This window comes from Pimephales promelas, chromosome 24 (assembly GCF_988280905.1).
Source record: "Pimephales promelas chromosome 24, fPimPro1.hap1.1, whole genome shotgun sequence".
NCBI lineage: Eukaryota > Metazoa > Chordata > Actinopteri > Cypriniformes > Leuciscidae > Pimephales > Pimephales promelas.
This window is the reverse complement of record NC_142792.1, coordinates 22381467-22447555: the sequence shown is the minus strand read 5'-3', so window position 1 is coordinate 22447555 and position 66089 is coordinate 22381467. Positions and strand designations below refer to the sequence as shown.

Below are 66089 nucleotides of genomic sequence, written 5' to 3'. Positions count from 1 at the left end.
GAACTTTTGACATTTCAGACTAAAGCGTCTTCAGCGGTGTTGTTGTCCTCATCATCACAAGAGGAAGAATCACAGTTAAGGATAGCACCAATGTTATCAAGACCAGTAAAGATTCCTCCCTCTGTTCAATCAGTGTTTGTAAGTATTATACATCATATGGTAACACTTTAGAATACGGTTCCTTCGTTAATGAATAACTACACAAGAACTAATGAGTAACACAATATTAACAATCTAGTAACTATTATTAACTAACAAGAAACTCTGATTAACGAACTAGTAAGTAATAGCGCACAGACGAAAGTGGTAGTTCACTATTAAAGGGTTAGTTCACCCAAAAATGAAAATTAAGTCATTAATTACTCACCCCCATGCTGTACCAACCCCGTAAGACCTTTGTTCGTCTTCGGAACACAAATGAAGATATTTTTGATTAAATTTGAGAGCTGTATAACTACCACATTGGCTCCTAAGGGACTGCCTCTTGACGGCCCAGAAAGTCAATGAAGAAAATGTTTAAATATCCCAAGTGACTACCGTGGCTCAACTATATGTTTATCAAGCGACGCGAATACTTTTTGTGCGAAAAAACAAACAAAAATAACGAGTTTATTCGACTATTCCTTTTCTTCCTTGTAGGCCAGAAACGAGATTTCCTTAGATTTCCACGACGCATGCGCGAGAATTGCTATCTGCTTACACTACTTCAGATCGCAATTCTCGCGCATGCGTCGTGGAAATCTAAGGAAATATCTTCATTTGTGTTCCGAAGACGAACTAAGGTCTTACTGGGTTGGTACAGCATGGGGGTGAGTAATTAATGACTTAATTTTCATTTTTGGGTGAACTAACCCTTTAACTAATCAATAACTACTATTTTTTTAATACTTCCCAGAGAACTACTGAAAAAGTTTATTAATAATCTAGTAACTACTATTAACTAAAAGAAACTCTTATTAACAAATTAGTAAGTAATAGCTCATAGATGAAAGTGTTACTAGATACTTCTGTGGGAATTACTAATTATTTGGATACATATTATAAAGTGAAGATCATTGGAACTAACTAGTAATTACTCAAGTGTTACTACATGATCTAGTCATGATTTGTGCAAATGTTTGAGATTTTTTGGTGAACTTTAGTAACTTTTAGAAAATGTCTTTAGTAACACTTGAGTAATTACTAGTTAGTTCCAATGATCTTCACTTTATAATACGAATCCAAATAATTAGTAATTTCCACAGAAGTATCTAGTACCACTTTCGTCTGTGCGCTATTACTTACTAGTTCGTTAATCAGAGTTTCTTGTTAGTTAATAATAGTTACTAGATTGTTAATATTGTGTTACTCATTAGTTCTTGTGTAGTTATTCATTAACGAAGGAACCGTATTCTAAAGTGTTACCCATCATATTATCTGTAACGTTAATCATGACTGCAGTGAGGCTAAACGCAGTTTACCCACTTTTGAAATTTTATAAAAACTTTATCCACCTCTTGATAGAGTTTATCCACCCCTCAATACATTCAATGCATTTTCTAAAATAGCGTATGCTCTCTTGAAACTATCTAGTACACATATCACTGATAAACAGTAATCTTCACCATTCTCAAATATGTTCTCAATTTTTCTTTCATGTATTTAAAAAAAAATTGAAACAGAAATTAGAAATGACCTTCCGCTTATTTCACCACTTGATCTATCTCCAGCAATCTGTTGGATATCTAAGTTTGATTTAAATTAGTGAATTTTTGTTTGTTTTACAGTTACCATGCCCAAGTACACCTGGCCTTGAAGTTGGTAAAACTAAATGATACCTATCAGCCTGAGACAACCCTCACCACATCGTCATCAACGTCAAAAGATGAATATGAAGACTGGAGTTGCAAGAAAATAATATTGTTAATGAATCAAGTCTAATGTCACTATTCAAGTTTTGCCAGATGTGTGGAAGACCCTCTTGTTCTGTGTCCATTGGTGCACAGTGAGAACACATGCACCACCAATTTGCCCCAGCTCAAGCCATTGCGGGCTCCTCGTCTGCGGCAGGAAGATCGTCTGCATCGGATGTGGTGGCAGCAGCTTCAGCCGCCTCCTGTTCCTCCATAGCCCTCAGCTGCTCGTCGCTATACTGTGGATCATAAAGGCAGCCACGGACATCCGTTTCTAACATAACTTCCTCAAAATCCTCCACAATGCATCCGTCTGAAAATTCAGTATCTTTCTCCATATTTTCAAAAAGTTTCTCCTGGTGAAATCAAAGTCATTGGCACTGATCTGTGATAGGTCTGTTAGCGCATTAGGTCCAACCCCCTATGGGCGGGTTTGAAATGGTGGGAACTTGTTCTTGTAGTCTTTACATTGTCTTTTAAAACGATTCAAAGTGTAAACATCTGGGAGAAAAGAAGATCAGACATATGGATAGATCCGAATAACCATGAAAAGTCAAGTCAAGTGTATTTATATAGCGCTTTTCACAATATAGAGTACATCAAACCAGCTTCACAGTATCAATCGAAACAATAACAATGTTCGTTTCTTAGTGGAAAAACATCCACGTTTGGTAGAGCTTATCAATGGTATTATTGGTTGGCTAATTAATTTAAAGGATTAGTTCACTTTTGAAAAAACTTTTGCTGCTAATTTACTCACCCCCATGTCATCCAAGATGTCCATGTCTTTCTTTCCTCAGTCGAAAAGAAATTAAGGTTTTTGATGAAAACATTACAGGATTTTTCTCCTTACAATGGACTTCCATGGGAACCAGGTCCAACCGAGGTCCAAACGACGGTTAATAACAGTTACAGATGCAGCTTCAAATGTCTTTAAACGACACCAGACGATGAATAAGGGTCTTATCATGCGAAACGATCGGTTATTTCAAAACTTATTCCAAAAATGTAACTTTTCTAAGGACAAATGCTAGCCTTGCTCTATTCTGTGAGGCGCGTTTGTAACGTCACGTAATACGTAACTACGTTCAAAAGGTCACGGGCAACGTAGCCAGAAGTACAGAGTCAGAGTGTTTACAAGTTGAACGCATAGGTTGAACGTGAAAACTAACTCAAACGCCGTTTACAAAAAAGGAATTAAAAGGTAAAACAACGATGTCGGACGATTTTGATTCTGTATTTCCGGCTACGTCGCCCGTGACCTTTTGAACGTAATTACGTATTACGTGACCTTGCAAACGCGCCTCAGAGAATAGAGCAAGGCTAGCATTTGTCCTTAGAAAAGTTACATTTTTGGAATAAGCTTTGAAATAACCGATCGTTTCGCATGATAAGACCCTTATTCATCATCTGAAACTGTTATTAACACTATCTTTCGGACCTTGAACCATCCGGTTCCCATTGAAGTCCATTATATGGAGAAAAATCCTGGAATGTTTTCATCAAAAACCTAAATTTCTTTTCGACTGAGGAAAGAAAGACATGGACATCTTGGATGACATGGGGGTGAGTAAATTATCAGCAAAAGTTTTTTCAAAAGTGAACTAATCCTTTAAATATCCCCAAATGAGCAAGCCAAAGGCAACAGTGGCAAAGGAACTCTATTCGGTATGGTTTTCTGTGCACATGCACCTGTCATCTCTTACAGTGTGCAAGAACTGAATTGAGCTCTCTTTTGCGTCTGAATGGACAAATACACACAATATTGTCAAAATGTCAGTTTTCTTCCGTATGTAGTACAGCCCCAATGATCAGTCCATTTGTGTATTTTCCACGTTACCTCCCTATGGGCTAGATGTGGCCTCCCTAGCGTCCCTTTCCATCTAGACAAGACAGGCTTCCCCAGTGTTATCCAACCAGTCGTGGCTGAATAGGGTAAAGCAGAAAGGAACGGCAGCTATCGATCTTCCGCTTGGAAAGTTCTGTCTTTCCGTCCCACCAGGATCGACTTATAATGGTCGCTGGGAATGGTCAGTGGTTGTGGCACTTTCCATAGGGACCCCATAATGTCAGAGTCGATGTCCCCAAAAGGGAACATCTCGGTTACTCTTGTGAGCCTATGTCCCTCCTGTTACAACCCTGTACCACCTGCTAAATGCCAGAATCCCATCTCGGCTCCTTAGTACAAACCTGAATGAATGAGTTTCCGGCCATCTTACACTCACCGGCCACTTTATTAGGTACACCTGTCCAACTGCTCGTTAACACTTAATTTCTAAGCAGCCAATCACATGGCGGCAACTCAGTGCATTTAGGCATGTAGACATGGTCAAGACAATCTCCTGCAGTTCAAACCGAGCATCAGTATGGGGAAGAAAGGTGATTTGAGTGACTTTGAACGTGGCATGATTGTTGGTGCCAGAAGGGCTGGTCTGAGTATTTCAGAAACTGCTAATCTACTGGGATTTTCACGCACAACCATCTCTAGGGTTTACAGAGAATGGTCCAAAAAAGAAAAAACATCCAGTGAGCGGCAGTTCTGTGGGCGGAAATACCTTGTTGATGCCAGAGGTCAGAGGAGAATGGCCAGACTGGTTCGAGCTGATAGAAGGGCAACAGTGACTCAAATAACCACCCGTTACAACCAAGGTGGGCAGAAGAGCATCTCTGAACGCACAGTGCGTCGAACTTTGAGGCAGATGGGCTACAGCAGCAGAAGACCACACCGGGTGCCACTCCTTTCAGTTAAGAACAGGAAACTGAGGCTACAATTTGCACAAGCTCATCGAAATTGGACAATAGAAGATTGGAAAAACGTTGCCTGGTCTGATGAGTCTCTATTTCTGCTGCGACATTCGGATGGTAGGGTCAGAATTTGGCGTCTACAACATGAAAGCATGGATCCATCCTGCCTTGTATCAACGGTTCAGGCTGGTGGTGGTGGTGTCATGGTGTGGGGAATATTTTCTTGGCACTCTTTGGGGCCCTTGGTACCAATTGAGCATCGTTGCAACGCCACAGCCTACCTGAGTATTGTTGCTGACCATGTCCATCCCTTTATGACCACAATGTACCCAACTTCTGATGGCTACTTTCAGCAGGATAATGCGCCATGTCATAAAGCTGGAATCATCTCAGACTGGTTTCTTGAACATGACAATGAGTTCGCTGTACTCAAATGGCCTCCACAGTCACCAGATCTCAATCCAATAGAGCATCTTTGGGATGTGGTGGAACGGGAGATTCGCATCATGGATGTGCAGCCGACAAATCTGCGGCAACTGTGTGATGCCATCATGTCAATATGGACCAAACTCCCTGAGGAATGCTTCCAGCACCTTGTTGAATCTATGCCACGAAGAATTGAGGCAGTTCTGAAGGCAAAAGGGGGTCCAACCCGTTACTAGCATGGGGTACCTAATAAAGTGGCCGGTGAGTGTATATAGCTGTATGTCCAGGAGAGTGGCTTGGGACACAATTTTAACTCACCAATCCCGGCATAAGCAATATAGGCAGATGTCTAGGGCAGCATGGGGGCACTGCCTTGGCATGGCGCACACAGCTTTCAGACACTTATTTCTTTATAGTTCATTTGAGGCAGTTTCCTAGGCGTTATTTTAATGACAAATGTTGAGAGTGCATCCATGTAGTGCACAAGCGTGAATCTCTCCACTCACTGGCTCTGCTCTCTCCCAGATATTAGTGTGTGCAAGCTCAAACTTTCCTGTACAATCGTGAATCTCTATCTATTTTTACCATAAGAAATAGTGTAACCTGAATCTGTGAAGCTTCTGTCATTCACTTCCAGTTAATTTAGCTGACATAATAACATAATGATATTTTATAGACTTTTAAAGTCTATAAAATATCATTATGTTATTATGTCATTATCAGAATTATAAACACACTGATTTGTAGCGCAAATACTTTTAATGTTTATACTTCCCTTTTTTATTCTTCCTATTAATTACCTATAGTGGCTAATGAATCGGTACATTCAAAGAAAATAGATTACTTTTGCATTACAAATCAATCAGAATAGACTTCCATGATTGGCATGTCTGATTTCGCATAGGGCACTATATAAGCCAGAATCATTTAAATCAATGATAAACTACATAACCATGAGGATTCTGTCTTGAATATGATTCATATACAATTGCTAAGAATATTTGTTTCTCTCATCACAATATTAATGCTGTTGAAGCAATTTTTTTGCTCCATTATTTGCTCCTGTCAAATTCACAGTGTCCAGGATATCATTGATCTATTTGCTCAGAAACACACCCATCAATCCCTTCAGCTCCCGCAGCATGTCTGTGTGTGATTACCTCATAAAGCAAAGCTTCCTTTATGACCTCCTACAGGCGTTTGCTCGAATGTGGGTGGATTTTGTCTCTAGGGTCAGTGAACAAAGTACACGCGAGACTGCGCAACAGCTGCCATTTTCAATGAATAAGAACTTCTTTTTCTCTTTCTTTATACATTATTATTTATTTAAATGTTGAAATATGGGTCTTCACTAGAGACCATCTATCTGTGGTGCATCTGGAGTTACTGATGGATTACACTCGAGCTGCTAACTTAAATGGGTCGAAACCAAAAGAACCGACATCTACATTCTGGAGGAAAAGGTAGAATCTTTTTTTTTTGTATAAACTGGAAGAATAAAAATTTAAACATATTTTTGTTGTCGTCATGTATATTATATTAGATGTTTTTTGATTTACACCTAAATTACATTAATAATTATGTGTAGTTTGCGCACAGTCAGATCCCCAAAACTGGCCGCCGCCATTCCAGGCCATGATCACTGTGAACCTGTGTTAACTGGACGTACATTTTCAGTTTTGTTCTAATTTGACTTTAAAATGGACAACATTAGTTGACGCTATCAATGATTACTTGAAGTGGATCATTCTACACAGAACTTACTTTATGTGAGATCATACAGTTGTGTTTCACGAAAAGGAAACTAATGCTGTCATGTGCTTGACACGAACAAGCTGTCGATCTTTCTCAGTTTCTCTGAATTGGGGAAAGGTAAAGCGATAAGTATTTGAGTAAGTTAATGCTATCTCTCCATGTCTAAGATACAACCTGTCATTCACATAGGGCATTTACAGCAGTTGGTTTAAAATAAGCAGCACTAACAGAAATTCAGGAGACCCGGACCTGATCCAATGGATGTTCTTGGGGAAAATGAGGCACTGCAGCAGTTTTTTAATGGTAAGACACCTAAACAACATTCACCTGTTTTACCTCGGACCATATTTTCATACAGTATGTTCTTTATATTTTAGTTAAACCATAAATAACATAATAATAATAATGATATAAATGCATTATTCATATTCTTAGTGTAAATAATACAAATACAATAATACAGTACATGTTCCTAAATTACTTCAGTGTAAAAATATTCTTTTCAAAAATATAAGGTAAACATCCATCTATGAGGTCAGTAAGTAAAATATTACTGTAACTGTTTGCTTCTTAAAATGTATGTCTGCGTATAAAAAAGTGTATTAAAGTGTATATCAGCTGTTATCTTTGAAATCTGGTTACAAACCAGGAATTTGTTATTATGTATGTATTTATTTATTTATTTATATCCGCAAACAACCCACTATAGATTAAGAACTATAAATGTTTCATGGAGGTTGTGTTTTACGTAGTCTTCATGGCATATATAAGCATAACAATCATATAATGTAGGTGGCTGTAATCTGTACAGTATGAAGGTACAATTTACTATATAGTTCAAGGTCACAGATCTATAAAGAAGAGCAAACAAATCAAGGCCCATTATGTAAATACACACATACGTTTACAGTCTCCTTGCTATTTCTATACAGTATATTTTATCTAGAATTTTAGAATTTAAATGTATTTTATTATTGTACAGGCAAAGTGAATAACATTGTTTATAACATTACAAAAGGGGCTATATATATTATATATCCTATATATGGACGATGCTGTTTTAGTCGCAACACTACAAACTCTTAGAGCGCAATACCCATGGTTGACGTGACGAATGACCGAAGGAGGCCTACTACTATTAGGCAGCAATGACCAGTCAGTTCTTGACTTCTTGAGTTATTTGGCAGGTGGTTTTAATGTTTCCGCTTGATGTGAAGCTCTCTCAATCTGGTACCGATGGTTTTTGTGTGTACCATCATCATCAGTGCTTTCCTTCAGTCAGTTCAAGCCAATCTATGATGATTGTGCATTCAGCCTGTTTTGTCTTGCCATTTTTGTTATCCTCTAGAGTGGTTTTTGTCTAAATGTGTTTCTCAGTCCATAATCAGGGACATTTGTCTGAAGTTTCATTCTGTACTTTAGTTATCTGGAATGGTGGCCTTTGGAAGTGGTCTCTGGATCAGAGCGTCTGTGTATTGTGAGAGGTTCTTCATGTCTCTTTCCTTTTTTGGCATTATTGTGATGTCCAGATGTTTGATAATTGGTGAGACACGTCTGTGGAGCTTTTGAAATTTGTGACCCTGACCTGTTAAATAACCATTAACCCTTGTGCTGCATTCGATTTTTAACACCGTTGAGTGCATTAAGGACCAAAAATGGCCACATATTAAACATTGCCTAAAATATTATATATTATTATTATTTTCCACTTTTACCAAGTTAAATCTTTTAACCAACATCAGTCCTCATCATAACTACCAAAAATGTATTCAATTTCAGGATTTTAACCCTTTAATTACCAGTTTTGTTTGCGAAACCATCGATTTGTATAAGAGGAAAAAACACAAAAATTCAATTATTTTCAATAAACTAAATGCAAAGAGAAAACTTTAGATTTGGATTATCACAGTCCCACTTTGCAAAAAATTCCACTTAGCGCGTTAGAGACCAAAAATGGCCACCTATTAAACATTGCCTATTGCCTAAAATAAGGTGCATTTCCACCCATAGGGAGTAAATATGTAGTGACGTCATCTGGTGGAATACACTATATAATGCAAATATAATGCTTTTGCTTCAAAATGAAAGGATGTTTGTGCAAAAATGTCATGTATTCATGTATTACTGACAGCCTCAGATTTAAACAACGTTTTAATGGGTTTTAATGGGCCATTTTTGGTCTTTATGGTGCTGAGTGTTACTATTTGATCTACACAGTGTGTGTTATACATATTTTGCAAAATGGGATCACATTTTTTACATTTATCCAAAAAGTCACAATTTTGCCAAATTTCATACCATTTGCATTAAAACAGCCAAAATGGTCAAAGAAATTAAACTGCAAAAGACCAAAAATGTCCCTAATGCAGCATAAGGGTTAAAAGCACTCAAATGGTTATTTATTTAAAATTGGGAATTTTCTCTGCCTATTAAACGTGTGAGCAAACTACATATTGGCTTCAGCAAATGTTAAAAGCTGTTTGAACTGATTAATTACATCTGGATTTAAGATGTAAATCCACTCCGCTCCCGTCTTTTTGAATTTCTGTCAGCTTTACATCTTCGCCAAGATATTGTGTATCAACCATGCCGAAAATACGACCACCGTGGGTCTCGGCGGAGTTATGCGATCAATGACTCATGCTCAGTATGGTAATTCAGGTCGTCTAATAATCCACGTCCAGCAAGGAGGTTTGATCCCGGAAAGACACATGACGTCAGGATGAAACGTGTAACGTACGTGTCGAGAACATTTACAAGCGGATACCGTTCCACAAATCTGATGAACGATCTCAGCTTCAGCGCGGATAGTGAGGACCTCCTGGTCTCTGCTTCGCTCCAGTTTACAAACATTTGTTCGTTTCTTTGTTGATGACGAACACAAACTTTCTTCTAAGAGCAACAGAGTCGCGCGATGGCACGAGCGTCATCACTATGACACACCCCTTACGGCATTGGTCCTGGCGTTTGTTCACTCAGCGCGCGTTCTGGGACTGATTCCGGCAATGTTACTAGGTCTCCAACCCGGCATCGACGCCGGTATCAATCCCGGATCGTCTTTGCATTCACACAGAAGCCGTTCTGGCAATTTCCCAAGATCAACACGCTGTGTGAAACGGGTTCTATTGTAATAATGGACTAACTATGATATTGGATGTTTCCCAAAAGCATCGTAAACCTAAGTTGATCATAGAGACTATTGGTGGTAATTGTTCTACAATCAACTTAAGTTTACGATGCTTTTGGGAAACCCACCCCAAGACTGTTTCTTTTAGTCATTCTGCTCCCTGGTTTACCCAAGCGTGCCACACAAGCCCTCAAAAGTGAAGCCAAAACGTCTCGATCGCCCCCCTGTGACCGGACCTAGTAAAGCTCATAACCCCCGCCTCCCCATGTTCTTCAATGGGACGTGAGACCAACTAAACAATTAAATTACACTTCACATATCCTTTATCCAAAGATAGTTTCTGTCATTTACTGTAGTTTCTATCACGTTGATGTAATTTCAAGTGTTCGTGTTTAAAATAAGTTTGTTTTTAGGTAGTTATGTGATGATAAAAACGGTGGCGTGTGCTTGCGTTTGATTCAGCGAGAATGAGGGCGCGGCCTTGATTTCGCGGCTTTACTTCCTGTTCACGACTGCGCACGACTGGTCCCGAAACACGCAAGTGCGCAGACGTGCGCAGTCAAATCGAGACACTGGCGGCTTCAGTTCTCTCTGATGGAAAAGAGCGAAGGGGCGTCGTCCATCTTTTTTTACAGTCTATGGGTTTACCCCTTAACTTTGTCAACTAAAGGCCATAGGTTAGAGCATCTTCATGCCAAATCTGGTCTTACTGAACACAAAAAAAATGTTTTCTGAATCTAACTAAATCTGACTATTATTGTAATATATAATAAATGAAGGGAACACTAGATCTCTCTTTTCTGTTGTAAAAAATATTTTTCGACTACCTGACTCTTTCCCATCAGATATGTATTCTACCCCACTGTGTGACAGTTTTATGACTTTTTGTTTTGATTAGTTTTTATGACCCAGATAGCAAACTGACATTGAATCAACGTGGAAATATGACATTGAAACAACGTTGATCCGACATTGTTTTGCTCATCGAATTAACGTTGAACCAACGTCAGACGCGTCATTCTTTCAAAACTAACGGAAAATCAACTTGAAATCAACGCGTTGTTTCAACGTTATGAAAGCAAACCAATTTTCGATTTTCATTTAGCTTTGAAGAATGCCGCGTCTGACGTTGGTTCAACGTTAATTCGATGAGCAAAATCAACGTTGTTTCAATGTCATGAGAGACGTCGTTTCCACGTTGATTCAATGTCAGTTTGCTGTCTGGGGAGTCTAAGGTTAAAAATATTTACCAACAATTACTTGCACATAAATCGGGTTATGACTTCCAATAGTCTTCCATGTGCCCCCACACTCTGCTTTCTCTACTTTTTCTTTACCAACTGCTGTGGGGATACTGTGTCTGATCTGGAAATCTAAATCTGCTACCTGTTGGTTTGACCCTTTACCAACTCGCTTAGTTAAAGCCTGTTTACCATCTTTATCTCCATTAATTACTAAAATTACAACTCTTCACTTGTGTCTTGTTCGGTGCCCTCCTCTCTTAAATCTGCTATTATTACTCCCATTCTTAAAGTGCCCTATTATGGTTTTTCAAAAATTCCCTTTCATGCAGTCTGTAATATAGCTGTTTGTGAATGTAAACATTCTGAAAAGTTGTAAAGTCGAAAAATGCACGATAAATAAAGTTATTGTCTCCCAAAAGAAATAATTGACTCTGCACAAAGAATCACCTTTACGAGTTGTTTTTCATCAGAATCCTATTGCTTTATGGTTCTACGTCACTAGAAGATACATTTACATAATGCCCACCATGTTGTACGTTGTTCGCCCACGAACAAATTGACCAGCCCACAAACTGACGTCATTTTACTGAGGACTGTTTCTCAAATCTTCGAGTTCAACACGGGATTCGCAAAATGCATGCTCTTGAAAGATTGGTCAGTACCCAATTTATTTGGACCAGCTTGCTCCTTTGAATCACATCCTATAACTATGAATAATTATTGATTTATATATTTTATTCTACTTTTGGTGTTCAAAATACTTAGTTTTGTGTTTTATATTGTGTAAGTCTCCTGCTAACTGGCTTTCTCACATGTTTACTGTCTTACTGAAATACCTCTGCTGATCAGCTGTGGGCTACTATTATCTAAAACTTTGTCTAATAATGCAGATTGTCTGTTGTTCTTACTACTTTGAGTAAAAATAAAGGAAGGAGCGAGATTTGTTTTCCAAACGTTTATTACATCAGTCATTCAGGTTAGTGAATCACGTTGGCGAACATATGCACCGTTATTGATATAGTTTCCGCATCTGCACCGCAATAAATTAGAAATATACTCATCGGTTTGTTAATGGACCAGCCCAAGACGTCATATAACTGACGCTTTTGACCATACGTCAACATCCGACGTTTTAGGGCACCCTTTAACGTCAGTTAGATGATGCTATCTAATCCTAACCCTACCCCAGACCTAAACCTACCCGCGTCATCTAACTGACGCTAAAAGTAAAGCGCCAGTTGGATGACGGCCTAGGATCGTCATCTAACTGACGTTAAAGGGTGCCCTAAAACGTTGGATGTTGACGTATGGTCGAAAGTGTCAGTTAGATGACGTCTTGGGATGAGAAGTGTTGGATGGACATACTCTTTTACACAATTAATGCTGATGGTGAGGAATGACAGTTGCAACATCTCATAATGTACCTCAAACTGAATAGCGTATCATCATCGGACTTGCACTCAGATTGATATGGTAAAATCAATGTCATCGTAACTGTCTTTACAGTTTCATCGCTGAGCTGTAGAAAGCCTCCGGACAGAACTGAAGTTCAATTATGGTAATGAGCGTGTAGCTTTAGCTAGGCGCTGTACGCGGTAGACCAGTCCCAACAGACTGGGCCATCTGGCCAATCGGAGAAGAGCAGGCTCTTCGAAAGAATAGTTTTAGTTTGAGTTGTTTGAGAATCATTGAACAATGTGGTGATGTGCAGTGTATCTTATGAGAAAATACAATTTTGATGCATGTAAACCTGTTGTAGGAGACTTCCAAAGCAAAATTAGGAGCAAAATTCTTCCAAACAACTCCCCGCCCACCTGAAAGAATGACAAAAATATCTTCCCCAAAAAAACGTTAAAAATGGATGAGTGAGCACCACACAATAATAATCTTTCACATTTTAATCCTTTAATTTTTCATATTTATAAATGTTTGTGTGCTGCTGCTAGCAAACTGTGCGTGCGTTGTGGACCCGCCTATAGGCGAAAATTACTAACGCACTCTTTAAATAACCAAAAAATAAATATTACATTGACTTTAGACCAGGATTTTGTTGGTCAATGGCGCAGTCTATTTCAATTGCCTTAAAATGGCAACACTCCACCAATGCACCTGAACACACCTCGTTTTCAGACCAGCCCATAGGCGAACAGATAAGGGTGAGTGCATCTACTATTTAAACAACATGGTGCACAACGTGAAAATGATAACTGCATCAGGCTGAAACTAGCAAAAAACACTTGTGTCCCATTGCCTGGATAGGGCCCCTAAGTCTCAGACGTAGAACTGCCTATAATGGTGCAACAGGTACACAGGACTTAAGGAGCATTTTAAGGTGCAACCAGCCCATGGTGCCAGCCACTAGTTATTTTAGATATACAAGTTTCAGGGTTTGGACAATGAAACTGAAACACTGGCCAATGTTGGAGGTTTCACATCTATATGCCTGGCGGCCAATCTTCAGAGTGAAGCACGGGTGGATCAGTGATGGTTTGAGCTCCAATATCATGACAATCCTGATTGTATTTGATGGACACGACACTGCCGAGGACAACCAAACCCTTCTGGAGGATCATGAGCACCTGATGCTCAAACCGTGTATCAGCATGATCATGCACCAACACACACAGCAAGACTTGTGACAGAAGGGTTTGATGAAGATGAAAGTGACGTTGAACATCTCCCATGGTCTGACAGTCACCAGATCTGAATATTATTGAGGTGTTTTGGAGGAGCGAGTCCACCAGCATCATATAGTGACCTGGACACTGTTCTGGAAGAGGAACGGCTCATAATCCCTCTGGTCACTGTGAAGGACTTCTATCTGTCAATTGGTGCTGTATTTGGATGCAAAATGAGGCCCTCACCATTCTAACAAATTATTGTGTAGTAAAACCAGGTGTTTCAGTTTTTTTGTCCAACCCCTGTACAACAGTCTGTAAGGTTTCTTGGTGTTGAAATATTAATTCTGGTTAACTGAAGCTCATACAGTATGTGCTTACTTGTCTCCAATGAATACAATTAATTCTGTACATCGTTTAAAGCAATCTTGTCTCTTCTGAAGACTTGTATTAAACCACTGGATTAATATGATTTATGTTTGCTATCTCTTTATATTTTGATGATGAACAAAAGTCCATCAGTGTTAAGAAAGAATGTAAATCCAACAGCAGAATGGTAGCATAACCACAGAGCTCACTGAAGCATGAAATCTGGTCCTGAGCTGCTATAGCCCTTCATTCATCATCTTTATCACATTAAAAAGGGGGGGGGGGGGGAGAAGTATTTTTTACATCTTCTTTTTTTTCATCAGGACAAGATGTGAGTGGGGTGTTGGAGAGTGCCGTAGACACCAGTATTCTGGAGCAGTATTTGAGCAATGAGACAGATCCCACTTTGTGAGTTCTTTCAGACATTCTAATTAAACTATTTTCAAGTAAAGTCCACTTAACCTCCTCTAAATGACAATTTGACACCAAAACATGGTTATTTGTTCTTCTTAGTACACATTTTTTCTTATTTCTTAGCATGTTACCCGAGTCACCACCAGATTCAGGATCAGAACGTAGTTCTCCACCACAAATACAAGGTGACGTCTTCTCCAATTTAAAATTCAAACCTCAAAGTGATTAACTCTCGCCGCCCGTGTTTTTGAAAAAGTTGCCGGACATTTTCACAAAATGGCCCCCAGAATATTTAGTTGTGTGAATATCTGAACATGGAGTTTATCTGAAATAGACATTGCTGTTTCCTCTTTTTTCTTTTCAAAAACAAACAAACTGGATTTATTCTTGCTTCATGCATTATTTTCTTTAACCCTTGTGCTGCATTAGATTTTTAACACCGTTGAGTGCATTAAGGACCAAAAATGGCCACATATTAAACATTGCCTAAAATATTATATATTATTATTATTTTCCACTTTTACCAAGTTAAATCTTTTAACCAACATCAGTCCTCATCATAACTACCAAAAATGTATTCAATTTCAGGATTTTAACCCTTTAATTACCAGTTTTGTTTGCGAAACCATCGATTTGTATAAGAGGAAAAAACACAAAAATTCAATTATTTTCAATAAACTAAATGCAAAGAGAAAACTTTAGATTTGGATTATCACAGTCCCACTTTGCAAAAAACCCCACTTAGCGCGTTAGAGACCAAAAATGGCCACCTATTAAACATTGCCTATTGCCTAAAATAAGGTGCATTTCCACCCATAGGGAATAAATATGTAGTGACGTCATCTGGTGGAATACACTATATAATGCAAATATAATGCTTTTGCTTCAAAATGAAAGGATGTTTGTGCAAAAATCATGTTTCATGTATTACTGACAGCCTCAGATTTAAACAACGTTTTAATGGGTTTCAATGGGCCATTTTTGGTCTTTATGGTGCTGAGTGTTACTATTTGATCTACACAGTGTGTGTTATACATATTTTGCAAAATGGGATCACATTTTTTACATGTATCCAAAAAGTCACAATTTTGCCAAATTTCATACCATTTGCATTAAAACAGCCAAAATGGTCAAAGAAATTAAACTGCAAAAGACCAAAAATGTCCCTAATGCAGCATAAGGGTTAAATAACACTTGAATGTGTGTAGGTTTAATACAAAAAGCAACATTTTGAGCAAAATCTAAGAAAATCACATTTTTTGTCAAAGACCACGCCTGTCGGATTCAGAAGATGATCACAATGGCGCCACCAGGGGGTGGCCAGGGGTGGCCATGGCCACCCCTGGCCGACTCCTGGCCACCCCATTGGCCACCCCAATGGCCAGTATTCATTTTTGTAGCATCAGTTATGCATTTTATAAATAAGTCAAAAATATTCTTAAGTAAAAGAAGACGGGGAATTATGTGTCGTGACGTGCTTTTTAAGTGCCAAATGGTGTACTGTTACAGCAGCTTTTAGGTGTGTTTTTGCCACGTTTGGACAGGCAGGGATGCAAACAGCGCGCTTTTCGGCGCCTCCCGCTTTTTTCACGTGAGTTTGGGTGACAAAGTCATCTGAAGTCATCCCATAGCTTAATGTGAGGGACAGAAGTATATTTACATCATTAAAGTATAAACTCGTTTTCCCTCCTCTGCGGCTGTCAATCATTCTCCATTCATATTCAAACAGCACGCGCGCCTCTTGGATGCACGGTAAAACTCTCTCCAATATGATATATTGACATTGCATGCATGATCTGTAGATAAAAGTCTGTATATTCGCATAAAATTACTTTATTTTCTTGGAGTTTGTTGCTGTTTTTAAACGACTCACTACCGTGTTCTGTTAGATCACACATACATATCACAAGGATTATGAATCAGCATCAAACGCACAATAACTGTGAAACAAGAACAAATCGCACTAGGATTTGTGCGCTCAACGTTTCTTCGATTTGTGACATGAGCTTTTAAATGCACACTTATGAAGCGCAGAGCTGCTGCACACTGTGACTCCATGTTGCTTTGAGCACATCATTCTGCACCCGCGATGCGCATACACGCTGTGTGCTCTCTGTTTTTCATGTAATCATAGGTTTGCGCACTGAAATATTATTAAAAGCCAATATATTTTGTTATACTTAGCCTGCTCTACATTTTAAATAAGCATACTTTAATTGTATATAATTTATTTGTAGTTTAGGCTATGCACTTCTGAATTCTTGACATTAATATATAATATAAAATTGTGACATGATTGCCTGATTGAATTTTAAAAGAGAACTAATAGTAATTTGTTTTTATTAACATATTTAGATTTTATAAAATTACTGTGCAGATTGTTTCAAGAATTACTTTTTGCTGCTGATGTATACACTCATTAAGTGTATTAAAAATTCATAATACATTTATGTAATATTTAAAGGTGTTAACTGTAATCTTACACTGCAGACTAATAACTTAAAAATGATTAAATTCATCACAATTATGTAAGTATCTGGAAATTTGCTGTGGGGCAAGGGCCCTTATATATATCATATAATATATATCATTATATACAATGTAATATATATTAGTTGGGCCCTACTAATATCATTAGTAACATTAAATATTACACAATAAACCAAAGTATATCAGTAGGAGTTTCCTTAAGTCTTTCTGATAGTTTTCTACAGGCTGGTTTATTACAACAGTAGAAAACAATTCTGAAAATATGGTTTATACTGTAGTTTTGGTGTGCCACCCCAAGATTTTAACTGGCCCCATCTGGCCACCCCTACGAAAAATTTCTGGAGGCGCCACTGGATGATCAAAACAAAGATGTAGTAGATTGAGTCCATCAACACAACCAAAGCTTGCACAGTCCTATACCTTGTCCTGGTTCAACATTTCAATCAGTAAAGCTGGGCAGTTTTGATTTATATGCTGTTAACCTTGATGATCGCATTTTTTTTTTTTACATAATATCCATCTGCTTACATATGCTATCACTTGTTTCTGATTTTTCTTCTATCCTGTGTTTTGATCGGGAGATTCTGTCATTTTTCATAAGATGAGTAATATAGTGCTACGGTATAACAGTGAAAACATGGAAAGCCGGAAAAATCCAACAAAATTCCAGGGACACGCTGTATAATTTTCGTCAATTGTCGGGGAAAGAGTTAAAACATGTTTGTTATCCACTTTATTTCTGACAAACTTACTGCATTTTGAATTATGGGTGGCACTTTGAATGGAAGTTCTCCAAACCGAAAAAGACCGAAAAAAAAATCGTTTCAAATCATAAGGTTAGCCTGCAAATAAAGCTTATCCGTCACTTTGACTTAATGAGCTGTCAATTTTCCTTCATGTTTTATTTTTTCGACTTCATGAGAATAATGTCACACTTGGCATTTTAAAGTGACATAATATAACAAGAATATCTATGTAGCTATATTTTTAGTCGATGCATTCTGTAAAAGTATGAAAAAGGACAACATACACTCACCTTAAGGATTATTAGGAACACCTGTTCAATTTCTCATTATTTGCAATTATCTACTTACCCAATCACATGGCAGTTGCTTCAATGCATTTAGGGGTGTGGTCCTAGTGAAGTTCATCTCCTGAACTCCAAACTGAATGTCAGAATGGGAAAGAAAGGTGATTTAAACAATTTTGAGCGTGGCATGGTTGTTGGTGCCAGACGGGCCGGTCTGAGTATTTCACAATCTGCTCAGTTACTGGGATTTTCACGCACAACCATTTCTAGGGTTATCAAAGAATGGTGTGAAAAGGGAAAACCATCCAGTATGAGGCAGTCCTGTGGCCGAAAATGCCTTGTAAATGCCTTGTCCTAGAAGTCAGAGAAAATGGGCCAACTGATTCAAGCTGATAGAAGAGCAACTTTGACTGAAATAACCACTCGTTACAACCGAGGTATGCAGCAAAGCATTTGTGAAGAAGCCACAACACACACAACCTTGAGGCGGATGGGCTACAACAGCAGAAGACCCCACCGGGTACCACTCATCTCCACTACAAATAGGAAAAAGAGGCGACAATTTGCAAGAGCTCACCAAAATTGGACAGTTGAAGACTGGAAAAATGTTGCCTGGTCTGATGAGTCTCGATTTCTGTTGAGACATTCAGATGGTAGAGTCAGAATTTGGCGTAAACAGAATGAGAACATGGATCAATCATGCCTTGTTACCACTGTGCAGGCTGGTGGTGGTGGTGTAATGGTGTGGGGGATGTTTTCTTGGCACACTTTAGGCCCCTTAGTGCCAATTGGGCATCGTTTAAATACCACAGCCTACCTGAGCATTGTTTCTGACCATGTCCATCCCTTTATGGCCAGCATGTCCCATCCTCTTATGGCTACTTCCAGCAGGATAATGCACCATGTCACAAAGCTAAAATTATTTCAATTGGTTTCTTGAACATGACAGTGAGTTCACTGTATGAGTTCAAATGCCCCCATAGTCACCAGATCTCAACCCAATAGAGCATCTTTGGGATGTGGTGGAACTGGAGCTTCGTGCCCTGGATGTGCATCCCACAAATCTCCATCAACTGCAAGATGCTATCCTATCAATATGGGCCAACATTTCTAAAAAATGCTTTCAGCACCTTGTTGAATCAATGCCATGTAGAATTAAGGCAGTTCTGAAGGCGAAAGGGGGTCAAACACAGTATTAGTATGGTGTTCCTAATAATCATTTAGGTGAGTGTATATTCACTGGAATGGACAAAGACTCTCTCGTTTTTCTCCTCAAATCCTAACGTCTCTTTCCATGTTTTGTTTTCACAGTTAAATGCAATTTATTATCTGTCAAAATGATGGAAATCACTTTGAAATAGTGGGCTCTATCTTGCACCCGGCGCAAATGACTTTATACACTGACGCATTTATCATTCCTATTTTGCATGCGCGCAAAGCGGGTTTTTGTCCTCCACAGACGCACGCCGGTAAACTAGAAAATGAACTTGCGCTCCCTGGGCGGGTTGGCGCAAAAAGGAGGTGTGTGTCGGCGCAAACAATCCCTGGTGTTATTTTGCAGTTCCAGAAAACAATTGTGCCACTGACCAGAAAAAATCCGGTCTAAAGTCAGTGGCGCGTTGCGCGTACATTCAGATGCTATTTTAAGCGCGCATGCTTGGCCATAATACAGAGTGTGAACAATGCGCATACATTGTAGATGATTCTCTCATCTACACAGATGCATTTTACTTTTTGCAAATGATACATTATTATAAGAAAAAATATATAAACATGAGGGAAATCATTGTTGTGTCCATGATGATGGAAAAAATAGGCATAAAGCTTACACATTTACCCAAGTTATTATATGCATGTTTAACCGAAGCTAATTTGGGTGTGTTTGTCCCATCCCCAATGTCCCTTATCTTTCTTTTATGGCCCTGACGAGAACATTGATCTCATCAGATGTAAACCGATTGTGAAGTGCGTCTGGTAAATGCGCCGTATTTAATTCTAATTCTAAAATAGAATTGCGCCATGGAACAAGCGCACCTCGTTCTTCACGCTCTTAAAGGGAATGTGATATGACGCTCTTATTGGTTTATTTCCGTTACGCCCAAACCACACCTATTAATAATATTAATAACCTAATAACCTAAAATTATTAATAACCTATTAGTGCCCACGCAATGGCATGGCAGCTTTATCAATGGCTTGAGCGGTTTGCCTCAAAACTATTGCTTTCTCGACAGAGAGCTCAGCTGGAGAGCTCAAACATGGACTGCTCAAAAATCTGTAGTTAACGTTATGAAAGCATGAGAGCTATGGGACCGAGCGCGAGCAGAATCCAGTGAAAAGATGATAACGAGTGCACTGAGAGGACGCAAAATGAAACTAATGAAAACGTCTTCATTAATTTGTGCATGTAGTCATTTAATGCAATACTTTAAAAGCCTTTTTCAAAATATTTGCTACTTGCAAATGCTAATTTGTAGGCCATTGAATTTTTTTTATATAATAATATATTCATTAAAATTAAAAACAAACATGAACTAACATTAACAATGGACAAAATCCCCACTATCTGATCCACGAAGGCCGCTGTAGGCTAATTCAAACCCAGACAAAGATGGGTGAAGCATTGCAATAATATAATGCATATAAAAAATTAAGAATCGAATCGAATTAATCGAATCGCATCGAATTTGGATGTGAATCGCATCGAATCGAATCGTTCTGAATTTGCACAAATTGTTCATGAATCGAATCGAAAACCTATGAATCGTGAATCGAATCGATTCGCTGTCTGACAGTCGCCTAAGTTCGAAATAATGAGCTGTGTTTAGTGCAGATTAAACGGTCTAGAGTCACTCGATTTTTATACTCATTTTTTCAGAGTACTTAGATTTTAATTATGCATTGATATATCCACAAGTTTCCTACGCCCCATGAGGCCTTGCGTCAAAAGTGGGCGCGACTTCTGTTGGAAGTAAACAAAGCGCGATTTGACATGCTTGACACTCGTTCATTCAACAGTTGACAGTCATTCAAGTTATTATAGCGATCCAAACTAGCTAACGATGTGGGAACACAACCTCAACGAAATTCAAAAGGGTGAAATAACAGTACCTTTACCCTCCGCAGTAGTTGATTGGGAGTATTATAATAACATTATTAATAATTAATACTCATCAAGGCATGTTGACAGACAGTTGTGCGAGCTGACAAACAATTAAAAGAAAAAATACACACTTAGTCATTTTTGCTTTGGTCGGAGTTTATTCAAAATTATAAATGAATGTGCTACTTGAATACATTAACTGGCACATTTGGTATTCTGTCAACACAGGCTTTGATCTTGAGTTTAGGTGTAACATCAGTAGCGAACAGCCAAACACATGCTGATAGAGTTTATAGAATATTAAGAATTTAAACAAATGTACACAGGAAGATTCGTCGTCTTTTGGGAGGTGATGGAAACTACAGTCGTTGGCAGGATCACTCTGATTTCGTTTTCAGCTTATGTTCAAAACAATCACGTTTAAGCCACTGAATTAGTTTAGTCCGGTTATACATACAACCGCGAACAGCACATGTTGTCCCTGAGCTCCGTAACGACATCTCTCATAAAGATTTGCGTCTTTAAATAGTAAAATAATTCTCCGAAAAACAGCTAGCCTCTTCGCTAACTAACACACAAAACACCATTGGAATGCTACTTCTGCCGCGTCACCGGAAGTTTCACCCACTTTATTTTTTACAGGAGCGCCCATCGGAAACTTGTGGATATATATATATAGAAAGTTTAAACAAATTTGGAAAAAAGTTTTTATAAATTTTTGACCTACACTACCTTTAACAGAGCGAGCCTTTCACTGATTGTTTACAGCTTTAGTGGAATTTACACCCATAATTCGCACAAAGCGCCATTGGGCGTAGGAATAAGTCATTAAACTATCTGTCTTTTCACCAGATTCCAGATGGTCTACTGAACAAAGCAGCCGGGACAAATATTGCCAATCAGAAGACTCCTTCCCTCCATCTTGTCCCTTTAAAGACAAAAAACCAGAGCGCTGTAGTGGTTCAGGACTCATGTATGAAGTTGGCAGAACTCTTGGGAAGCACATTAAAGCTAATTCATCTGCTTCGGTACCTCAGTACAGTCTCAACACAGCTGATAGTAACATACAGGCAACCATGTCCCATAATGTACCCATCCATGGTATCCTACAGTATACCCAGTGCTCACCGATGGGTGTTTCAGCGGGACATATGCCAGCTAATGCTGCTGCGGATTCTTCCTGTGTGCCTTATGCTATGCAACCAGAGACTGTGTACCCTTATATGCCCCCAAAACACGACCAACATGTAGGGTAAGACACGTGTGCTGCATGTGCTGTTCTGCTTTGTCATGCAGTTTATTCAGCATATTCACAGTCTGCAGTTCTTTTTTTTAACAGAAAGTTCTTACAACAAAATAAGAAAAGAAGACGGTCAAACTCTTTTGAGGAGCACACAGAGCAGCACATGGGCGCCGACCCGGTTTGGGCCAAACCGTCATTCTGTGAGTATTACATCATATGCAGAATATTTGAGTCCAATCTTAGGTCTATTTGCCAGTCTGTAAATGTTGCTTTGTATTACATCTTGCAATATATTGGTCAGATCCAATGTAAAATGCTATAAAATGTACATAACCCAGACAGCAAACTGACATTGAATCAACGTGGAAGCGACGTCTCTCATGACATTGAAACAACGTTGATTTTGCTCATGGAATTAACATTGAACCAACGTCAGACGCGGCATTCTTCAAAGCTAAATGAAAATCGAAAATTGGTTTGCTTTCATAACGTTGAAACAACGCGTTGATTTCAAGTTGATTTTCCGTTAGTTTTGAAAGAATGACGCGTCTGACGTTGGTTCAACGTTAATTCGATGAGCAAAACAATGTCAGATCAACGTTGTTTCGATGTCATATTTCCACGTTGATTCAATGTCAGTTTGCTATCTGGGAAGGGTGCTTTCACTAGCACTTTTGGTGTGCACCTGGGTTCGTTTAACATCACACTTCGGTGTGTTTATATGATATTAATACTATTTTCTGAGGTAAGATGTACACCCTCAAAGTCTGCTTGTAAAATGGTGGTCTGGTTCATGTGAACAGTGCAGTTCGGTGCTTATATAAACACGATCATGCTAAATTGCGGACGTGAACCTCCTTAACGTCTTAATCTCTTCGCTTAATGTCTGTGTTGTCTTCAGGTCCAGAGAGTGGATCATATGAAGCACAGTCTTATGACAGCGATGCTACTGGTGGAAGTCCAGCAAGCGGTGTGCACCAGCTGCTCACATGGGACCAGTATCAGCCCAATCAGTGGTGCTCACTCCACAACAACAGATCTGAAACGTTGTGAGTAGCAATCAAGACTTCATAACCGGACTCTTTTTTCTTTAAAGGGGTCATGAACTGGCTTTTAAAATGTTATAATATTGTTGTCTGAGGTCAACTTATGACGTTCGCTTGGTTTTTGCATTCAAAAACATCAAAACGAATTAGTAATAGGCTATTTTGTACCCAAGTTGTGAGCCTTCCTGAAAAACGGTCGGTTTTTATGGGCGTGTCCCACTGAAGACTTGGAAATAAACGCCCACTGCTGCGAGTGGAGAACAGTTTTGCATATTATAATGAGTTTAACTCACCCGTCGGTGTACGTGGGGGAAAACGTCCAATGTTGTCAAATGGCAACTGGATTCGCCCATACATGTTCAACCGTTTGTTGCACAATTCCTGTCAGATCCAATATAGACGGCACAGCACCGTTCTTTACTCTTAATCGTCTGCAAATCCAGTCTTGTTTACAAAACAATCCTCAGTGAAATGAAGCGAACAGACGACGATGTTTTACCTCATCAGCTGGAACGTCATTAAAAATAAAGTTTATCCATTTAGTCCTATTGGAATCCAGAGGAAGCTTATCCAGCGACTGTCTTCCACAACCAGGCACTGCACAATATTCTTTATCGCTCGGTAGATCGATCCGGTTTGTCATCACGAGGTAGGCGTGTATGTTAGGCTACTTAGCTATGCGTGTAATGCGCGAATCGGTGGGCGGGGCTAAACCGGCCGTGTTGAAGTAGGCGTTGATCTTCTTCTGCGGGGGTGGTGTTTTAACCCCTTCGACGTCATAGTTTCCCACTTTTAAAAACGAGTCGTTTTCAGAGGCTGGTGTCAATAAAAGCTTTTATTGGACTAACAAGGACGTTTTCAGTTCTTAAACTTACAGGATATTCTTATAATATGATGACCCCTTAGATGTCAAAAGCTCAAGGAAAATTTGATTTCTCAGTTCATCACCCCTTTAAAATGTCTTAAAATACATATATAACAACAAGGCAATAATAATTGGTTCAAATGTAGTATCAAAAGCATGTAATCCTTTGGTTTTATTGAACAACACTGTTAAAATACTTAATGTAATATACATAACATAAACGTGATTCAATTTATGCACAATGTTATGTATTATAACAAATGCCTGGTGATTGTTGTTGTTACACTTTACAGCAGATCAAATCCTTGTTCAATATTGACCAGAATATTTTCACAGTTTTTTTTCACAGTTGTGAAAGAATGCACTTTTTTATTAATTTTACTCAGTCACCCCAAATAATATATACTGTATATCTTTTTTTTAACCCATACTTTTATTAAATCAGTAAGAAAAATGGCATCATCAAATCATTCACAAAACCAATCAACACTGCAAAAAAAATAAAAATTAATTCCCCCTCAAACACAGTACAAAAAAAACTACACTGTTGTACAAAGGTCTCCGTTCTGAATCTCTTTATAGTACTTAAACTCAACTGAGATCCTAGACCTGATAAATGCCTTAAACAACAGTACACTATCTTGGCCATGTGTAGTTGTAATTTAGTTTTTTCTTGAAATATGTATGGCTATTTTTGCTTGGCTGACCATAAAATGAATCGACTGCCATTTAAATATTTGATTGCAATTATGTCCTGCCCCATAAATGAAAGCCTTATATGTGAAACTTTCCTTAAAAACTACAAACAATTTTTCTAGTAATCCACAAGTTTCCTACGCCCCATGAGGCCTTGCGTCAAAAGTGGGCGCGACTTCCGGTTGGAAGTAAACAAAGCGCGATTTGACATACTTCACACTCGTTCATTCAACAGTCGACAATCATTCAAGTTATAGCGATCCAAACCAGCTAACGATGTGGGAACACAACCTCAACGAAATTCAAAAGGGTGAAATAACAGTACCTTTACCCTCCGCGGTAGTTGTTTGGGAGTATTATAATAACATTATTAATAATCAATACTCATCAAGGCATGCCCAGATAGCAAACTGACATTGAATCAACGTGGAAACGACGTCTCTCATGACATTGAAACAACGTTGATTTTGCTCATCGAATTAACGTTGAACCAACGTCAGACGTGGCATTCTTCAAAGCTAAATGAAAATCGAAAATTGGTTTGCTTTCATAACGTTGAAACAACGCGTTGATTTCAGGTTGATTTTCCGTTAGTTTTGAAAGAATGACGCGTCTGACGTTGGTTCAACGTTAATTCGATGAGCAAAACAATGTCAGATCAACGTTGTTTCGATGTCATATTTCCACGTTGATTCAATGTCAGTTTGCTATCTGGGTGGTGACAGACAGTTGTGTGAGCTGACAAACAATTAAAATAAAAAATACACACTTAGTCATTGTGCTTTGGAGTTTATTCAAAATTATAAATGAATGTGCTACTTGAATACATTAACTGGCACATTTGGTATTCTGTCAACACAGGCTTTGATCCTGAGTTTAGGTGTAACATCAGTAGCGAACAGCCAATCACATGCTGATAGAGTCTATAGAATATTAAGAATTTAAACAAATGTACACCGGAAGATACACAGTCTTTTGGGAGGTGATGGAAACTACAGTCATTGGCAGGATCACTCTGATTTCGTTTTCAGCTTAATGTTCAAAACAATCCCGTTTAAGCCACTGAATTAGTTTAGTCCGGTTATACATACAACCGCGAACAGCACATGTTGTCCCTGAGCTCCGTAACGACATCTCTCATAAAGATTTGCATCTTTAAATAGTAAAATAATTCTCCGAAAAACAGCTAGCCTCTTCGCTAACTAACACACAAAACACCATTGGAATGCTACTTCCGCCGCGTCACCGGAAGTTTCACCCACTTTATTTTTTACAGGAGCGCCCCTCGGAAACTTGTGGATACAAAAAGTGGTTTTAGCCAGATACATTCCAGAAAAACAATGAAAAATCGTTTCTCTGCCACACAAAACACAACCATCATTGACATTAATGATTGACACAAACGCATTAGCAGCAACAGCCCCCTTAATTTTCATTTCCAATATCAAATCTCTCTCTCCAGACATTATCTATTTCTCACACTGTGTTGACTTATACACTATTTTAACCAAACATTTGTAAACCAGTTTTCCCCTTATTTCATAAGTTCTGAAGCCCGTTCAAGTTTAACACAAAAATTCAAGTTTCCTCATTTCTTTGAAGAAGTGACAACTCTTCTGCTGGCAGGTTCTTTCTCCATGACTCCATGATAGTTGAGGTTTGTCGCATAGATTTTTTGCCTAATAAAGATGCCACAGCCATAATGTCTTTCAATTCAAAGCCAACCACTTTAATTATGGGACCCAGCTTTACAGTCTGGGTGTTACACAGAAAGATTCGGTACTTGATCCGGTACTTGATTCGGTACTTGATTCGGTACTTGATCCCACCAGAACAGAAAGTTAACATTTTCAGGTCTTTTAATAATGAAAGATCCCCAAACTTCAATCTTTTTTTTTTTTTTTTTTTTCACTTTGAGTTTTTATTGAGATTTTATAACAACACCCACTTAAACAAAAAGGGGAAAATAATAATAATAAAAAAAAACTATACAATAAATAAAATTAGAGGAGGCCATGGAGGAGGTACCTAGTACAGTTAAAACAAAAATAAGTATGGTTGTGGTCATCATAATCATTGTTCCAATACTCCATCCATTGTACTTCAATCTTTAAAACAATTTTTCCTACTCTTGAAAATGTTCCAAAACTTACAAAACACTTCTGTCAGGAGCACATACAGTGATAGGCATCATATTTCTACAGGTAGACGTGGATCAGCTGAGAGTCAGCTGATGTGAGCTCTAAAATTCATATCACCCAACAAACCCAACTGGAGTAATCAAACCATTTTTTTTTAACAATGTTAAAATGATATCTAAAGTAATAACACCTATCAAGCCTGGCCATAGAGATACCATTATCTCGGCAGTGTGTCCACGTCAAGTCTAGTATATTTATATAGCGCTTGTCACAATATTGCATCAAAGCAGCTTTACAGTATCGATCAAAACATAATAACAATGGAAAAACAACCACGTTTGGTAGAGCTGATCAAGAGTATTACTGATTGGTTATTAAATTGATTAATTTGAATATCCCAAAAATAATTCATATGTAAATTGCCTATTGTATTTGTTCAATTCTAGTTTCAAATCCATCTTCATGCTTTCACTTTAGAAACAAATTTATTCAATCTGTATATCTCCTGTCCTGTGAATTGTTCTTCACCTTCTCCCCTCATCAACATCACAACTGATTCAGCAAATGCTTTCCGATCAGGAAGTATAGCTTTGTTGTTCTTTCTCAATATTACCATCTACAGCTTCACTATCAGAATCATCCATTCCACTATATTCAGTAACGTCACTCTTGCCAGCTTGTTGATCCATCTCCATTTCATCACTTTTTTTCTTGGGGATTTCCTAAGGTGTTTCCTCTTACTGGAAGAATATCTCTCCTCAAATATAATGGCTCGTTTCCACTGAGTGGAACGATACGGTACGGTACAGTTCGGTTCGGTACGCAATTATTTGCGTTTCCACTGTCAAAAGTTGTGAATGGTACCAAAAAGCCGAACCATACCGTATCACTTTTTGGGTACCCTTCCTTTGCGGTACCTAGCAAGGTGGAGCTAGACTCACTGCAGAACGCTGATTGGCTGACAGAGTATCGTTACTCGCGCGTGCTACAAGGGCATTAGAAGCATACAGTTGAAATATAATACTACTGTTATTGTGTCACGAAATGTAGTTTAAAGAGTTTTTCAGGTGAGAAAGTAGTTTTTTAAAGATCAAATCTGTGGTTTATTTATAGATGTTTGATAATTTGAAGATCCATTCCAAGCGATCACCGGACGCTCGCGCTCGTGTCGCCCGCCTGGAACAGCCTTTCCTTGGCTAGTCGTTCTGATGTTTGCCGCTGTCTGTAGTGGTTAAACATGAGATATATAATTCGTCTTGTACAGACCTAACAGGCGATCTTTGGTCTCGTGAATCTATAATTCGTTCCCTGGCCAATAGTTTCGGCAGAGGGCTAAGTGAAGTTTCATATATTTGAGCGCTGAATTTGTACAGTATATTTGACTGAATTGTTTCTTTACGTTATTAAAGCTTTACTGTTTATCTTTTTGTACCTTTTACTTATACTTTTAGAATGGCTATTATTGATAAAACTGAAATTCAACAAAAAAAAGATAGTTTTGTCTTTTTTTTTTATTACAAGATCATCTGTAATGTTGTTTATTGCAACATTTGTACCAATGCGATATGCAATACATTACATATTGCCTGGAATATGTTTAATATTTTGAAATTTTAATTGAAAAGAGGCAGGGTTGTGTTTTATATTTAGTTTTGTTGTAAATACATGCAGTGAATAATCAATAGGCTATGGGTTGCCCGAACCATAGATATGTATATAAAGGCTAGATGTGTCGTCAGCGCTGCTGGCCAATGGAGGTCGTCGTCTGCAACTGGCGGCCATCTTGTCACAGGCAGCTCGCTCACTCGTAACATTGTGGTAATGGTACATGTACTATTTAAATGACCGTAACTTGCTCAATTTTCTACCGATTTTCAAACGGTTTGGTTTGCTATAAACGTCAGAGATGTAGTTATGACACTGCACACTTATGAACAATAAGTGTGTAAATAAATAATCATCCAGAATTATAGCCATGTTAAAAACGTTTGTAAGAAACCAAACCGTTTGTAAATCCGTCAAGATTTCAACAAGATACGAGTATTTGTGTTCATGCTGACCACTCATCTTACATCAGCTTGTGTGTGACAAGATGGCCGCCGGTGATGACGATGGAAACTCCGCCGTAACACATCTAGCCTTTATATACACATCTATGGCCTGAACCACGTTTGTGTGCTATAATGTTTAAAATGTATTGAAATTAAATCGAAAAGAAGCAGAGTGGTGTTTTATAACATATTTCTTTTTATTGTTGCCTAAAATGTATACAGAGAAAACCTCCAGAGCCAGAGCGAGCTGAGTGGCGCTTTCAAGAACGCGTTGATTTCAAGTTGATTTTCCGTTAGTTTTGAAAGAATGATGCGTCTGACGTTGGTTCAACGTTAATTCGATGAGCAAAACAATGTCAGATCAACGTTGTTTCGATGTCATGTTTCTACGTTGATTCAATGTCAGTTTGCTATCTGGGTAGGTTTAAACAAACTCCTTCGGTGTCGCATAGATGTCGTCATCGTCTTGCTGCTCCCTCCCCGTTCTGTGATTTGTCCCCTCGCTGAGGCGAAAATTTGGTCCATGGTATCCAGACTGCCAGCGTTAATAAAATCGTGCTGCGCAAAGGCAGTATGGGGAGAACCAGGCTAGATACAGGACATCTTTTACTTGAAAAATAGTAACAAAGTTCTCACTACTACTTAATCATCGCATCTTATGCTGTCCCCTTTTTTGTGTAGACCACCTCCAGGTTACCATGTGGACACTGATAAGGGCTTCAGCTACTCCACAGCTGATGAAGCCTTTGTGTGTCAGAAGAAGAACCACTTTCAGGTTACTGTTCACATTGGGATGGTTGGAGATCCCAGATTTGTCAGAACCCCAGCAGGTCTCATGCCCGTGGAGAGCTTCTACGTGAAGGTGTTTGGGGTCAAGGTAGTGACTACATGGCTTTTAAAACCTTACGGAAACATTTATGTTCTGAATGCAGATGGTTTGTTTGACGCTTGAACCCTTTTGTAGTTTGAAGCACAGAACCATTTCATCACCATCGAGCAGTCTCAGTCGGATCGCAGCAAGAAGCCTTTCCTGCCGGTCAGGTGAGTGTCAGGATACTTTAAATGAAGCATGTGGAAAAGCCTATTTCTAATGTGTCATTTCTGTTGCGTGCAACATCTCTTTTAGAGTTAATCTGCCAGGAGACACAATCACCAAGGTGACATTAGGACGCTTACACTTCTGTGAAACGACGGCGAATAACATGAGGAAAAAGGGCAAACCCAATCCTGATCAGAGGTTAGTTACAAACAATTGTGCTTGTTCTTTTGAAGGTCCAACCTTTGGTGAACTCAAATGCTGTATGTTTGAGTCGCTTAAAGGGGACATATCATGCAAAATCCACTTTTTTTAGCCCGTAAATGCATTTTGTTGTATATTTGGAGTGTTTATAAGTACAGAAAAGATGAAATTATTCTCTTCAGGTGCTTCGTTTATATCTTTATATTCTGTTTTGGTCATATTTTTCAACCTGGTCAGATTTTTCTGTTCTCTGTGACGTTTTTTGAGCAAGTGCGTCACCGTATTTGCAGCGGAACTGCCAAATAAGGACACTGACTACCGGTCCAGCACTTCGAGCAATTGATAGAAACCCGAACACACAGAGTGAGTGCATTACCGCCCTCGCTCCCCTCTAATGACGTCATCACCCAGTTACTGTAAAAAACATGCTACCTTTGAAGAAACTCCGATAAATATTATTTTAATGCATTTTAAGACAGAAATGTTTAAATATAATTGAGCACTATAATATAATATAATATTGAGATAATATAATATAATATGAGAATATAATATTGAGCACTTTAATTTACACATTAATTGGTTGTGGTGGTTAATCCGCAATTTAAACTTTATGATCCTGCAGCATGACTGGATTTAATAGGGGAAACTGTGAAAACTAACAATCACCCACTTAAGGGGGGGGGGGGGGGGGGGGGTTGACTGCGATTTTACTTTTTTCATTTTAAATAGTGTGTAATGTTGCTGTTGGTGCATGAACAGTATCTGCAAAGTTGCAGCGCTGAAAGTTCAGTGTGAGCAGAGATATCGTCTTTTAAAAATCAGGAAGTACTGTATATTGCCTACAAAAACGACTCGATTGAGACTACAGCTGGGTTATGGTACGTCACTAACCCGCACATTTGCATCAAACCCTCCCTCAGAATATGCAGAAAATGGCATGCGTATATTTCTGAGGCACGTCGACGCGTCGAGTGTGCTGTTCACGCAGCTGTCAGGTCTTCTGTGTTCGAGCTTCCCACAGACGCTGTACTTCGTCAACAATGGATACTATTTATGTTTGATTATGTTCCTGAAAATGACGATCGTAATCTAGCTCTCTGTGCTGCGCATTTTACGGAAGACAGCTTCCAGAATCTCCAACACTGGATTCAACAACTAAAACATGAAGCAGATCCAACTTTAAAACCAGAGGCAGCAGTTGTTGGGCCACAACCTGTAAGTAGGCTAAGACTTAATCATTTTAAATGTATTTGCATGTATAATTCCAGACGTAGCCTAGTGTTTTATTTTTTTCAAATGCCATCGCTGGCTTTATTGCCACTAGGCCATTAGTTATGCTATTTTGTGTCTACGACAAACGCGTACAAACATGAATTTTGTATAAGTACTAATGTTTTAAACGCATTTTTCATGTATATATGTTTTATGACGTTATTTTCGATTTGATCAAGAACGTAAACTTGCCAACGCTGTTTTGAGTATAACATTAGTAGCCAGTCAGTTGCTATCGTTGCCAGTCAGATGCTATTGTGTAAAACAAACGTGTATAAAGTTTAACAAAATGTGTCAAATTATCATTCAGAAACGTTTATTAAGAGCCGTGTGTGGTGAGGTTCTGCTTGACTCTCTTCATCGCGGCTTACTCGGTCTGATTCTGCCTCAAACTGATACTGCAGTTCGACGCATATTTACATCTGCATATTTACCGGAGCTGGTGACGTGCCCGTTTCGCCCGTAAAGGAAATGGGCGTTAACTTTCCGGACAACGTAAGCAACAGTTTAGCCAATCACAACACACCGGGGCAAGCTATAACCAATCTGAGCCCATTACGTGTTTCTGAGGGAGTGGTTTCATAGACTCAGGAAGTCAACCGCTCGTTCGAGGACAGAGGAGAGCGCGGCTGACAATAAACGTGAAGTTTATGAAAAATAAGACTTTTTAAAAACGAAAAACCACGAATACATGTTATATTGCACCCCATGAACACAATCGTGCAAAGAAAAAAAGCAGTCAACCCCCCCTTTAAATTAAAGGCAGTTGGAATCGACAGTGTTCCTTATAACTTACCAAAGAACCAGTGGTCTGGAATGTGGCCAGGATTTGGGTTTCCCGACAGTTCTATGTACCTGATTTCGACACTAGGGAAATACATAAAGCAAAGCCTGTGAATGCATTATGCTAGACAACACTATAAATACAATATAGTATATATCTAAATCCTGATGACTTCTATCATTGTTATATTGTCATATTGTCCAGCCATAAAACTTGTTAAAGCACCAAGGACATAACAATTTATGTAAAGCTGCTTGAATACAATGTGTATATTGAAAAGCTAAAAAAATTGACTTGACACTTGGTCATACTTCAAGACGGGATAAAAGTGTGGGTCATTTTGTCAGTTGTTACCGTCGTGCATGCAATACAGAATTCTGCCGTGCAGGGCCTGAAGTTAATTTTTTCGGCCACCGGCCACTGTGGCAGGTGGATTTAAAAATTCACCTGCCACAGAGACTTTTTACCAGCCATTTTTTTTTTTTTTTGCCTCATAAACATAAAAAAAAAAAAAAAAAACCCGGGAATTTCACAATATTGTTCTTTAACTTGTAAGAACACACATTTTAGTGCTGTCAAGTAATAATAACTCTAATAACATACATTAAAAAAAAAATTGTATTCATTGATTTTGACAGACACACACACACACACACACAACATATACTGCTATAGTATATACTCAACAGATAGACCTACCGCAGCTCGTAAACAAATCACACGCGGCTGTGTTGATGGCGGATTTAGTCACGTACAGGTCTTACTCTTAACAGCTTTTAGTTACAGCGTTCAGGAACGGTTAAATATGAACTAAATTAATAATGTTATTACTGATAAAATTACCGCGTACCGGACATTTTCTCACCGGTTCCCAACTCCCAACATGCACAGTTGCACACGCACACACATCTGTGCAACTGTCATTGTACTGTAACCTACAACAGCGACGCATTACATTATCTCATCCCATCTCATCAACAGTTTAATACTCGCACACGTAGTCAGAAAAAGAGCCTCATCTTCTTTCTGATCGCATGAACGTTACGAAACAACAGTCGCTGTCATAAATCAGCCGCTCACGAACCTTGCCATTGCCGCCGATTGTTCACTTTGTATTAAAATGTCTTCTTTACTTTTCTTTTTCTCATCCTCATCTTTTTGTTGGCTGTTTGTTTTGTTTCAGCTGGCCTCTTTACCCCAGTAATGTGCCGCCACTTTTAGCTAAAGTCAAACGCAATAGCGGACTTCGTTGAAATGTAAAAATCCTAATGAATCACTCAATTCTCATTGGCTACCCGCCAATGTGGCAGGTAGATTGACAGTGTTACCCGCCAATAGCAAAATTCACCCGCATTTGGCAGGTGGTCGGGTGTTAATTTCAGGCCCTGCTGCCGTGTAAACGTGTAAACTCATTTGTGCTCCTATTTACCTATTTAAACCTGCTTTAGAGCTGGCCCACACTAAAAGATTTTTTTCCATTCACAGACAACCACAGTCTGCCAACTGTGAACACGCAATTTCACAAAATATCTCATGATCAAGTGGGGCTGTGTGAGTTTCCCCTTTAAGGGATTGGAATTTGCTTTTGAGTGGTTTCGAATTATTAAAACGTTAGCCAGATCACGGCTTTTCATCCCAGTTTTGATGTCGTCTCTGTTGATTTAATCAAACGAATACATTGGATTATAAAGATTTCAGGTCCGTGTGGCCCTAACCTTCTACCGAGCAAATTCAATCAATCTTATCGCACCTCATAACACAGGAAAATCTGATAAGATAATCTGTACTACCATCAAGATAATCAGGACTTTACCTAGGATTGTCAGCTTGTAAAGAATGTCACGTAACGCTAGATTCACCTCAGAAAAACCATTGAATGTCAAACCATTGACCATTATGTATAGTTTAAACTTTACAGCATTAGTTTAAAAAATTTAACATGATTAACAACATTAACATGTAGCCTACTTAATTGATATTGCATCAAATTGGATCAAGATCAGAATCGAATAGCAAGCTTATGAATCGAAATCATGAAATCAAGCCTTAATAAAAACATTTACCAACCATGTAAACATTCTAATATGTCAGTAAACCTGATGAATTCTGTTCAGTTATCAAATGTTTTGACAAGTATTTTTTATATGCAAAAATAACCTGCACCTCCGCCATATCTCGACTTTTTAAAAACAAGATTTGTCACCAGTATAGTACGTGCTCCACCCGATTTTTGTAGTTGCGCATATTTTGTACATGAATTGTTCTCCGATTTGTTTAAAAATATTCGAACGTCAACACCCAGGATCGCTTTGAGAACCTTTAAAGCTCTCTTTTGTTGTTTTGACAGCAAAATGAATGACAGACACATATGCTTGCTGTCACTTTAAGAGCTAGTGCACGGATTCTGTGTTCGTTATACTGGCACATACTGCTTATTAAAGACAAAACCGATGTTTAGAGTATACTCACGAAGACTGAAATTGGCACAGTTTTGCGTGTTAAAACAATATAATCCGTGAAAAATAACTTTTGTTACGGGCCAGCTGTTCTTGAGGCATCACCACACGACTGTTTAAACATCTCACACTCAGTACAGTCATAACGTTCTTGCAGGCAGAACACAGATTCATCATTCCATTCCATTATGTCCTTTATATTTGCTTTCTCTCTCTTTAAAACCGTTTATAAGTAGGAAGTAAATGTACACAGTTGTGAGCAGCAGAGCCCAAAGGGGGTAAAGGGATAGATTTATAGGCATCCTTAACTCACCCATAGCATAAATCGAATGTCTTATCCTGCCTGGTTGGACACTACACATATTGTTGAAAGTTTATGAGTGTCTTTTTAAGGGAGACATGGTTAAAAACACCCAGTATGAAATTTGGTGCATCAGGTGACATTGACTGTAGTTTTTGCACTACATCAAAGATGAACGTTCCCCTGAAGTAAGGGATAAGCCAATTTCACTTATGATGAGTTTTTCCATCTGTGAAATGTATTGTCTGAATTAAAGCTGCGCTGCTACCTACAGATTTGACCATTTAATTATAACTAGCTGTAATGTATGTTACTGTTTATGCTTGATAGGTACTTTATGATGGCGGTTGGTCTGTATGCTACTGTGAAAGAAGACAGTTTCCTGCTTGTTGCTAAAGTTTCGGAAAAAATCATTGTCAGGGTAAGTGTTCCTGCTGTTGTACCATAACCCTGACTGCAGTCCTTAAGAATTAAAAGACAACTAAATTCTGTATCTAGCAATAAATTTCCACATACAGTATACTGCCACCCCAGATAGCAAACTGACATTGAATCAACGTTGATCTGACATTGTTTTGCTCATGGAATTAACGTTGAACCAACGTCAGACGCGTCATTCTTTCAAAACTAACGGAAAATCAACTTGAAATCAACGCGTTGTTTCAACGTTATGAAAGCAAACCAATTTTCGATTTCATTTAGCTTTGACGTTGGTTCAACGTTAATTCGATGAGCAAAATCAACGTTGTTTCAATGTCATGAGAGACGTCGTTTCCACGTTGATTCAATGTCAGTTTGCTGTCTGGGACAGAGTTTTGGTCAAAACTTTTGCATATTCAGAAGAAATAATAACAGACTACTTTACTGATATAATATACAGAATATCACCCTAAAAAGTACCATAATGCACTGTGAAAACCAAGGAACCGTTTCTATTCTATTAACCGTTTTCATGAACAGAAGTTCTGGAGCACAGAACATAAATCACGAGGGCCAACTTACTACTCACAATAGTTACTTAACACTACAGATGTATTTTTTAAAAATACAAACCATTGTTTAATTATATTTCAGCATGTATATTTCAATGTATATTTGTGTATATAACGTTCATTACCTAGACAGGTAAGCTAACATCATTTATAATGTTGCACATAACAAGCAAAGTATTAATCACAATATACTTTAATTGTCATGTCGCTGGAAATAGTCATCAATATCCCAATTTGTAGTGAGTCAAGGTCCTTACTAGTGCCTGAATTTGTGTACATGACATACTGATTCACAACCCAGGAAGCTACGGAGCTGAATGAGATGCACCCAATGTGTCTTGATTTGTGTACAAAAGTGGTTCTTCAACTTTTATCATCTATAGGCCTCCAATCCAGGTCAGTTTGAGAATGATAGTGACGTGCTCTGGCAAAGAGGACAGATCCCAGAGTCTGTGGTGTGTCACGGGAGGATCGGCATCAACACGGACAGCCCCGATGAGGCTTTGGTGGTTTGTGGGAACGCCAAGATAATGGGCAACGTCATGCATCCCTCAGACAGAAGGGCCAAACAAAACATTCAGGAAGTGAGTGTGTCTCTCTGATGGTTATTTCAAAGACAAACCAAACAAGACGACATTCAATTAAGGTTTAGACAGTAGTGTTAATGGCTTTTCCAAATGGATTGCCTCCCAAAAGTGATTTGATCTGGTATTTGATTAGATCTCTCAGTCTCGAGAGATCCAATCGGAGACCTCTTGATCCCAGGGTACACATTTGAGACGTGATATTAGCAGGTCTAACTGGATCCTTATATCGAAGTAGTAACACATTAGCCCCTTCCACACATTAAACCCCTTAAATCAGCTTAGAAGTACTATAATACTGCCATAACTGTAGTACTCTATAGTAAGTGCAGAGAAGCAGCGTTGATGAATCTAGCACATTTACATAAAAAAGCAGCGATAAACAGCTTAAGCATTAAATTGGCTGAATATCATTCGTCTTACATTAGCTCGTACATGCTCATACTGGTAATCCTATTCTTTGTTCACAAATACCGGTAATTTACTGATAATGTTACAACTTTTCATACTTGAAAACTGATTTACCACTATTTTTGAAAAGGTCCTGTTCATATATGATCATATATATAAGGAATTCTATATCTTGTGCCTTGCGATGTTGTAGGTGGACTCAACAGAGCAGCTTAAGAGGATAGCTCAGATGAGAATTGTGGAGTATGATTATAAACCGGAGTTTGCCTCAAGGATGGGAATTGACCAGCATCATGAAACAGGTACGACCTAAATTAGTGTATACACTGCAGTATATATGAAACTATGTTCTGAAGACAGACACTCACCATCATCCGTCTCGCTTTGATTAGGAATCATAGCACAGGAAGTCAGAGAACTCCTGCCTTCGGCTGTGAGGGAGATGGGTGATGTCACTTGCATAAACGGGGAGAAGATCGATCATTTTCTTATGGTGGACAAAGTGAGTCTGTCAGATATTTGTTTATTAACTGTAGTAAATATGTCTAGACATGGACAGTGTGTAAAATAGTTTCGGTTGGTTTGTCTTAAAGGAGCAGATTTTTATGGAGAACGTGGGTGCTGTGAAGCAGCTGTGTAAACTCACAGATAACCTTGAGAATCGTATCCAAGAGCTTGAGGTCTTGAACACTCGCCTGGCCAAATTGAAGACGCTAGGTAGCACTCGCTCCAACAGTGGCCCTCCTGCTAAAGGGTAAGGAATTTCTTACGTTTTTTTTTAAGACTGAACCTAAGGGAAAGAAAAAGTGTTGTGCAACAGAACTTAAACATCCAAAACAATGCTGTGTTCTAGTCTAAATGCTCTCATTGTACGTGCGTACGTATGATGGTATTTTGACCAGCTGAGAACTTGTGAAGAGTTTATAAAATGTATAAAGTCAAAACAGCAGCAGGATTGCCCCCTGGCGGAAGTGGGTTCTGTAGAAGAGCAGTTTGCGGCCCAAATACACAAAATGCCCACAGCCATTACAGGAAGTGGAGCCACAGGCAGTGAACCCTCTAAGGCGACCAGACTAAGGCCCCGTCCACACTACTGCGTTTTCGTTTAAAAACGGGGACCGCAGTGTTGTAGTACTCGAGACTCGGACTCGGTCTCGAAACCATATTTTAATGGTCTTGGTCTTGTCATGGACTCGTGTCCATTTGGACTCGGAATTGACTCGTACTCGAACATTTTTTTTTTTTAGGACTCGGAATTATTCCCGAGTCCACTCGAGTTCAATTCAAAATATTTTTCATGATTATTAATGTATGTGAATAAAATATTTCTTTAAATTGATTGACACGCCCAGTGATTGGTGATTTTCTAGTGCGCAACTGCGCATGACAAATTGTAATAAAATTACTTTTAACACCACCTACTATGTGGCCTTTTTACCCTAAACTGATCATATTTTTTAAACTCTAAGTAAATTCAGTAAAAAAAAAGGATTTCTCTAAGTAAATAAAAGTAAATTAGGTAATCAACCATCACTGGTCTCGGACTCGACTTGGACTCGACCGTCTCTGGTCTCGGACTCGACTCGGACTCGACTCTCTATGGACTCGACTCTCTATGGACTCGGTCTTGACTCGGACTCGACTCTCTCTGGTCTCGGTGTCGACTCGGACTCGAGTGAGGTGGTCTCGACTACAACACTGGGGGACCGTTTGCTACGTTTGCACCTCCCTTTCAGACTAAAACGGGAAAAACGAGGACCTGAAACGGAGAAGTTTAGAAACGTTTCAGCTCCGTTTTGCGTTTTGAATCTCCGGAAGGGCGTTTTAGTGTAGACGGAACAAAACGGAGGAGTTTACAAACGATGACACAGAAGCTGACGCTCTGCTCTATGATTAGCTGTCATCAGTCATGACGTATCCTTCCCTGATTCGTCAGCCACCGTTTACACCGTCACGCGCATGCCCAGTGTTGGTGAATGGTCACGTGATCTGCGTTTTCAGTCGTTTTAATGTGGATGGAGATACGCAGATAAAATGCTGGTGTGGACGGAGATCGTATTCGTTTTAATTCTCCGTTTTTAAACGAAAAGGGAGTAGTGTGGGACAACTGAGCTCTGAAGTGTTGAGACCACCGGGATGCCAGCCGCTCTCACCAACATCAGCAGTGGATCCGCCAAGCTGGATGCCAGTCTCACTAGCATAGGGACCGCATTAATGGCTTCATGTGCAACATTCATGACGACCGGAAAACTTGGTGTGGCGTCCATGATAGTTGAAGACTGGCGTGACGGAAATGGCGGCTGGAGACTGAAAATATTTTATTATTATTATTATTATTATCATTAATAATAATATCACTGGTCTTTCAGATGCTTCCAGACTTGGGAAACTATGAACTGTAATGCTAAGGTTCACAAATGGTGTAAATATCTCAACTGTCAGTATTCAATCAGTGGTAATCATAAGAGAGCAGTAATCAGCAGCTTGAGGTCACAGTTCCTTAAGTCAATCAAACTCCATAGGAACATGTGTTACAAGCATATTTCTATTTAGATCCATAGTTACTGACTGGTGATATTCCAGTTTGAATGGAAACTTGTACTTCAACCTTCAACTTAAATCTGTTGTTCTATTGACATTTTTGTGTCACAGGAAAATCAACTTGAAAAACACACCTGGTTCAAAACTTCCATCACCAACATCACCAAAGTCACCGCCACTGCAGTCTAGCAAAGTATGTGAAAATCACATTTCTTTTCATTTTCTACAATGAATGTGACAAATATGACTGCATATTATATTTTTCTTCCAGAACTACTTCTGTGAGAGATATCATCACTGTCTTCAACACAGAGTATTCCAAGCTAGCATCATCATGCTGGTAACAACCATGGCTCTTTGGTGAGATGGTCTTCTTAAATACACACCTTAAGATATTTTGGACACAAATTAAGAATTTGTTCCCCCGGCTTATCAATTGATGGTAGGGGTTTCACAACTACTGATTTTTGCTAGTCGACTAGTTTTGCAGAACAGTCGACGACTAGTCGACTAGTCGTTAAATGGTTTATTCTAGGCGTGTGCAATATCACAAATAGTAAATGTCTCCACGATCTGCTTTTGAAGAAATATGGTAGTATCGTGTTACAGTGCATTCTATCAGTTCTGGCGCCTTCGTCTCAACTGTACAACGCGACGTAGCCTACACATCACACGTTAAGGAATAGGTACGGGACACTGCAATTCACAAAAGTTCATTGTTTGCATAAGCCTTGCCGGTTAAACATTTAATTCACGCGCTGTTCTAACGTGCGCTTTCCTGCGCGCGCAGCATACCCCCGAAGCTCACAGCCACTAGAAGCCTGTCAAACAGCGCCTGAATACTGGACTAAGTTATCTTTCAAGTCTTATTATGCTAATACTGTTAAATAAACAGAATTGGCTATGTCTAAAGTGAAAGCAAACATTTGAGAGAAAATCTGGTGTAATATGCGTCTATATTAAACACGTCGCGTGCTGGTCTAAAAGCGAGAGTAGTACTCGTATTTTCCGCACTATAAAGCGCACTTAAAAGCCTTTAATTTTCTCAATCCGGCCTTTTCTCAAGCCTTATAATCCGGAGCGCATTATATATGGATCAATTGCTCGCGCTCGTGTCCATCTTATGCCCGCTTTGTCACACGGCCAGTTCAACCTCGTATAAATCAGGTTATGTGTGTCTCCCGCTCACGAGCGCTCTCAACACACACACGAACAGACACTGCTGTCAGCAGTAGGGTTGGGTATCGTTTGAATTTGAACGATTCTGATTCCGATTCCGATTCCTTGTTTCGATTCCGGTTCCTAACGATTCTCGATTTCGATTCTTTTAAGAGGCAGGGTCAAAAAAGTTTAGCTAACCTTGCTAACCAACGGTCTTTCTGAATGAAAATACTCCTTCTGTCACAAATACTTGTCACAAATTTTGCATTTTGCCGAGATTTCGTTAATTTTTAGAAAAGTGAAGCCACACTTTGGACCGCCGACGTAAGCTACTCATGTTCGACACTTCCGGTAGACGCTTCTTCGTTGGTGTTGTTCAGCGGTTTCTTCTTCCGCTCGGCGGACTGTGAATATCGAAACTAGGAATTGAAATTTTAACTTTTGAACGATTCCAGGAAAAACGAAAAGTTAGTCCCGGTTCCAATCGATACTCGATTCTCGATACCCAACCCTAGTCAGCAGGCTGCGAATGTAAGTTACGTGCCCGCCCCAGCGCGCTCACGCTTACTAAATAAACGCCTCACCTCCGACGCCGCGCACTCGCTGCATTCCCTTTAGCACATCTAGTGGATGCATAACGCAAACCCAGTCAAACGTTTGAAAAATGTTCTAAAATAGGTCATTGGAGGTGCGCCTTATAGTGCTTATAGTATATAGTACTGCCGCTTATACTTAGAGGGATAGTTCACAAAAAAAAAAATCTATATATGTCATCATTTTGTTTCCGACTAGTCGACTAAGGCCAACAGCGCCAACTAGTGGTTGTGACAGTCGACTAGTTGATGAAACCCCTAATTGATGGTCACATTTAATTAAGGTACATTTAATAATAAAGAAAATAAATAAAATAAAACATGTCTTTCACTTATTTATCTCTGTGTATTTATCTCTAATGTAGCATTTTATATAACTATTTTTCCTGATTTATGGAGTAATAAAAAGAAATATCCAAGAAATATCTTCAGTGTTAAAACATTCAACCCAAATTTAGTAACACAGTGAAACAAGAATTTAGGACCTGGCTTCATCCAATGTTCAGATTTCTGTATATTTAATCAGATAAAGTCTCATTAGCGTAATGAAACAAACATTTCAGAAAGATTGTTATAAAAAACAATTGTCTTAATGCACTGTTTAATCAACTGGGTCAACAAGTATGGCGATATCTATTAGTTAAAGTGGAGATTTTTTTATTATTTCAATATTTTCCTTGAGATTCACTAATGTTAATAAAAAAAAAAAAGCAAAACATCCTGTTTTAATGGGAAGCTCCTTTAAGGCTTGTCAGTAAAACGGCCACTGATTGGCTAATGATTAGCAATTGTCAATGCATAGAAACAGTATCATTGAAAACATTATTAATATAAAACTGTAATTTACAGACACATTATGCATTAAGCATTATGAAATCATTTACTTGCGTAACTGCGTGAGAAACAGAACAAGCCCCGAACAAAGGGAATACTCAGGCCTAAGACAGGTGCGCTAAACAAGGTAATAAAACACAGGTGCATGAAATAAACCATAATCACCCAGACAGCAAACTGACATTGAATCAACGTTGAAACAACGTTGATTTTGCTCATCAAATTAACGCTGAACCAACGTCAGACGCGGCATTCTTCAAAGCTAAATGAAAATCGAAAATTGGTTTGCTTTCATAACGTTGAAACAACGCGTTGATTTCAAGTTGATTTTCCGCTAGTTTTGAAAGAATGACGCGTCTGACGTTGGTTCAACGTTAATTCGATGAGCAAAACAATGTCAGATCAACGTTGTTTCGATGTCATATTTCCACGTTGATTCAATGTCAGTTTGCTATCTGGGCAGTCCAGGGTAAAACATGAATGAAATGATGCACTAAGAAGGAGTGCCCCCCAGAGGCTCAAGCGGGCACTCCGGCCACAGATCGTCACACCTCATAAACGCAAACTTTCCATTTGTCCTGTTGTCGACAGACACAAGCAATGATTTAAGGCTATGATTTACCTAAAATGAGGGAACGAATTCTTAAATTTGTGTCAATATCTTGTTCTTTTTTCTCTCTCTGGATGTTATGTGCGGGACTTACATTATATTAAACTGGGAGTAATTATTTTACTTGTATCATTGTTCAGCTGATGATCATTTGGTCCCTGAACAAAAACTGTATCTCTATCAATGTATTGTATTTTCAATGAAATGTATTCTCACATCAAATTAACAATTTAGAGACTTTTACAGCTCAAATACCAAACACTGTTGTATTTAACCTATTTCACAAAACATGACAAGCTCGGCCTTCGTGTGACTTTATTTTGTCCTGTTATTTTGCAGTGTCATTTGTATTATTTCACTCCATATGTTAACATTACAAGAGGACATGGACTTCAATAACAGGTACAAATATCAGTGATGTCATCACTACAAACCAATGTGTTTGGTGCACATTGATTCAGTTAAATTACATTACTTGCCATGCACTGTCATCGCAACTTAATCGACCGTCATTTTGTGTTCTTGTCATACAGTCTCAACCACACGAATGTTATACCGCCGTACACTACACCAACGGCACTGACCACAGGTACTGTATGTAGATATTTAGAGATACTGTATAGGGCTTTTCACACTTGAAATAGTTAACTCTGGGTCTTTCCAAACCCCAGGAAAACTGAATCCTGGTTTATCTTGCTTCATGTTTTACACTACTCATAATTTACCTAGGATATTACAATTATTCGAATATGCCTCAGAAGCTGACGTGGCACGTTGCACATTCCTAAACCCTGGGTTAACCTTTATATTTACGTTGTCACTGATTAGATAAACGAAGCACGCTACCTGTTTACAGAAAGACTCTAGCATTGTGCGTTCTCATATTATACATTGCCCACTGTAGTATTTTTTTTATTTTTTCCCTGGATAGACTTGGTTTGGAAACATGTTTTCCATCAACATTTGACATTTTCCCCCTCAAACACTGAAACTAATGTTTATACAGCACGTGATTTCAGTGATTGTTCAAAGCATGTGCATAAAGGCTGCATTTACACTGCAGGTCTTGATGCCCAAATCCGATTTTCTGACTATACCCGATTTTTTTTGACGACCTGCTTACATCATCTTTTAAAAGTGACCCGTATCCGATTTTTGCATTTACACTAAACACTGCTGAAACTACCAAATGTAGACATTCTGACCCGGAAAATTAAGTAAAACAGATGCAAATAAAATTATCTAGTGTTGTTCTTTCCACAATATTTTGAAAAGTCATCAAAACCAGGGTTCTTAAGTTTTATCAATAGCTTGGAGTGAGATCACATGCGGTTAGGGGAGGAGCCCCAATCGAGCCCTGAAAGATAAGGCTTGTTCGACTTCATGCAGCTCTGCGCAGACCGATCGGCGGCTGACTTGAAACAGTGCTGACTCCACGTGACTGTGACGTATGCCATCAAAGTACCGCGAGAGCGATTCGAGAGTAGCCGGAGGACTCAGCCAGCGCAGCTTCTCAAGAGCGGCTGCACGAGCTCTGATGATGTCACAGCTGTTCCACGATTCGCCGGATTCACCGCATGACAACAATCACGTGCGTTTCGTGTTTATTCTCACACCTTTAGTTCCACTAAAGCTCACAAATCAGTATTTTATAACAGTAAACACTCTTTTCATGTAGTCGCAATGTTATATTGTGTCATGTTTATCAAAATAAAACTGATTACAAAACGTTGATTCCACGTCATTGATTATAGGCTTATTTTGAACTTTATTCTAGTTCAAACAGTTGCTGTATGAAGCAGTAAAGTATTGAATGAAAATGAGTCTGAAATATCTGAAATATCTGTTTATTTGGCAAATGTCGCACAAACACCACGTGAGCGCTCACTTCGGGAACCAGAAATTGTCCGACTTCACGTCTTCGTTTGCAGCTCCTCCCCGCCTGCACGCGGCTATTCTCGCCGATCGGTTGCATCCAGCCGCAGGCGATGTCGAGCACACCTTTAGCTCATTCAAACCCATTTCCAGTCCGCAGATATCGCGGCACCAATCAGAAACGTTGGGGCGGGCTTTACACGATGACGACAGCGCTGGGATTTTGAAGCAGATTTTGTAGCCCTACATTACAAAGATGAACGCCGCCGTCGAACATCACTCGCTCGAATCAGCTATCGCGTCTGTTTTTAAGCGATTTGAACGTTTCCTTTTTGTTAAAAACCGAGCAAAGAACAACACCGCCGGCCGCCGCTCTGCATACAGTACGTCATTTCCTTCATCGCTCTGATTGGTTTTAGGTCTACCCGCTAAAGATGGGCAGATCGATACTAATATCGATAATATCGATACCAACGTTGGTATCGGTATTGATCGATACCAACGCGAAAATATCGATACTTAAGTTTCAGTTTCTCTCGTTTTGCGACCTGACCGTGTCTAAAGAAGAGAAACAATTTTTGTTAACATGCTACTTGAAAAGAGAATTTGTTTTTACATTTTTTATATTTGTGAAGTAATAATTTTGTAACTTTGTTGAAATAAAACAGAAGTAACCAAAAGTTGTTTCTGAACAAAAGCTTTTGTAGTACTGATTTTAACCGATTAATAACCCAAAATGCAAATCACAAAAACAAAAGTCATGAAAATTCATTTAGATTTAGGTTGAAGAGGCATCCACCTTAATTATTAAAAAGTATCGGTATTGGTATCGGTATCGGCGATACTGGCCCCGTATTTACTTGGTATCGGATCGATACCAAATCTAGCTGTATCGCACACCTTTACTACCCGCGACGTCCGCTGGTGACGCCCCTCTGGAAATGATTTGTCTATGATGCTTTGCCTGGTTGTAACTGAGATATGGTCTGGTTTTAACCAGGCTATAAATTAAACTGCACAAATTGAAATTATAACAATTGGTAAATCTCATAAATGACAGAGCAATTCATCACATCAAATATAACCTACTCTTTTATATTATATTTCAAAAATATACAAAAATTACAAAACTATAACAAATTGCTTCAAACAGTTTGGCAAAACAAATCTTTTTGCATTTTGAATGTTTCTAGTCGAAATGGTATAATGATGTATTGTGTGGTGGGACATTGTGAACAAATGGACATATTAGAATATTAAGGTGTGTGTACACATATCTTTTTGCGTTTTCCCTGACATCTTTGAAAAATACAAATGCAAAGGCAATGATTAATGTATGTTTTGACAGGATATAAAATGTTACCCAGAGAACTCTGCTTTAAATACATGTAGCCTTAATGTTACTAGAAAGACTAATACAGTATAATATATCATTTAAAATAAAATGAAGAAATACATCTATATTCCTTCCCATACCCACTAATATTTCCCTTATAGTTTCAGGTAATGTAAGCTAGCCAAACTGAGCCAAAGCTCCTGGCCTGGTTGCAAAGTAGTTGTCGCATTTTTGACTGCATCAATAATAATGTATATGATGGGCTATATATTAAATGTTCTAGCCTAAAAATATTCAACATGACATCATGACTTTTGCGTAAACATATACGCCACTTTCGAGTCCGGTGGCGTGTTATCTCTACGCATTTTGAGCTATCCGCGTGTATCCGCGTGTATGCGTATATGTCTACGCCATTAACGTCCGCGTCATTCCGCGTCTCTGTATACGCTCCAGTCAAATCTCCAGTCATAAATGCCATTAACCCCAGTGACGGTTAGGTTTAGGTTGAGGTAAGTCATATATTTATATAACGTTAAGTCAACGGCGTTCATAAACACGCTGGAAGGCGATTATGCGTCTTGATAGCACGCCAAAAATGGAAATACGAATTGGCGTGGCATACACACACTACTTCATGAGATCAGTCTGAAATATTAGACAAGCTTTCTTCCCTTCTCCATCACGACGTGTGTTCGCAACATGTTGTTAGTTACCTTGTAACAAAAATACGGTGGACGAGAATGTTCCGTCAACTTCCGTGTGTTCGCGCGTCTATGTTGCCTAACGAACGCAATCTGTCCGAGAGATACGTGCTGGCGACAGGAAACTTCACTTTGTGTGCCTACGCCTCGTATATAACGTTATATATAAAGCTTGCAGGACATCTTGGTTGGCGTTGCCTTTTTCAGCGTGAGAAATACACGGTGTGGCGTGTGAACTGGTTGAATTGCGTGTCTCACGGCCATTGCGTGGGACTTGAGAACCCTGTCAAAACATTGGTCTCGTACAGCGAAGAAAAAGAGAAGAGCCCTTGTTGGCACTGCAGCCACGAGCACTTAAAACCGTGGCTCCCCATATCTTGTGAAATGTCTTCAAATACGGATTTATTTCTGTTACCCAGCATTTTTGCCTGCACTCTTCGCCCCAGACACTCACTGTGTGTATCCTTTGTCTTCCGTCACGCCTATAATCGCGCACTTTTTTAATGGCGTGCGACTCGCATTTACTGGGGAATATCCGATTTGTCTGCTTACATGGCACACGCAAATGCACGTATCCGATTCATATCCGATTTATTACCACATGAGTGAGGCCTGAATCCGATATGAGAAAATCGGAATCCATGCGTTTTTTTCCCTGCTTACACGTTCAGCGGTCATATCCGATCTGTGCCACATGAGAGGAAAAATCGGATTTGGGTTACTTGAACCATGCAGTGTAAACGAGGCCTTACTGTGGCACCCACCCCTGGTCCTGGAGCGCCCACAACTGTACTCACCAATCTGACCCAACTATTTCAGGTCTTTAAGACTCCACTTATGAGCTAATGAGTTAAATTAGGTGTGTTTGATTAGAGAGAGATACAAAGGGCCCTATTTTAACGATCTAAGCACATGGTCTATAGCACACGGCGCAAGAGTGCTTAGGGTGTGCTGACACCACTTTTGCAAGTTTAACGACGGGGAAAATGGTCGGCGCTCAAGGCGCATGGTCTAAAAGGGTTGTCCCTATTCTCTTAGTGAGTAATTGGTGTGTTTTGGGTGTAACATGCAACAAACCATTCAGAGTCTCATCTCCCATTCCATTTAATAGCCAGTTGTGCTCGCGCCTGATTTGCTATTTACCCCATGTTGCAAGCAAAAAGACTGAACGAACGTATCAGCGGATCAGCGGATCAGTTGCCTCAAAAGCAACGTGGCAACAATGTGCCTGAACAAACCTCATTTGCATATATTTGCAATTTAAACAACTGCGTCAGGCTGAAACTAGCAAAAAACACTTGCGTCGTGCCTGGCACCGCATTGCGCCGGGTGTATGATAGGGCCCATAATGTTAAAGGGTTAGTTCACCCAAAAATGAAAATTCTGTCAGTATTTACTCACCCTCATGTTGTTCCAACCCCGTAAGACCTTCGTTCATCTTCGGAACACAAATTAAGATCTTTAAGATATTAAGATCGCTCCTGCATACAGTCCATAGGCTTCTTGAGGGACTGGCTCTTGCTGTCTTTGAAAAGTCATTAAAGACATCGTTAAAATAGTCCAAGTGACTACAGGGGCTCAATCTTAAGTTTATCAAACGACGAGAACACTTTTGTGCGCAAAAAAACAACAAAAATAACGACTTTATTTCAACTATTTGTTTATTTCTCCCTCTGCGCGAGTCAGGTTACTAGTTTAATAGCGTAAGCTTCTGTTATTGTACGTCACACGCATCACACACACATGACCAGCGTCGGCCAATAGTGAGCCTACGTGTGACGTAGCTCTACGCAATCACACTACGTTAACTGACTTACAGGCTCATGGAAAAGGAAGTGAATAGTTGAAATAAAGTCGTTATTTTTGTTGTTTTTTTGCGCACAAAAGTGTTCTCGTCGTTTGATAAACTTAAGATTGAGCCCCTGTAGTCACTTGGACTATTTTAACGATGTCTTTAATGACTTTTCGGGGACAGCAAGAGCCAGTCCCTCAAGAAGCCTATGGACTGTATGCAGGAGCGATCTTAATATCTTAATTTGTGTTCCGAAGATGAACGAAGGTCTTACGGGGTTGGAACAACATGAGGGTGAGTAAATACTGACAGAATTTTTCATTTTTGGGTGAACTAACCCTTTAAGAGTGGGTTTACTCTGGGGTTGGGAGTATTGGGTACTCCAGGACCAGGGTTGGGATTCACTGATTTAAGGCACTCTTATTGAGTGTCCAAATGTCCATTGCTAAGCATCTAGTCATAACGTTTAGCACTGCAGTGTTAACACCACAAAAAGCAGTGCTTACCCCGGGTAAAAAAATCAGTGCAACCCTGCTTTTAAATCACAAGTCTGAAATGTTCCCCAACCCAGGTATAAAGTTTAGATGATAATCCAGGGTTACGCAGTGTGAGAAGCCCTTATGTTTGGTTGGTCTGTATATTTTGATCATTGTTTGTCTTATATGGTGAATTTAATCTTGACTGTTTGCAGCGTTCTCCACCACACATCCTGGTCCCTGGCCTCCAGACATCGATTTCTCCAATGTGTTTTATTCAGATGAGGTCTACTGCTGTCCTTCGCCTTTAATTCATGATCATAACACCCAACCGACAGACACAACCATGCCCTTTGACTTTCTTTCAAAAACAATACAAGGTCAGAGTCACAGTAGCAGCGTTCAATCATCGAATAGTCTATAATATATATATTTTTGGTTGACTTCATGTTATGTTTTATTTGTTCTCTTTCAGAGAAGTGGTTAGGACAACTGCCAGACAAACTCAAAAATTCGACTGATTGTAAGTTGACCGATTAAAAGCCTGTTCATGCCAAGATTAAGGATATTTTACTGTACCTCCTTTACACTGAGACTGAAATGTTGTAATATGGACAACATCATTGTTTAATTTAGAGGCTTTTTTCATTACAAATGGCCTCAGTGTGAGTAGTTTTGGTGCAAAAATAATAGTTTATGAATGTCTCCCTAGGATAAATCCATTTTGTCAAACCATTTCTTATTCCTCATAGCAGAATGAATTAGAGCTGTTGGCCACAATAAAGACTCACACCTTTACGTCTTTACTCATATCTTCTTCACAGGGACAAACACAACTATACAGTCCATTCGCATAACACAAAATCAACAAGTTATAGACCAGCAGTACTGTCACCAAGAGGACTGTGGGTAGGTAGCAAATTTGCATCTTCAATATACACAAGAAGTATTTTTTAGTATAAAACACTCGTCATGCTGTGACAAGTCATATATTTCCCTTTATGAGATCCATACCTAGCTATTTCTGAAGATCATATTCACATCAGGGTCCTGATCCTGAAAGTTGTGTGGTTGGAACGACAGCTCTTAAAGCATAGGTTCTTGTTTTTATGACATGGACTTAAAAAAAACATTATTTTGATCAAAATAAGCAAGCTAGTTTAGTTTATTCTGATTATTTACTAATTTAATGTACACCTTTTAGTTTGTCAAGAGATTTAAAAGGTGCCATTTTTGAAGAGTGTGCATGTGCGAACATGGAAATAAACTAATTACGTCCGTAATTTGAAGCAAAAAAATCTTGCATTAATTCTATCTCGAATGAATTAATTAAGATAAGTTATTATCCACCACCTGCATTACATCATTAACATGGTTGAACAACAAATTTGCAACAATATGGTTTCAGGAAATGGCTGCGACTAGCTAGTTGATTTCTTGACTTACTTTACTAAAGTTATCAAAGAATGTTCTATAGTAATGCATTTGCATTTTACCCATTGATCTATGTTTTGTAGGAAGGGAAACTACAAGTACCTCATTCCCCTCAGTAAACACATCCCACCCAACATGCCCATAACCCTCCAAATGAGGTGAGTAAACTGTTCATATACTCCACACAGTCTTGGTTATTAAAGCTGGAACATTTGCTAAGCTCAGTATAAAATTGACAGTTTTATCTATTAAACGTTTTTTTTTTCATACTGAAGAAACGTGGTTCTAAGCTTTTTTTGCATAATTCTGTTATTTTTCTTTGGTTTTCCTTCAAAGTTTATATTTGTTTGTTATCTGGCATGAATTTTTTTACATCTCAAAAAGCTGTAATTTTAACAAACGGGTTGGAAAATGTTTCATACCAGCTGTATAATGTTCAAAATAAAAATCATTGGACATGTGTTCATGTTAATATAAAGAACCGCGGCCTCATGCTGGTCAGGTGGGTGAATCAGAGCCACATCGCACTCCTGCTTGTGTAATATTTTTAGACAGACCGTACATTATGAAAAACAGTGTCTGCATATGTGAATCACATTCTCATTGATATGAATGAGGGTTTTTGTTCCCACACTTGATCAGCACAAATGAACTGCTGGTGATCTACTTGTGTTCACATGATGAGAGCGAACAGTGCTCCACAGTCCTCGATTACAACAGCTTAGAGTCAAACACTGCCCTCAACACACAGGTACTTCAGCACTTACAATTATTAATTTTTAATGAAATAATAATATTCTATATTCATAATAGTTCAAATACATCATACATTTAGAATAATTCTGTAACAATTATTGATAACTCCCCCCTCCCCCCCCCTCAGAATTTATTATTGATTCTGTTAATGAAAATCATTATCATATAAAAAATCTGATCACATTTTATTTAATTTCCAAAAAAAATGGTTATTGATTTCATCATGCATTTGTTAAAAGTCTATCTTTTCCTTAGGGCTACATACATAAGTGGACATTGGCGGTGGCCAATCACCATCGCTCCTCTTACTATTTCCGCTCTTCAGTTGCTGTGAGTTCCTGTGCATCTTTTTTTGTTGATCTCTGAATGAACGCTGTCTTTATTTAAAGACTTTAATCAGGGTGAACACCATATTTAAAGGGATACTTCACCCCTGGAAAGATGAATGTGTATTTAAAATGGCTCGTTTATGTAGAAGAAATGTGAAATTATTTTTGAATTTGGAGCTTTCTAGACTGAGAAAAGCCAGAAAATGTGTTTTTGGCTTATGTGGATGAAAGACAACAACTCCCAGAATGCACTTGCTTCACTGCCCTAGGAGGCCACGCCTACCGGTAACTAGGGTTGGGTATCGTTTGAATTTGAACGATTCCGATTCCTTGTTTCGATTCCGGTTCCTAACGATTCTCGATTCTGATTCTTTTAAGAGGCGGGGTCAAAAAAGTTTAGCTAACCTTGCTAACCAACGGCCTTTCTGAAGGAAATAATCCTTTCTGAAGGAAATACTCCTTCTGTCACAAATACTTGTCACAAATTTAGCATTTTGCAGAGATTTCGTTATTTTTAGAAAAGTGAAGCCACACTTTGGACCGCCGACGTAAGCTACTCATGTTCGACTCGCGCGGTTATGCCAACACTTCCGGTAGACGCTTCTTCGTTGGTGTTGTTCAGCGGTTTCTTCTTCCGCTCGGCGGACTGTGAATATCAAAAGTAGGAATTGAAATTTGAACTTTTGAACGATTCCGGGAAAAACTAAAAATTAGTCCCGGTTCCAATCGATACTCGATTCTCGATACCCAACCCTACCGGTAACAGAGCGCAGTAGTTAAACAACAAGTCTAGGCTACTAGTGAGTCTCCATGATGAGTCTGCCCGAAAATGTGTTTCAAGATCGCCCAAAACGTCAGAGATTCGGCTTTTGTGTTCTACAGTCGCTATTCATTATGTTTACTGTGGCGAGCAGGACGAGTGAGGGCCGCGGGAGAATGGTGTGAGGTCTGTGGCGTGATTACCGATGTGAGACGAACTCATATCTCATATCTCTCTCACGGAGGAGCGGGAATTTTCTTTGCAATGTTAAAACGCACATCAACCGATCACTTGTTTAGCGTTCATGTAAACACTACATTCAGATTCACCAATGGAATGAATTCAGTTAGATTGCATGTAAACAGTGAATGGCGACTGCAGAAAGCAAAAGCTGAATCCCGGACATCGACGGCCGGACATGTCCGGGAAAAAGAGGACGGTAACCCCTACTACTCAGCTTTCTCCACAGAACAAGAGCCTGCTAGCTTAGCTTCCAAAAAAAAGATGGCTGACACTATGTGTTCATTCTGTGAGTGAGATCCTCCCTCTATAGGCGGGTTGAGGACATGCGGGACAGACCCTACTACTGACTGTAGTTTTAAGCCTCTAGACAAAAAATCCCCCGATGACGCAAAATGACGATTTTTGCAGACAAAAACATAAATCTCCCGTCTCAGGGGGATATGAGGCTGGAAAGCACAGTAATTTGAAAATACTACAGGTTTTCTACAAATACAAAGCTAAATCCAGAAGGATCCCTTCAATATGGCATGAATGAAAATTACATTGTAAGGGACAGGAGTACAGTCTGTCCAGTGGACTAAAATTCAAGGCTTGTGAAGATCAGAGGTGAGCTTAAAGGGTTAGTTCACCCAAAAATCAAAATTAAGTCATTAATTACTCACCCCCATGCTGTACCAACCCCGTAAGACCTTCGTTCGTCTTCGGAACACAAATGAAGATATTTTTGATTAAATTTGAGAGCTGTAAAAAGGGACTGCCTCTTGACGGCCCAGAAAGTCAATGAAGAAAATGTTTAAATATCCCAAGTGACTACCGTGGCTCAACTATATGTTTATCAAGCGACGCGAATACTTTTTGTGCGAAAAAACAAACAAAAATAACGAGTTTATTCGACTATTTCTTTTCTTCCTTGTAGGCCAGAAACGAGATTTCCTTAGATTTCCACGACGCATGCGCGAGAATTGCGATCTGAAGTGTAAAGCAGATCGCAATTCTCGCGCATGCGTCGTGGAAATCTCGTTTCTGGCCTAGAAGGAAGAAAAGAAATAGTCGAATAAACTCGTTATTTTTGTTTGTTTTTTCGCACAAAAAGTATTCGCGTCGCTTGATAAACATATAGTTGAGCCACGGTAGTCACTTGGGATATTTAAACATTTTCTTCATTGACTTTCTGGGCCGTCAAGAGGCAGTCCCGTAGGCAGCCAATGTGGTAGTTTTACAGCTCTCAAATTTAATCAAAAATATCTTCATTTGTGTTCCGAAGACGAACGAAGGTCTTACGGGGTTGGTACAGCATGGGGGTGAGTAATTAATGACTTAATTTTCATTTTTGAACTAACCCTTTAACAGATGAAATATTAATCAGACTGTACTTCTGTCAATGTTAGTGTCTATTTAAATATAAAGTCTATTTACATAGAAACCAATGTAGATGATGTGACTAGCAGCATGACATATTTTGTTAGTAGTGACATGTTTCTTTCACACAGGGTCTGGCTGATTGTAGCACCGATCCCAACTACGCAGAAGTTTTATTTACTGACTACCACTTCCAGTTCTACCGTCGCTGTGACTGATCAACACCAGATGATGCTGCTGTCAACAGCCCTTCAAAAGCAACATCCAGTGACTTGACTGCATTAGTAGGCCACACAAACCGCAGGTTGTACATTAGATAGAAAGAACATCTTTCGTGGGCTGATCTTTTGTTGCTGAAAAAAAAAAGCAAATAGGTTTCATTTTAGTTTATTCTTATTTTACTGTTTTTTTTTGGAATCAGAAGGAAAACCTCTGAACTCCAACGTGATGAGTAAAGTAGGTCTTCAGTTTTGATTTGACATGCATATTTAAACAATAAAGAGATGATGTTTGTTTTGTACTGAACCATGCAATCAAATGATCTTTTGCTATAGTAGACTCGCACTGTGTTACTGTATTGAACTAGTTCATATGTAAACCTGTAGACCAAACAATCACTCAACTACAAAAACTGTACTACTGTACTAACTGTACTTAAATAAAGTCTAGCTGTATGACATCTGATTATTTTGGAAGTGGGGACAAATGGGAACACTTGATATTTAACAATATTATTGCTCTGCCTGCATTGACGCCATTATGCGAACTGAACTGAGCTAGACGATGACATCACTGGTTTCTCCAGAGCGGATATATATATATATATATATTTAACTAAATTAATAAAAAATTTTACAACAAAAATGAAACATCACTGAACTTAAGCTGGACTATGACACTATTTTCTTCTAGATCTGCTGTACAGCAGAAACAAACTTTCTTGCATTATTTTCCTGTTATCGCTGTGAAGCTGTTTTGAAACAATCTGTATTGTAGCGCTATATAAATAAAGGTGACTTGACTTGACTAGAAGTCAAATTCTTTTTATAGCCAAAGACTTCTAGCTACTGTAAATCCCTGGGAATTAAGTGTTTTGTAATAAAACCGGCTAAAACAGCATGACACATTGAACTTATTAAACGGGTCATATAATGCCATTTTTGTACAAGTTAATATGAATGTTTAGGGTCTAAATGAAAACTTTGTAATATACTTTTATTAAAAATTCTCATTGGTATTTTAAGAAAACACCATATTACCTGGTCAAAATCAGCTCTTATTTCCAGCACTCCGTTTCAGTGCATATGCCTTTAAATAATAAACCACGCCCCTCTGTTCTGCGGGCGTGGACGCCAGTGGAGTGTTGCATTGACAACAGTTGAAAGTTTTGGAGAAAGAATGGCAGCGGGAGTCTCTAGCCATGTTTCCATCCACTTGTCAATCGTATTATCTAAAAATGGGTTAAAAAACTCATGCGGATAAAGCTGGTGAAAGTTTGTTTCCATCCAACGGCTTTAAAGCGAATAAAAACCAGTACGTAATGATGTCACATGCTGTTTTGCGATCAAATTGTTATATCGAATTGATTTGAGACATTTTAAGGTGTTTCCATTTATTTTCGCACTGAATCGAACAACATTTAAGCAAACTTTTGCGAACAAAGTTTTGTTAGACAAAACGGATCGTGCCAGCTACCAAAAATGATGAATATTTCACAAGTTGAAGGCTAATAATGCTTATGTGCCAGCTAATAGCGACATATGAATGGGATAATGTATGCGAGGCGGTTGTTGGTTGTATTCGCTATAACAACCGCCTCGCTATATATTATCCTGCTTATTAGCCTACATATAAATCAACCAAATAAATCAATAATTTGACACAAAATATTGACTTAAAAACGAGTTTATTGATTTAAAAACGAGTATTGCTTCTGCTAAAGAAAATAGTCTGTTCCGTCTCTGAACTGCGTCCATGGCAACGGTGTGTTATACTAGAAGCGCCGCAGTCTGTTAACTAGAAATAACAGACCACATTCTACATTACAATTCAACCAAGCCAAGTAAAAACAAGCAAAACTAACCTAAGAAAACAACGACGCTATAAACATTGCTATGATGATGCCGATGCCCGTTTATGCCCGACGACAGCGGAGGTGACTGTGGCGTGGGAACGACAGCGCTCCATCAGTTCTGGGAGATCGTGGTTCACGGAAATCCTTTGGTTGAAGCATCTTTTTGCTTTGTCCACTTACATCTGTCTTTGTTGACATCCGCCATGTGTGCGCAAACAGACTGGCCGGAAATGAACTCGTCTTCTGACGTGTTGCAACCATAAAAGGGCATAAAACTTAATCGCAATTCATTATTTATTCGGCAAATAACGTTTCCATCAGCTTTTATCGCATTAGCCGTATATCGATCAAGAGAAAATCCGATGAGACCGAACGTATTTCATTTGAGTCGATTTTCATGAAATTTCATCGAATTTTACTGTTTCCATAAGGCATTTTTCATTCGATATCACTTAATTCGGATAAAAACGTGTCGATGGAAACATGGCTTCTGACAAGGGGGTAATCCGTCGTCTGGAAGTTGAAGCCTCGCGGGAGCTGACATCTTGTAGCAGAACTTCACTTGCGTTAGCATTCCCATTGATTCCCATTCATTTTGGCGTCACTTTGACAGCGAATAACTTTACATCTGAGGCGTTTGAAGATCCCATTTGTCCTTTATTTATTTCTAAAGAAAGAAACACAACAATGTATAAATAGCGCCATTACCTTGTAGCTTATGTTATGGCCCCGTAGAAGCAGTTTTAGTGAAAGTAGGCTAACGATTGCGTCATACCCACGCGACTCTCTGTCGCACAGTAGAGAGATTACCGTATGGACATGAGAAGAAGCTCGCACGCAATCAGGGAAACGTGGAGGCAAAATGACAAAATAATTAATCAGAATACCTAGCAAAAGTGTCTCCTGCTCCTAGCTCATGGACAGCTCCTACTCACACTCTCCGCCTCTGCATGTTCCGGAAGGGAATGATTCAGATTTCTCATGCCACAGCCACTAGAAGACAGACGGGTCACTCACGTCCCACTACGTAGTCAAGCTCTGTTTGAGTCTGTGCGTCAGGGACGGAAGTGCTAAAAATCGCCAAATAAGTTCCAATGAGATCGCTCTGTCCATTTCTTTTACTGTCTATGGTCTCTGAGGACACATCTGTGCAACCGTATCAGTTTGAACCGGAGTCGCACCGGAAAAAGATAATGGCTGCAAAGAAGTTCGACAATTAAAGGGTTAGTTCACCCAAAAATGAAAATTAAGTCATTAATTACGCACCCCCATGCTGTACCAACCCCGTAAGACCTTCGTTCGTCTTCGGAACACAAATGAAGATATTTTTGATTAAATTTGAGAGCTGTATAACTACCACATTGGCTGCCTAAGGGACTGGCTCTTGACGGCCCAGAAAGTCAATGAAGAAAATGTTTAAATATCCCAAGTGACTACCGTGGCTCAACTATATGTTTATCAAGCTTTTTGTGCGAAAAAACAAACAAAAATAACGAGTTTATTCGACTATTCCTTTTCTTCCTTGTAGGCCAGAAACGAGACTTCCTTAGATTTCCACGACGCATGCGCGAGAATTGCGATCTCCTTACACTACTTCAGTTCAATTCTCGCGCATGCGTCGTGGAAATCTAAGGAAGTCTCGTATCTTCAGCGGTTCAAATTTAGGAACATCAGAATGATTTCTGTGTTTATTATTGCACCCAAGAACAGAACAACACAATCGCTTAGACGCCATTCAGTGTATCAACAATGACGGACTATAGTCTATGATGACAGCTCGCTCAGGCGGGGTCTGTGTTGAAACACTGCTGTCAATCAACAACCGTGGGAGGGGCGTGCGACCGTGTGACGTCACACAGCGAACGGCTCGATTTGAGGCAGGGGTCAACATAAAAGGATATTAAAACAAAACCATAGGATGGATTTTTATCATTAAATGACAACACACATTGCAGTACAATCAACTTGTAAAAGTGCATCTACCATTATATGACCCCTTTAACAAAATAATTTAAAGAGAGTGTGTATCATTTGATTTCTTTAATGTATTTTTTTGCAATTATTTCTAACAGTGGAAGAAATCTTTCCTCTTTCTCTTTTGTCTCCCTTTCTCTCCCTCTCACTTCTCTGTCTCTTCTTTCTTCTTTTTCTCTGGCCTTCTGTTCTAGACTCTTCTCATGCTCTCGTCGCTCTCTTTATTTTCTTTCCTTGTTTTCCTCCATCTCTCTCCAGCGCCTCTCCTCCCTTTCAATGGCATATCTTTCTCTTTAAGCTTCCCTCTCCTCCATCTCTTGGATCAGCTCCACCACTTCTTTTCTTTTCCTCCCTATTCTTTTACGCTCTGACATCACTGAGGATGGAGAGATAACAGCAACATCCGGGCCAGATGAGGCAATAAAGCTGGCTGGTGTGATGGAGGGTCTGGAGGTTACATCCCCATCCTCAGTCTGTGGACATTTCAGATCCTCTAAATATTTGTAAACAGAATATCAAGACAGTTCATTATATTGTAAAACATAACATTTGTTAAATGATTGCATTACGGGGCCAAACATGAGGATGATTCAATCATGACAGAATTATAATATTGGTATATAACTATAATTAAAAAAAAAAAAAAACTTACATTATATTTTTGTTTAAGGTTTTCCCCTTTTTTCTGAACAGCAGACATTTTGCCCTCAAGGCTGTGCTTTGTGACAAAACTCTGCAATAAATGCACATAAATCAAGCATAAAAGGAATGCAGTAAGAGCTTGAGTAGAAATGTTTACATCTACAAATAAAGTACCATTGAATCTACAGCACTTGAATAAAATTACATAGTACATTTGTTTTGTGTACTTAAAACCTTTAATTGCAGTGTTTCTTTTTCCGGTGAAGAGGGCTTCATTATCCACTCTCCACTGTATAAGAACACGGGTGTGTTCATCAGCGCCTGCAAAATCCACACAGAATTTAACATGTGATGAACTATGGTGAATCTATTAATGTTACATTGAGAAGTTGAGGTAACGCACACTTGTTAACAGATATTTCATAATAACAACACTGGTAAAGGAAAAATAAAATTGTTTCAATTTACTGATTTCATTAAAATGCCAAACAACAAACATCTTTGCTTAAAGGTGGAATACCTAAGATTTAGATGCCGCTAGAGGGCGCTACATTCAAAACAACAACAACGGCTTTGCTTGATGACGCCGTGGAGGAACGCGGAATGATGGGAACTGTTGTTTTCAACTCCACCGTGGATTAATCAGTCAGACGGGAATCGACAATTAGTTGTCATGGATGAGGTAAAGTTCGATTTCTATAAACGTTGCGTTTAATGACATGCTTGTTTTTGAAACTGAAACAACCGCAAGAAAAGTCAGGTTTAAAAGTAAATTAGTTATCACAGATGTTTCTGTACGAGTCACTGGACGAAGTGACTTATTTTTGTCTCAAATCGTTGCTAATGGATCCTGACTTCGCCCTATGCTGCAATATAGCATTCATTTACAGAAATCAGCTGCTTGAATAACAATAGCTGATGTTATTAGATTTTTCAGGTGAGATTCTCAATTGATTCAGTTAACGGATGATGATCTGAGGTAAAGTTTTCCGAATGTAGACTCAGCAGCGATTGTATTTAATTGTACAGTACAATCATAACATAGAACCGACGTTATCTTCCTTTCATGCCATTAAACATAACAATATTGCTGGCCATACACTGATGAGAAAGTGCGCGTCCGGTGTTACCTGTTGTCCCAAATGTGGGTGTGCGACCCCCTTTACAGCCAACAGTTCACATTTTGAGAATAAATGAAAAGAATAATTGTGCTCCATTCCATAACAAATGCGCGACACAAGCTGACGTTTGTTGCTTGATAGACGCTAACGTACAACTACAACTTCCGCATTTGTTTAGGACTACACGCAGGACGAGCAGAAACCGAGGTATCACGCGATTGACTGGCGACTCCCAGCTCACCCCTGCCCACACGCCCCTTTTCCTTGGTTAAAATCTAAATTTTCTCGCGATTTAAACATTGTTTGAAACATTTGGAATATTGTAAGTTATCATCTTAACTAAATATATAACACTGGTCTTGTGATTTTGGGATATTTTAATGCAAAAATCTTAGGTATTCCACCTTTAAAGAAAACAGTGTTAGCTAGCTGAATAGCTTGGTCTATTCTGTAATAATAATGATACAACTATACTTTTCTGAATTGGCTGGAAAAGGTCACCCTCAATTTACATTATTTAAACTTTTAACATGTCAATCGTTTACTTATATGATGTTAAACAAATACAATTTAGGCCCTGTTTACATGAGAACGATCGTGGGTGAAAACGTAAAAATATTTTATCAGATGTGCCTTTCGTTTACACGGCGCCGGCGTTGTTGGGGCTTAAAAACGCAAAAAAGTGAAACCACCCTCCAGAGTGAAAATCTTAAAAACGTTCCACCACCGCGTTCCCGTGTAAAGGGTAAAAATGCAAAAGTCTGCTAGACAGTATGTGTGGCAGTGCTTTACATCACCACCTAGCCGCCTAGAGTGCATACTACATCAAATTTCACACACTTTTGCATCACCATATGCATGCGGATTTCCCACCCATAACGCTCCTTTTTGAGACTCTCCTCATGTGTTTGCAATTTGACTATAATGATGCATTTAAAAGTTAATGGCTCAACGTATCTTTTGTAAAGAACTTTTAAAGTTAGATACTGATAATTAATCACTCAAGCCTCTTTATCTAAACCTCTCAACATAACCGCGGGACTCACGCGTCCTCCATGTCTGTAGTTGTTTTTAACACTTTTTACTCGTGTTTGTAGTTCTAACCGAATCCTCGTCCAGCGCACGATGGGTTGTGGGCAATATCAGCCGTTAGAGTGTGCATCGATCTGCCCTGTATCTAGGGCTGGGCGATATATCGCACGATATTGTTATGCGCATCTAATCAGTAAAGCCGGTTCCTTGATTAGTAGTAAATCACCTTCACCTGCTTTCAGATGGAGCGGCATTTACTACAAAGAGCCGTAGTTCACTGACAAGCTGAGCCATATCGCGTAAAAATATTAAGGACATGTCGCCAACGGTAATTAATGCGATATGGCTCAGCTTGTCAGTTAACTACAGCTCTTCGTCACAACAAAATCTCCCGTGTTAAATTAACACACCTGGGAGTGTATATGAGTCCACACTCAAGAGTGATAAAGTTAATGAGATAATTAAGTGATTAATTGAGTTATGATTTAGCATTATGCCTAAAGCAGAATTACAAGGAGAAAATCTAAAATTGTAAGCCACCGTTATGGAGATGAGTGTTTGCTTTAGTTGGGCTCTTGACACTTATATAATTAACTTTAGACTTTTGTTTGGCTGTTGTATCTGAGTTATAACTGCCTAATGAACAAAGAAAAAAAAAACGATGTATATATTATGATATTCATAGTTTGAACTTAATGTTTGTGATTTATGTTGTTGGTTACATTAGAACTGAGATTATGGATAAATAGTTAGAATTTGAGATATAATATAAAGGATTTCTTAAAAGTTGTAAAATAAATAAACATTTATCTTGACGTCTGTGTGTGCCTTTTCCTTTTCAGGCACACACAGACATCAAGATTCAATCAATGCATCTCAACAACGGTGACGAGCAGAATATTCAATTAGGAAAAGTAAAGTACATAGACAATTCAGATCATAATTTATTCATACTGCAATGCATTATGGGAGCCATTCATGAGTTGTGATTGGTGGCAACAAGGATTATATTGTCACCACGGTTGAGATTCACAGGCTGATTATTGATGTCTGTGTTTCTAAATATAGATGAAAGTGATTTGATCAGAAAAAGTTTTGTAACAGCTTGCAGTTACATTTGTCTTATTAGCTCTTTGTACTGTGTAATACTCCGTTCTACCACTGGGGGGTACCCTAGTAAGGAGGGTTCCTAGCAGCATAAAATGGTAGAAGAAGTAGAGTAAGGAAGGAAGGATGTGTTAAGCACATGGAGAAACTTTCCTACTAGTGTGGTCATGTTTTCCCCTGATTTGAGGAACATGTGGTTCTTATGCTCAAAAGTAAGTGGTCAGTTTGTACTTTGTTTGTATGTGTAATGTTTGGTGGTGTGTCAGCAAATGAGATGTAAATGTGTTATGGTGGCACTCAGTTTGTTTGTTTGTTTGATGCAGAGGGTTCGTCGTGCAGGCATGAGGCAGCAACTCAACTATAACTAAACCCTCGACCAATATGGAATTAATTGTCTACAATCACACCTTTGGCATCTGCTGTTTGTGCCTTGAACTACAGTTTGTCCTAGTATCAACCGCTGCTTGGACACTTGGATTCAGACCATTGTGAACTCTTCCTCTCTATGCTTAAGTACAGTTACTTGTGGGACTCTAAGGACTGAACTCTTGGCTACCAAAGACATTATTGGGAAGAGCTGAATTAGCCCTATTGTCTTGTAAATGAATGCCTCATGTATTTTGTATGGTTACTGACTGAATGCTGATTTATGGTATAATACACATGGCTCATTGAAATGTGAAGTCTCTGGTCCCTCACTTTATTATGTAGCAATCTTTCTTAGCAAGCTTTCTTAAAAGTAGATGTTACAGTTTTATTAAATGTTTTGGATTATAAGAAAAATACGATTATCATTCGCTGTAGAACTACTAAACTGTTACTACTAACTATGCAGTGTCCTGTTCCCTGTTTTCAGAGCACAGAGGTTACAGTCGTAACCTAGATGTCCCCTTTCAAAAGGGAACTCGCACTGCCTCTGTTACTAGCTGCCTCAGCATTAGCTGGACCTGAATCACCTGGCACAGATGTCTGTCCCTCTTCCCTTGAGAACAGGGCAAACAAGAGCAAAGTTTTCTCAAGGGAAAAAACATACAGTTGGCACAACTTGTGTATGTCATCTGATGTCAATATCTTAGAAACGAATCCACGCACTTCTTGAAACGCTTATCACTAGCCATAATTGTTCTACCTTTTTCAGATGATTATAAATCAGACAAAACAGTCCCGAAGACAAAAAGAGGATGACATGTTCTCTAGGTGCCACCTTTATACTTCTGGGTCACTCTAGTAAGTGACATTACAAGCCGGTAAATTTTGATTGCCGTGTGAGGATATTTTTTTCAGACACTGGTTCGTGTAAAGGGGGCGTGTTCCCCAATAGCATCATCGATGCGGTGCGAGTTCACTTTCGAAAGGGAACATGAAGATATGTGACCTTTAGGACATTGGCTCAGTACAAAAAAAATGTAAAGTGTAGCGCAAAATTAAATTAACAGCATCTTTTAATATTTTGTATCTTATATTATACTGTTAGGTATTTACTCTGAAGCCATTAAATATGCATGGATGGCTGTGGCTTTACATTCACTTCAGAATTCAGTTGGTCTGCCTTTACTAGCAAACAAATTCCTATATTTATAAATTTATTTATTAATACAATATATTCTGTAATGTATGAAATGCTACTCCCATGTAGAGTCTGCATATATGCTTTGAGAAAAACTACAAATTGTTGAGATGAATGGATTTTAGTGTTTTGTTCTTTGTCAGTATTTTTACCAGAGCAAGTCATAGGAAGGTACAAAAAGGTCCTGAAGTACCTGTCAAAAGGAGCAACCAAAACGGAGGCATACCAAAAGTGCGATGTGGATAGGAAAACGATTGTCGATACGTCTGCCATTGCTGAGTTGGGAGCCTGTGACATCACAGTGTACAATAAATTACGTGCTGCGTTTCAAAAAGGGCAGAAGCTGTCTGAACTTTGCAGACCGTTGCCGACAGTTGTGCACACAGGAACCAGTGTGCAGTGCCATAGAGGAAAAAAAAGAAAAATAGAGAGCTAATAGACATTCCACAAAAAAATAAATAACATGTTGCCAGTCAGATGTACTGTATGTACATTCTTATGTACATTCTGTTTATCCTCACAATCTAATTGTATTGAATGTTTCTTATTTTGTTTATTTCGCCATTATGTTTGACTCATCACAGTTTGTTGAATGTTTAATTCCAAATTACAGAATTTTTGTTTAGTTTATGGCTAGGTTTCTTCATTGTACGAAATGTGATTGAATTTACAATGTTTAATTCAGATATTACATTTAGAACAGTGCTTTATTCTTGCCCGCCCAGTTGTGCATTTTTTGTATAATGCACTATTTTCTTTTACGAGTACATGGAAATCTTCCAGTGCATATAATTAAAACAATGTTGGACCCAATCACTGCAGTTGTTTTATGTTTTATATTGTTTTTGTGGGGTGACATGTCAGTGAGAAGTTAACATGTTTTTCACTTTAAAATAATGGACCACATCACTACGCTTGAGTAGTTAGTGAGGAGTTAACATGTTTTTCACAAATAATAAAAGTTATTTAATTGTATATTTGACACATACTGTACAGGTTCTGTGAAGCACTAATATGACAAACACTGTAATCTGGTTTCTGTAACTTAAAGGTAGATCTTTGGAGTCTGTCTGAGATATATTGAACACTCAAAAGAGCTATAATGAACTAATCCAATGACGAGAGTGTCAGCATCACTTCCTAATTATATACTATCATCATTAGTATTATTCTATGTTTAAGTTTGAAATAAACAGAGAACATACGTCCATCCTTTGGCAAGAGTAGAAGGCACAATCTCAGCCTGTAGCTAATGTATTTGGGGGGGATATAATATTCATAAACTGGTTTCCACAAAGAACCCATTTGAGGTACTCGCTTCTGAAATGTTATGACCATGTCAAGAGTAAAACCCCCACAATTGTTCACTTTTTAGACATGTTACTTTTGTGATTAGTAATTCATTGGTTATTATTTCTTAGTTCACAAGTAGTTCTCGTTGAGGATATACGTATATTCAAATGTTAATCGTACCTTGATGCGATTTTGTAGGGTTTTCTTTTTATTGTCTACAGAAATGGACCAAATGTGAATATATTTATACAGGCTGTCAATCCTATTTGAATATTTCAAAGCAGATGGATATAAAAAGTCCAACGTCGTTACTCCCGCTCGTCGACGTCAGCTGTCAGTCACAGTTGCTAGGCGGCAAGAACAATCCTCCGCAGGCTAGACCGGTCCGAGCACTTCAGGTGCGCACTTTGGGACGGAGTAGTTAGCAACAATTTGTTAATATTGTGACAATGGACCAACATTTTGTTACTTTATTTTTTTAAATAACCAGTGGGAGAATGTAAGGAACTTCATACTGCGTTAGTATTCATGTACAAATGTGAGGTAGCCTACTTTTTCCCTCACAGAACACACTACACATTTTACATTAAACGACACAAAAGTATATTATAGGCTAGTTTAAATGTATCAACCTTGCAAACACTCAGAGACCCTTACAAAAATAAACAAATATCCAGAGCCATGAATTCTCTTTTGTGTACACATTTAAAGTTGCATAAAATAATGAAATAATAAAGAAATACAATGTACAAGAAATACAATACAAGGCTATAAAGCCGTTTTCGCATTTCCACTTGACAAAACCATGCAATGCTGACGAATGAGTTAAGATGAATAAGAAAAAAAAACCCTTTTGGCTGTTAACACTGGTTTCTCTGGCTATTTGAGTAAATGAAAACATAATACTACATTTAAATGTGAATTTGCCGTCCACCACAGAACTCTCGGCCACCCTTTTTTTTTTAAATAAAAATGCTGTCGTCACCCACGCAATGATTTATGGGGTAGGATCGGGTAGGATAGTCCGCGAAGTGTCCATTTATGTATCCTTCCTTTCACGGGGAAACGAAGGGTGCATTTGGCTTCGCTTTTGAATCAGATAAGCCTCTGTCGCGCTGCAATGACGCAACCGGCCTTCGAATACCGCCTTCGGAGGATGCAACTGAACTGGGACAGCC

General features: G+C 38.9%; 1 protein-coding gene and 1 pseudogene across 4 annotated transcripts; one reads left to right on the top strand and one right to left on the bottom strand.

The window, feature by feature from the left end:
• The first annotated feature begins 6281 nt into the window (after window positions 1-6281).
• myrfl (myelin regulatory factor like) lies at window positions 6282-55127 on the top strand. 4 transcript variants are annotated; one of them, XM_039655885.2, is made up of 27 exons: window positions 6282-6526; window positions 7008-7121; window positions 14500-14584; window positions 14714-14775; window positions 22066-22241; window positions 22326-22465; window positions 22553-22656; window positions 23358-23505; window positions 29937-30132; window positions 30220-30296; window positions 30382-30492; window positions 35642-35732; window positions 36687-36887; window positions 37492-37600; window positions 37691-37800; window positions 37892-38052; window positions 39951-40032; window positions 40111-40199; window positions 43377-43439; window positions 43571-43626; window positions 49436-49600; window positions 49696-49743; window positions 50045-50129; window positions 50738-50812; window positions 51297-51405; window positions 51666-51740; window positions 54233-55127. In XM_039655885.2, exons 2-27 carry the CDS (start codon window positions 7076-7078, stop codon window positions 54317-54319), a joined length of 2751 nt encoding a protein of 916 aa, XP_039511819.2. In that variant the 5' UTR covers window positions 6282-6526; window positions 7008-7075; the 3' UTR covers window positions 54320-55127. The 4 variants fall into 4 exon arrangements, with proteins under 4 accessions (XP_039511819.2, XP_039511818.2, XP_039511820.2 ...); XM_039655884.2 differs by having other exon boundaries at window positions 22066-22465; XM_039655886.2 differs by lacking the exons at window positions 14500-14584; window positions 14714-14775 and having other exon boundaries at window positions 6283-6526; window positions 22066-22465.
• A 3075-nt stretch (window positions 55128-58202) lies between these two features.
• On the bottom strand, window positions 58203-61074 carry LOC148966928 (uncharacterized; annotated as a pseudogene).
• Window positions 61075-66089: the final 5015 nt, after the last annotated feature.

Coding starts and splice junctions, on each gene's coding strand:
- myrfl (XM_039655884.2), top strand. CDS start 7,076: ATGGATGTTCTTGGGGAAAATGAGGCACTGCAGCAGTTTTTTAATG. Junction 37,601..37,690: donor TGACCAGCATCATGAAACAG/GTACGACCTAAA, acceptor CGCTTTGATTAG/GAATCATAGCACAGGAAGTC. Junction 40,200..43,376: donor GTAACAACCATGGCTCTTTG/GTGAGATGGTCT, acceptor GTTATTTTGCAG/TGTCATTTGTATTATTTCAC.